This window comes from Lutra lutra, chromosome 6 (assembly GCF_902655055.1).
Source record: "Lutra lutra chromosome 6, mLutLut1.2, whole genome shotgun sequence".
NCBI lineage: Eukaryota > Metazoa > Chordata > Mammalia > Carnivora > Mustelidae > Lutra > Lutra lutra.
The window spans coordinates 101766235-101838323 of record NC_062283.1 but is presented as its reverse complement, the minus strand read 5'-3'; the positions used below and the strand labels follow the sequence as shown (position 1 = coordinate 101838323).

The following is a 72089-nucleotide window of genomic DNA, read 5'->3' as shown; positions in this document are numbered from 1 at the left end:
GATTCTGGGATCAAGTCCAGCCATCGGGCTCCCTGCTGGGCAGCAACCCTGCTTCTTCCTCTCCCACTCCCCCTACTTATGTTCCCTGTCCCTCTCTGTCAAATAAATAAATAAATAATCTTGAAAAAAAAAAAAAGAAAAAAGAATCAAATGACCCTCCTTCAGGAAGGATCTTATCCTTTAGTTTTTTAACTTGAGTTAAATCCGTGTGTGTGTCATGTCCAGGAACATTGATATTCTACATTACAAAACATAGTTTAAAGTCTTTCATCTCTTTCGTGTACGGTTATGATGCTTACAGTTGTACTCCAGCAAAGACACATGGCTGGGAATTTGCTTCATTTTTAAAAGGGGCAGAAGTTGAGGAGGGAGCTGACTGGAGTTACTGAGCACTTGGTGCCACAGACGTTAAATAGCAGCCTCCTGCATTAGTCCTTGTAAGGCTATCCTGATGTAAGATAGTATTGCTTTTTTATTATTGTGCTATCATCATCATCATCATCATCATCGTTGTTGTGGTCGTCGTTGTCTTTATAAACAAAGTACTACAACAATTTCTTTCACTTCTGTGATTTAGAGAATTATGGCAACGGCCCCAGGTGAATAATCTGTATTCAGACTTGGAAAGGAAACTGCATTATTAGGTCCGTTTCACTTAATCTTTGAGAATCGCGTTTTCTAAATGCTAATCAGAAGCATTAAACTATAATAGAAGTTAGGGATTTTTTTTTTTTTTATAAGTACAACATTCTATCAAGGGGAAACAGATTTCCTTCTTGGTCTGCTCCCAAATTCCTGTCTCTCCATGTCTGACGACAACCTTGACTGGCCGGGGCACATACCATGCCCACTTGTCTCTTCCAAGGGAATTGCTATGCATTAAAATGTACATTTAAGCTGCTGGATAGGGCAGTATTAAATATAGATGCTTCTGCTCTGATGAGTAATGTGTGACAGGAGGTATTACCCGTTTATGGGAAGTTACTGAGAGTTATGTGTGTCAAAAACTTGGTACTTGGGACATTATGCCTATTTTTACATGGAGTCAAATTTCTGAGTGAAAAGTAAATTCACGAAAGCAACAGGGTGTTTTCAAATATTCAGTTTGCCTTAACATCGTATAGATAAAACTTCTAAATTAATGCTTCTTATTTCTGTCTTACAATTGTGTTTTGCATTAGCCCCACCCCTGTTTGTCATCAACTTTACATTATTTCTCTCTCCCCTCTTATCTCCTCAAAAGATCCTAAAACACTGCCACAAACAACAAAACCAATAAATCCTCAAGACATCAACTTATCGGTATACACAAAACTGGTTTAAAGCCAGAACACTGAGATTATATATAAAGGAAAGATTTGTTTTCCTTAAGGAGCAAATATTATAATAGTGAGTGTGCAAGGCTGAGGAATCACCTCTGTTCTGGATTAAAAAAAAAAAAAACAAATAAATTGGAGAAAATTCTGCTCAAAATACTTTTTTCCCTGTTCCTTTGGTTATCATCACCCATGTTTTAAAGATTTTACATATTTATTTTAGAAAAAGAGAGTGAGTGCGAGCAGTGGAGAGGGGCAGAGGGAGAGAATCTTCAAGCAGATTCCCCATGGAATGGGGAGGACCCCTCCCCCACCTCTCTTTCCCCCACTCCTCAAGCCTGGTTCCCAGGGCTTGGGGCTCAGTCCCAGGTCTTTGAGATCATGACATGAACCAAAATCAAGAGTCAGATGCTTAACCGACTGAGCTACCCAGACACCCCAGTTATCATCCATTTTTAGTTGAAACAAAGAACACATGACATAGAAACTTAAGTAAACTTGGAATTAGAAATAGAATCAGACCCAGGCAAACCTTGGTTCCAGTTCCAGATTAGCCACTTGCCAGTTGTGTGACCTTCACCTCAAGAGCATCACTTTTCTCATCTATTAATGTGGGGAAAATAGTGTCTTAGTCACAGACTCTGAGGATTGAACAAGCTACTTATTGTGTGCAGTGCTTAGTTCAGAAAGTGATTAAACATCGTAGGTGTTTACTGGATGCTGGTTTCCTTTTGTTCAGACAAAATGAGCCAGGTGTTTATCCAAAGATTTTGGAATTTTGAATCAACAGAATTGTTTAAAATCCTATTTTCCCCCTTATTATTAGTATGCAATTTAGGAGAAACTATTTAATCACTGTAAATGTCAGTTTTTTTATCTCTAAAATGGGGCTAAGATGATCTATCTTGAAAAGGATTTAAGAGGATTTCCTTTTGTAAGTGTAATCACCCGAGACAGTTCTCAGAGCAATGCGATTGCTTAGTAGAACTTAGTTTTCCTCTTTCAACTTCCTTTCCCATCTTTAGGAGCTAAGGCCTGATGTCACATGCTATGCTTCTGTGTTGGTAAACCTTATTTTTCGTTGAAAGTGAGATCTGTCCAAATTCGTGATTTGTAACCAGTTTTATTGATACCATCTGGGAATTGCTTATATGCTGTGACTCAAGAGATGCTAAAAAATTAGCCTGTTCTTGCCTGATGTTTATTAATTAAAAATTCATTTCTTTTAATTATTTTAAAATTAAAAAAATACTTTTTGAAGTCTTAGCACATTCCAGTTATCATGACCCATTTACACCTTAATGTGAATTAGTTTGTGGGAACTAAAGATTGAGTCCAGAATATTAAATATTAATGATTAATATATATGAGAATATTAAAATATATACCTTTTAAAAATTTCTTATTCCGAAGTCTTTTTTTAATAATTAAAAAAATTTTTTATAAACATATAATGTATTATTAGCCCCAGGGGTACAGGTCTGTGAATCGCCAGTTTTACACACTTCACAGCACTCACCCTAGCACATACCCTCCCCAATGTCTATAACCCAACCACCCTCTCCCTACCCCCCTCTCCCCCCAGCAACCCTCAGTTTGTTTTGTGAGATTCAGAGTCTCTTATAGTTTGTCTCCCTCCTGATCCCATCTTCTTTCATTTATTCTTTTCCTAACCCCCAAACCTCCATGTTGCATCTCCACTTCCACATATCAGGGAGATCATATGATAGTTGTCTTTCTCCGATTGACTTATTTCGTTAAGCATAATACCCCCTAGTTCCATCCACGTCATCGCAAATGGCAAGATTCATTTCTTTTGATGGCTGCATACTATTCCATTGTATATATATACCACATCTTCTTTATCCATTCATCTGTTGATGGACATCTAGGTTCTTTCCATAGTTTGGCTATTGTGGACATTGCTGCTATAAACATTCGGGTGCACGTGCCCACTACGCTTGTATCTTTAGGGTAAATACCCAGTAGTACAATTGCTGGGTCATAGGGTAGCTCTATTTTCAACTTTTTGAGGAACCTCCATGCTGTTTTCCAGAGTTGTTGCACCATAAAATATATACTTTCATTTCAAAGATTTTATTTGTTTCATTTGAGACAGAGAATGTGCATGAGTGGGGGGAGGGGCAGAGGGAGAAGCAGAGTCCCTGCTGAGCAATCCCAGGTTCTTGGGATCATGACCTGAGCCGATGGCAGATGCTTAACCTTAACCCTAACCTACTGAGCCACATGCGCACCCCCAGAACATTAAGATAATGTGACTTTTGAATATTAGGGAATAAGAAAGAACTGATTTTTTTTTTTTTTTTTAAATTTGGTAGACAGAGATCACAAGTAGTCAGGCAGGCAGAGAGAGAGGAAGGGAAGCAGGCTCCCTGCTGAGCAGAGAGCCCAATGTGGGGCTCGATCCCAGGACCCTGGGATCATGAACTGAGCCAAGGCAGAGGCTTTAACCCACTGAGCCACCCAGGCGCCCCGAGAAAGAACTGATTTTGAGCCCTAACCTATTTTTAGAGTAGCTTGTTATAAATGGTCATGTGAAGGCCCTGGGGGAAAAGTGAAATTTAAGGGATTATTGAAAACAAAGCTAGGCTCCTATATAGCTGACTTAGATAACAGCATGCTTGGATTTTATACTATCTGTTTCTGTAAGATTTTAAATTTTTTCAGATATCATGAGTATTCAAGTTTGCAGTGAGAAAACTTAATTTGGGATAGTAAGTAAGTCACTATTCTCTGCTGGAAAATAGAACAGAACACATACAAGCTATCCTGCTTGGCTTTTTAATGATCTCTATGGTTTTCTCCAAGTTAAAGGTGGCTGGCCAGGGTGTACTTCTAAGAGGGAAAACTCTGGCTGACGTGTGGCAGTCTGCTTGCCTGGCCTTATTCAGATGCAGCCCCAAGTACCACAAATGTATACTAAGTAGTTCTTTGCCCACAATAACCCAAACCGCTGTCCAGAGGCAATGAAATAATTTTAAAGGTCACTTAGTCTGCATTTAATCAAGTCTGTTTTCATTTTTGACTGCTTGTGTTACTCAGTGGTATTCATAAAACACAGATATTTGCTATAGCAACTGCCACAGGCTAACACTGCCGGGCAGATGGACTGGTCAGATTATTTTCATTCCACAAACGAGATCCCCCTGACTTTATGAAATGGTGCCTGTGACCTATTTTAGATCAAAAGTAGATCAAAAATAAGGGTTAAAACACTGCATTATTGGATATTTTTATTATTTATTTTAGGTAAAACTGTTGTTGCCCTCAAAGGACAACAATAAATATATTGTGTAATTATAAAACTAAAGAACACCAAGATGATAATCTATTCCAAAGCCAAAAAAAAAAAGACTTTTTTTTTTAAATTTGTATTAAAATGGATGCTTCTCTACATTTTTTCTTCTTTCTCTTTATACCCAATTTTAGAGGTGATGAACCTTTTCTTATAGAAGATATTTGAGGAACTTATCAGAGTCAAGCAGGGTTTTTGAATTTTGGCTCTGTTGACATTTCAGCCAGAGAGTTTTTTATGGTGGGGGAGCTGTCCTGTGCACTGTTCACTAGCATCCCTGGTATCTATTTGCTAGATAGACAGAACCTCACCTCCTTGCCAGGCAACCAAAAATATATTGAGACATAGACAAGGGTCCCTTGATGGGAACTGGGATACACAGTCAAATTAAAAATCTTAACAGAAAATCTATTTAGGAATCTGAATTAGGTCTCTTGCCACCATTTTGATGAGACTTCAAATAATTACCACATATCTTGTTTATATAATCAAACAACTGCCTTAGCTCTACTTAATATACAAGTTCTTAACAGGGGGTCCCTGAATCTCCAGAAAGTCCATAGTGGAATTCAGGGCACCTGTGGATCCCATAAAATTATCTATTTTTGTATCTATTTGTGTATTTTCCCTGGACAAAAGGTTTTTAAAAATTTAATAAAATATACATAACATAAAATTTACCATTTTAACTATTTTTAAGTGTAATGGACAAGAGTTTTTATAGATTCTTTATGAGGTACTTGGTCCCCCAAAAGTTAAAAATCATTATTAACGAAGAGCAAGATGATACAAGCTTATTTTAAAATGTGGTTGAATGCCCAAACCCCTCCTCATCCTCATCCCACATTTCTTGCCATCATCTCTGAGATTTTTCATTCTTTTCTTTTCTTTTTTTATTGAGATATAATTGACATATAACATTGTACTAGTTTTAGGTGAAATAAGTCAGAGAAAAACAAATGCCATATGATCTCACTTATATTAAGTGGGATAACATTTTTAAAAATTTTTTCAAAGATTTTGTATATTTATTTGAGAGAGAGAGCAAGCACGCAAGTAGGGGGGAGGGGGAGAGGTCGAGGGAGAAGCAGGCTCCCTGATGAGCGGGGAGTCCGACATGGGGCTTGACCCCAGGACCCTGGGATCATGACCTGAGCTGAAGGCAGACGCTTAACAGACTGAGCCACCCAGGCACCCGTAGTGGAATAAAAAAAAAAAAAAAAGAAAGAAACCTAAACCCATAGATACAGAGAACAGATTGGCATTTGCTACAGGTGGGCAGGGGTTAGGAGTGGGTGGTAGGGAGATGGGTAAAACTAGGTTTAAAAGGTAGAAGCTTCCAGTTATAAGATAAGTCAGTCCTGGGGAGGTAATGCACAGCATAGTGATTATCACTAATAATAGTGACCGTGTATTTGAAAGTTGATAGGGAAGAAGATTTTATAATATCTCATCAGGAGTTTTCTTTGATTTCTGCAGATGAAAATATTTGGTCATCTTTAGTCTGTCTTTGCCGTCTGCCTACCACCTACCATGTGGATGGTGATGCTCAGAATTTAGGAATGGGGACTGGGTTTTCAGGAGGGCTCAGCAGTATCTTAGGTGAGTATAATGGCAAACTTCATTCCTCAGAGGTCTTAGAGTTACTCATCCTTCCATTCCAGGGCCTGACACAGTGCCTTGCACTTTGTAGGATCTCCTTAAATGCTCAGGAAATGAGGGGTGTGAATGAATGAACAAAGGAATGTGTGACCTTTCATGATGCTGCTCAGTCAAATATTTTTCACTCACGTGGTTTCCTAAATGTCTTTTAGTTAAAAGAACACAAGTGAAAGAAAAATGTGTTATCTTTTTTTTTTTGAAAAATGTGTTATCTTAAAAGAGAAGCTACCTATCTGTTCTTAATAAGGTGCTGTGAATTGCTGAGTCACCAAAAATGACTAAGTGATATTACTTACTCAAGAAGAAAAATGCACTAATACATTCTAGGAAGACTTTCAATAGCATAGGTCATAGTCAAGGGTCATGGTACTTAAGAGCCAAACACCTCTCAGTTAACACTAGAAAGCAAACGTAAATGGACAGACTCATTTTCTAAGCTTTCCGTACAATTATAGTCTCATTGTCATTAAATGATTTAAAAAGAAATTTTCATACATTGGTCTCTCATGAGATCACATTTTTCTTCTAGAAATGCCTATCGTACTTCTGTACAGGGTGATGAGGATAGTGTTTTGTTTTTGTTTTTGTTTTTAAGGGATGAAAAAACAATTAACTAAATGAGTGTGTATGGAGGTGAGTGTAAAGCAGTCAGGAAGGATGCTGGCACAGTCATTGGCCTGAGGTGGGCAGGCAGTGCTTCCCAGATGGAAGGCTTGTTCTGCCTTTGGCTGTCTGTGCTTCCCACTGAGTCCCTGACACTCAGTGGGATTTGTGATGAGGAAGAAACTGGTGGGAATTCCAGATACAGTCTCATATGTGGGTGGTTCATAGGTGCAGGGTAGATAGGAAAATCCTCTAGGCATTAAGATCTTACTCTGGCCCAAAAGATGGTGGTTTCTGATCCCGATGTAATGAAACCCTTACATCCCTTATCCTGATGTAATGAAACCCTTACATCCTTTCAGATTTGGGCGACAAATGCAACTACCCCCAAGTGTCTTGCTTCTTTGCAAAATAAGGAATGTTTCAACTGGAATACAAAAGGAAGGAGCACCTGGGTGGCTCCAGTTGGCTGGGCGGTTGGACGGTTGGGCAGAGGACTCTTGGCTTCAGCCCTGGTCCTGATTTCCTGGATAATGAGATGTAGCTCTGCAGGGCCTCCTCCCACTCAGTGCTCAGCCAAGTGTCTGCTTGAAGATTCTCTCCCTCTACCCATCCCCCAACTTGCACGTGCATGTGAGCAAGGGTGCTCCAGAATGCAAAAGGATTTTTGTTAGTCACACTTATGTCAACCAAGGCCAAACCTCCATGTAAGGTTAGCTTAATCTTTTTCAAACAGATTAGGCATCAGTACAACAATAACAACAACAACAGATTTTGATGGCCTGAATAATTAATTTAGATTTGTGGTTTGCATTGATTGGATTCACTGGATAAGTGCACATTTCCCTTCTTATTTCTGCTTCTGTGGACCCATAGCATTAAGTCTGAACAAATGCTAAATGATGGGAAATTTCTGTTTATTGTATAATTCAATAGTCCAGCATTAGAGCTGCTTATTAGGTGATTGTAAGATGCAAAGAAAAGGAAAATTACAATTTTCTCGTGCTGACTGGTACAAACAATGGAATCAATTAGTGTTGGCTCTTAATTATACAGAAGTATAATGTTGCCATGCAAGTATCAAACTGGAGATTTTTTTAGGGGAAACAATAGACAAAGAAAAAAAGGAGAAAGATTGTGACAGAAGATTACATTTATTGTGACAGGTTTTATCGCTCCAATATCAAGTTAGTTTCTTGGGGCTGAGTGGAGAGGAGAGGCAAGTCCGGGGAAGGAAAGGGAAGGACCAATAAGAGAAACAGTGCAGTGGGAACAGTAATATTTCTGATCATTTATCATTGACACTCCCAAATGAGTATTTGAGAATTAAATTATCTTGTCATTTCCCTAAGGATTGAGGTCATGAGTAATGGAAGAAGATACCAAACTCACACCCACTTCTCTGGAAAATCAACCTGCTATCTGAACAAGGAAATGTGTATCATGACTGGTTGTAATTAAATACAGGATTGCTTCATTACTTCTGAAGCTCCCTGTCAAGTATATTGGATCTCACTGAAAACATCAGATGATAACGTTGCCTGGAGTCTCAGGTTTTGAATGCAGCTCTGTATAAAGAATCTGCATGGCTTTTCTACTACACAGGTACTCTGATAAAAAAATTTATTTGCTAAACAGTAGATTTATTTTTGTACCAGGAGGTATTCTTCTTTTGGAATTATGGATCCATAGAAATCTCAAATCCTCCGTTCCAAGACAAATGCCAGCATTTACTCCCTCCTTAGTGGAGCACTATGCTGACGGCTTTCTATGCATTATCTCATTGAACTTTCTCAACAACAGTTAGGTAGTATTCCTATGCTCATTGACAGCTCCATTTCCAGCAATACCTCTCCATGTACCTGATGCCCAGACGTGTTAAATGTCCTTGTCCTTGGAACACAACATGTCATTCACCAGCCCCATATATATGCCACTCTCTCTGTTGCTATTAGACCTGGAAATGACTGCTCATCTCTCAAGATACAGCTCAAACTCAACTCTTCTGCTTGGTCCTCCCGGGCAGATCTGCTTACAGATTCCCTTTCCTCTTATTACTTGTAAAACTTATAAAAGTTGGGGCCCCTGGGTGGCTCAGTCAGTTAAGTGTCCCTGCACCTCGGGTCATGATCACAGGATGCTGGGATTGAGCCCCAAGTCAGGCTCTCCGATCATTGGGAAACCTGCTTCTCTCTCTCCCTTTGCAATCTCTCTCACTCTTGCTCTCTCAGAAAAATAAATAAAAACTTAAAAAAGAAAAAAAAAACTTATGAAAGCCTCTAATTACATTATATTATAATTACATTCATATGCCTGTATCTTTAAGTAATTTAACTCTAACGCTGTGGACTATCATTTATTCCTCTTTGTATCTACATGGTCTTAGCAGAGGGTCTGACCAATAAAAGATACTCAGTAAATGCTCACTGAATTGTTAAATTGTTAAATGGTTGCTGTTAATTTTATAGATTTATTAATACCTTTACTTTAACGTCTAAGGTTATCCTCAGGAGTGTCAAATTTTTTTTTGTTTCCATATTATTCCTGATTATGAGTATGCCTTAAATATGTTTGTGTATTTCTGAAAAAGGAAAGGCTTTTGCTTCTGCACATGAAGGAGGAATTATATCATATAACAAGCTAATAAAAAACACATGCTCTTTTTAGATGGAAAGTTAGCTTTCACTATTGTGAAAAGTGAAAACACTTTTGTGAAAACACTATTGTGAAAACACTTTTGTGAAAACACTATTGTGAAAACCCTATTTATCTGATGAAAATTTCCAGATTTAAAGTAACTCACATTATTTTAAAATAAGAGGCTTGGAGAGGGAGAAGCAGACCCCCCACTGAGCAGGGAGCCTGATGTGGGTCTTCATCCTAGGACCCTGGTATCGTGACCTGAGCCAAAGGCAGATGCTTAACTGGCTGAGCCACCCAGGTGTCCCAGAATATTTAAGATTCTAAAACTAGGGGCGCCTGGGTGCTCAGCGGGCTAAAGCCTCTGCCTTCGGCTCAGGTCATGATCCCAGGGTCCTGGGATCGAGCCCCACATCGGGCTCTCTGCTCAGCAGGGAGCCTGCTTCCTCTCTCTCTCTCTCTCTCTCTCTCTCTCTGCCTGCCTCTCTGCCTACTTGTAATCTCTGTCTGTCAAATAAATAAATAAAATCTTAAAAAAAAAAAGATTCTAAAACTATGGTTTATTATTTAATCTTCCCATCACATATCCAACCTTATTAGTTTAACAAATTGAGACTTTAACATTTTAAGAAATAGAGATTATATCCTTACAATGTTTCCTATAAATATAAAGTAAAAATCTAACATTGTATTACTTCTGGTATTGTCTAATTTTTATGTCTTCAGCCTATATAAACTTTATAATCTCTTTCCAAAAAATAAAAATAAAATAAAATATGATTTACTGGAAAAAGCATGGGATTTAGAACTCAGGCATGGGTTTTAGTCATTTACTTTCCTACCGACTAGACTGGTAACACTGGGGACTCAACAATTTTTAGTCTCCTTTTCCTTACAGAATCATTGTGAGGTTTGAATAGAAGGACTTCCTGAGTCACAGTTTTTTATCAGTGGGTATGTAGGAGTGAGTCAAACCCTTTGGATCCTTGCCCTCATGTAGCTGACATTCCTGAGGGGGACTGATGATAACCAAATAAATATAAAATAGGCAGTGGTGATATGTGCTGTGAAGAAACCGGGGTAGTTCACAGCCATGTGCCCTTTATTGGAGTGTCAAGGAAGCTCTCTTGGTAAGGGGCCACTTGAGCAGAAACCCAAGAAAGCAAGGGAATAGATTAAACTGATACGTGGAAGAGTCCTGGGGCCACAAGGTCAGCTATTATCATTCTCAGAATAATTGCTTTGAATGTCCTGAAACTTGGAAGTCCTGTTAGTAACAACAATGGTCTCAATGGAAACAAAGCTGCTACAAAGAGAGACCCACTCCCAGAATGGGGGAGGGAGGGATGTACCCACTTCAGAGCTGCCTTCCTTCAGACCCTTGGGCTCACTGGGTTGCTTCCATGGAAAATTCAAGACATTTGACTTCAGTCGAATTGCTAACACATTTATGCGTTCCCATGTGTACTTTTACAAAATCATTAATTTAGAGCTCTTAAATTTGCTTTCAATGTTACTTAAAGCCAGTGACTCTCTCTTGTAAATATTGGCTAAACTGATCACTGCTTTTGTAAATATACTGAAAGAAACAAGGAGAGGAGTAAATGTACAGGCAACTAATGCTGAAATGAACTTTAATACATAAAGTTTAGATGCATAGAGAAAGGGCTCTTTAACTTTGCAGAATATTGCAGTTTTGAATGTGGATAACCTCAGAGCAGCTTTCATACTTCATTGGCCCAAGTTACTAACTCTCCCTTTTCTCTGTTCTAGCAGATAAACAAAAAAACAGAGATTTCCATCATAGCAACACTATGCACACAGACATTTACTGATTTCCATTGGTTCCAAGGTGGCTGGCATTTTACTTTTAGGTGCTGTGTTAATAAACTGTGGTTAAGTGTTGCCTGTGCATTTTTTTTTTTTTTATTACTCTTGACTGTTTTAAAAAATTCTTTTGAGTTTCAGCATATGCATTTTCCTTGTCTTTGTTTTCTTTTTGGGGGAGAAATGTACAAATAACGCAATGCAAGTCTATTTCTAAGAAACACTAAAGCATGGAAAGGCACATTCTATTCCAATTTGTGGAGGTTTTAAAAAGAATCCCTTTGTTATTTTCTCTTTTTAAATTCCAAGAGAACAATGCTCTGCATATGCTGAAGCGGCAGGAGGGCAGCCCCCAAAAGTGAGAGATTCATCTGGTACCTGGGTTAAATGGGTGTGAGCTGGGGCTGTGTTTTCTGAGCATCATTTCCAAGACCAGTGCTACCCAGTGGTCAAGTTTCCTTAAGTCCCCAGAAAATAAGAAACATAACAATGACGAAGTAAAGTTTTCATAAAGTAGCAGTAACGAAATTTGAACACTTGACCTAAATCTAAGGTTATGTCATTTTAGTTTTTTGGGTGTTAAATGTTCTTTTATGAATGATAGAGATAGTGCCTGATCATTACAATTATTTTTATGCTGTAACAATGATTTGATTTTAAAATAAGAAATGTATTAATATGGCTCAAAATATTTTAAAAATGGGATGCCTGGGTGGCTCAGTCTGTTAAGTGTCTGCCTTCAGCTCGGGTCATGATCTTGGAGTCCTGGGATTGAGCCCCACATCTGGCTCCCTGCTCAGTGCGGTGTCTGCTTCTCCATCTGCCTGCTCCGCCCCCTGCTTCTGCGCTCTCTCCCTCTCTCTCTGACAAATAAAGAAATAAAACCTTTAAAAAATATATTTAAAAAATGACCTTCCTTTCTATACCTGTCTTCTGTTTGCTACAGTTGCTCCTACCTGCACCCGTTATTGCCTGCCACTCTAAATGGCAATTATCCTTTTGCAATTCCTTCGCGCATACGTAAGCAAAAGCAAATGTATGCTTGTCTCTCCTATCCTCTTCTCACAAAACAATAGTATATTATACACATAGTTCTGCACATCGTTTTTTTTTTAACTTTTGTTTTGAAATAGTTATAAATGCACAAAAACTGGTTAACAAGTGGTATCAGGAAGACCTGCTCCCTTCCCTCAGTTTTCTTGATGGTAACCTGTTGCATAGGAACACTACAATATCAAAATCAGGAGATAGGCACTGCTACGATCTACAGAACATATCCGTATTTTACCAGTTCTACATGTCTCTATATAAAACTAGTGAAATCTGGCAACCATTAATCTGTTCTTTCTAAAATTTTCTTACTTAAAAAAATGTTGTGTGTGTGTATGTGTGTGTGTATGTGTTTATATAACATGTTATGTAAAAAATACATATATATATGAAATCATATATTAGGTACCTTTTGAGATTTGCTTTTTCATTCAGCATAATCCCCTTCAGATCCATCCAAGTTGTTGTATGTGCTAATCATTAGTCCCTTTTGATTGTTGAATAGTATTCCATAATAAAGATATATCAAGGTTTGTTTGACCATTAAACTATCAAAGGACTTTTGAGTTATTTCCATGTGTTTGGTTATTACAGATAAAACTGCTATAAGCATTCGTGTACAGAGTTTAGTGTTGACATAAGTTTTAATTCCTCTGGGATAGTACCTAGGAGTAAAATTGCTGGGTCATAAGGCATATGTATATTGAGGTTTGAGAGAAGCAGCCAAACTGTTTTCTGGAATGACCGGCCCATTCTTCATGCTCACTACAATCTATGTGTGTCAACATTTGGTGATACCACTCTGCCTTTGAGCTATGTTAATAGATGTGTCCTAATATCTCATTGTGGTTTTAATTTTAATTTCCCTAATGGCTAATGACTTTAAGATGTGATTACTTGACATTTGTATGTTATTTTTGGTGAAATATCTGTTCATTTCTTTTAACCACTTAAAATTTGGATTTTTTTATTGTTAAATATTGAGAATTCTTTACACGTTCTAGATGGAAGGAATTTGTCTGATAAGTAGCTTGCAAATACTTTTCCCAATCTATAGCTGGTCTTTTAAATTTCTTCATATGGGTTTTCACAGTAAACATTTTTTTAATTTTAACTAAGTCTAATTTATCATTTTTTTCTTTCATGGATTGTATTTTTGGTGTCAAGTTTAAAAATTCTTCTCTTCTTATGGCCTGAACATTTCTTCTGATTATTCTAAAAGTTTCATAGTTCTATGTTTTATATTTAAGTCTCTGACTGAATTTGAGTTAATTTTTTCTTGAAGTATGGCTTTTAGGTTGAGGTTCAATTTTTTGCCTTCGGATGTCCAAGCATCATTTGTTGAAAAGGCTATCCTTTGGGCTGCCTGGGGGGCCAGGTCAGTTGAATGTGGGACTCTTGATTTCAGCTCAGGTTGTGATCTCAGGGTCTTGAGATCAAGCTATGCTTTGGACTCCATGCTTAGCATGGAGTCTGCTTGAGATTCTCTCCCTCTCCTTTTGCCCCTCCTGCTTGTGTGCTATACAGAAAAAAATAAACAAATAAACAAACAAATCTTAAAAAAGAAAAGAAAAGGCTATAGCCTTTTTTCCTCTGTTGAATCACTTGTGTGCCTTTATAAAAAATCAGCTGGCTATAATTTTATTGGGTGAATCTGATTTCTGTACTCTGTTCATTGATATATGTGTGGACCTGACAATACTGTAGCTTGAATACTACTGTATCTTTCTAGTAAGCCTTGAATACTGCATATTTTATAGTAAGTATTGAATATTATAGCTTTATACTGAGATTTAGTATAGGTATAGTAATATCCCCTATTTTATTCCTCTCTACCAAAATAGTTTTGGCTATTCTAGGTCATACACTGCTGGCAGATGTCCATAAACGCTTTAGAATAAGCTTGTCTGTCTACAAATAACTTTGCAATTTCAATAAGAATTGTGTTAAATCTATGGATCAATATGGGGAGAATTTCATCTTTTCTATGTTGACTCTCCAATCCATTAACACGGTATATCCGTGTATTTATTTAGACATTCTTATCTTTCCATCATCAGCATTTTATAATCTATAGCATTTGGAGTCTGTACATATTTTGTTAGATCTGTACCTAAGTATGTTATTTTTTTTTGGAGGGACTATTGCATATACTTCTTTTTTCTCTTAATAATACAACATGAGAAACTTAATGTAGTTTATAGAGAGATTCCTTATTTCTTTTTACAACTTCATAATATGACATTATGGATAAATACCACACTTTAATTAGGTAATAGTCTACAGATGGATACTTAGATTATTTCTGATTTAGGTACTTAGATTATTTCTGATTTGTTGCTATTATAATTTAAAAATAATGAGATATATATTTGTGGTACAGTGATGTGTATCTCCATGATACATACCCAGAAGTAAGATTATTGGATCAAAAGTATTTGATTTGGATTTTTGATACAATTTTGAATGTTGCCCTCCCCAGAGTTTGTACTCCCACCAATGAAGTATGATGGCAACTGTTTCCCCACAGCCTCACCAAAAGAGTTTGATGTCAGACTTTCTGATAGCCTCATATGGGGCCATTTTAATTGCATTTATCTTAAGATAGGTAAATTTAAGCAAGTTTTAATTTTTTTTAGGGGCTATTTGTATTTGTTTATTTGCTTTAGGCTGGTATGGAGAAGAATTGCTCTTTCATGATTTTTTACCTATTTTCCTATTGGGTTGTTGGGATTTTTCTTGGTTATTTATAGACATCTCACTGTATATTAGGGAGTTTAACCCTTTGTGTCGGGGTTGTCAATATATTTTCATTGTGTCATTTGTTTTCCACTTTGTTTACAATGCCTTATGACATGCTATAACAACATCACAGTGAATAGTCTTGTACTTACAACATTTCTTAGATGTGAGCCACATCTGTAAGGTAAATTTCCAGCAGTGAAACTGCAGGGTCAGAATGTATATATGTCTGTGACAATGTTCTCAAGACATAACCATTATAATAAAGTTGCTTTCCTCAAGATTATTTTGTAATTTAATACAATGTCAACCAAATCTCAACAGGCTTCTTTTTTAACTGGATGGGTTAAAGTTAATATGGCAAAACAAACAAAATGGAATAGCTTGAAAAGTCCTCCAAAGTAAAAACAGTCTGAGGAGACTCTACTACCAGATCTAAAGACATAGTGAAAGTCCTGGATAATTATAAAAGCATGATGCTGGCAGATGAACAGACAGAACAAGGAAGTGGAATAGAAAGTCCACTCATACATCCAGCTACATATAGGAATTCAGTGTATGACATAGCTTGAATCCTATGTTAGTAAAGAGAACATGGAGTTAGCTACATTAAGGTACCATTTTTTTGCTTCTGAGTTTAGCAACCTTCAAAAGTGTTATAGCACATTCGGTAAGGTTGCAGGAAAATCGGGGCTCATACACTGCTGGCAGGTGTCTAGGGGGCAACAATATCTATGAGAGGCTATTTGGCAATATCTTTTCTTGCTTGGTGGTATTTGGCAAGGATTGCATTTTGTTTTAGTGATTGTCTTTATAAGTTTACATAATAATCCTCCTAATCTCTAGTTTCCTTCTGCGCTCAATGGTCCCTTATCCTTTCTTTTATAACTCGTTATTATTCATTATTAGTATTTTTTTAGTATCTTTGTACTTTGTGTCAATAGCTTCTCACTGATCTCCCCAGATGTGCTCCCCACCCTCATTTCTGTCTGCTGACCTGCATGGACCATATCACCAGAGCTTTTTGCTCTGGGAAAGTCATTATTTCCAGAGATTTGAGGGGACATAAATAGAAATAAATATTATATTTTATAAAATACATAATGTATAAATAACATATACATACATAAATATAATAAATATATATAGTATTTTACACATATAAGAATATCTATAAAATACAAGTTCATACTAAGACTTTTAATTTAAATTTAGGGCCACCAGACTTCTTACTTAACCTCTTCCTCTCTTCTCTGTTCTATGCTGAAAGCCTAGCTGTCAAGAACACTAGGATTAATAGAATTAGATTATCACATAATTTCTCATTTGCTTTATCTGGTATTGCCCATGCAGCGATCTAAGAATAGCAACTACTATATTGCTACTAACTATATAATTGCTAAAGCAGTTATGTTGTTGTTGTCCTTAATAAGCTGAATTTTAAATTCACTTGTGTTTCTCCTCCCAGGTGATGGTGCCAGCATCTGGATAATAAATAGGTTTGTTTCATTGTATTTTAAATTCTAAGCTTTATCTTCAATTTAAAAATAAGCTGAGGCTTATAGAAGAGTTGCAAATATAATACAGAGAGCCCCAGTATATCCTTCACCAGTTTGCACTTATGTTAACATGTTATATAGCCATTGAACATTTATTAAAGCTAAGAAATTACCTTCAGTCAAATGCTATTAACTAAAGCACAGAACTTACTCAGATTTTATAAATTTTTACATTAATCTTATTTTCAGGAATCTGTGCAGAATCCCACCTCTTATTCAGTCTTCATATTTTCACAGTTTCCTCCCAACTGCAATGTGTCCTCCTTCTTTCCTTATCTTTCACATCCTTGACACTTTTGAAGAATACTGGGCAGTTATTCCATAGCACATCCCTCAGTTTGGGTTTGTCTGATATTTTTTCTTGATTAGCTTGAGGCTGTACATTTTGAAGAAGGATGCCACGGAGGTCATAGGATCGTGTTCCTTTCTTAGGGCATATATCAGGGGATACATAATGTCCATATGTGTTACTGGTGATGTTAACCTTTATTATTTGACTAACAGGAGTTAGACAGACTTCTAGGAGTCTGTCTTGCAAAGATACTTTTTCCTTTGAAATTACTAAATATTTAGGGAAGATACTTTGACACTATGCAAATATTCTGTTTCTGCTTAAACTTTGCGCACTGATTTTAGCTTCCATTAGTGAATTTTCCCTGCGGTGATTATTACTATGATTTTATAATGGATATTTTTTTTCCTCATTCTTTCTACATTTATTAATTAGAATTCTTCTGTGAAGAAGAAATGTTACATTGATTGATTGATTGATTGATTGATTCTGTTATTTATTTTACAGCTTGACACATAGTATAGACTCATGGATGTTTATTTTAGTCTTTGGATTATAGAACAACTGTTGTTTTTTTTGGCACAAATGCTCAGCTTCAGCCCTAGAATCAACTACTTTTCTAAGGAACTCTGATTCCTTTCATTGGAGAATGGTATTAGAAATTGAGATCTTGGTGTGAGGAGGGTTCATTGTTTCTTTGGTGTCATAAAACTGGGAAATAAATACATAAATAAGTATGAAATACATTTATATTTATTTCTGTATCTATTTATCTGAAAATCTATTTTAAAAATTTGTCCATATTGATATCTGCCTGCAGTCCAGCACTATAGAATTTATTTTATGCTTTCCTTTTCCTTATTTGTAACTTTCTCCATCAATGAGAATCTTGCCTCTCATCATGTTCAATACATTTATTTATTTATTTAACTTTAGTATACAAGTGGTTTCAGAATTGGTATCCCATACTCCTTCTATTTAACACTATATAGACTTGTCTTGTCCCTGATCTTAGAATAAAGTATTCAGCCTTTCATCATAAAAGATGTTCACAAATTTTCCTGTTTGTGTATTTCTTTTGTCTATGGCCTCTCAGAGTTGTATTTCCTGGACCATATTTTGTAGTGTTAAAGGGAAGGAAAGGGCTAGAGCATTTTTTTAAGGCTTAACACTTTAAAGACTACTTTTGTTTTTGTCTCAGAGACAACAAATATGGCCCTGGCTCAGGTATGTGATTTCAGTGGAGCTACCCAATTTTTGTTTCTCTGAGCTAATGAGTGTGGAGAAGGGCCCTTCTGCCAATAGTCCTGCTAACCCCAGGTTCTTTTATCTGTTATAAGTAAGCAATATAGTATTTCAAGGTGAATCTTTCCACCTACAGAAAGTGGATTTTTACTGGCATTTTCTGAGTTTTATCATCCAGATATCTTTCCATTTTTTTCTCTTCTCTTTCTGCTTAGTATCAGTCATTGTGTTTAATTTAGAATCTGCAGTTTATTTGAGGTTATATTTATCTTTTTCTTTGGTAGAAAATGAAGTCTGAGTTTTTGTGTTTTGTGTTCCTCCTTCCTGTTTTTCTATAATTTTTCAGCATAAACAGAGAATAAAATTGCTGGTTTGATTTTTAATGTCCACATTCAGTAAAGGAAGAGTTTGGCAGTCTTATATTGTTGCCTCTCTCTCTCTTTCTCTCTTGTTGTAGAAATATGGTGACTGGGGAACCAGTAGTGTTGGTGAACAAATACAGACTTTGAAGATACAGAAATATGGAATACAATACTGCTTTACTACTTAGTGTTTGTTCAACGTACCATGTTGCACAATTTATTATTACTGACCATGGTTTTCTCAAAGTAGGAACTATTTTACAGGGTAGTTGCAAAGATTATATGAAAAAAGCTATGCTCACTGTTTGCCTTCTCAGATGTTCAACATTAATAAATGTTGATTTCCCTGTTGCCAATAATCCTACCGAACTTTTTAGCAGGTGCTCAGTAGTACGAGAAAGTCTTCTTTTTTTTCTTTTTACTAAATGCATCTAAGTAATGCATTTTAATCTTTTAAACAGTTTGTGTCCCTTTGTTCAGGGGGAGGTCAATCCTGCAATATGTGATCATTATGTAAATTGTTACAATCTTTGGAAAAAGAAACACTCTAATTTTTAAGGGAAACATAGGCTTGAACCAGAAATTATCAGGCCTGTGTCAAAAATCCAAACTTATCATTAAAGAAAAACAAACATTGTCTAGTTACCTTTCAAAAACATTATTGGTAAAAAACAAACAAACAAACAAAAAACCATTATTGGGATTGGATTGTCTTTACCTAAGAATTCTATAAACATTGGGAGATCAGATAAAAAATCACTATCATCTTCCTTTCTTGTATTTGTCAAAAATAGAAGTCATCTTTACAGATTCCTAGGATAATTGTCTGCTGCTCCTAAAAGATTATAACTCTACTTGCTGTACCTGTTATATGGTGTTGTACACCATTTACATGGTGTTCACTGGCTCCTGAAAACCCATTATATACAGGTTTTCTTGACTTGTGTATATTTAAAACTATAGTTTCAGAGGATAAAGAGAAAGAAAATCTGTAATTCGAATGACAATACCACTTTACTACTTACTGTTTGTGCAACTTACAGAAAATGGTTGAAAATAAGGTCAGCAGTTTCCTGAAAGTTGGCACAGAAGATGTTTGTCTCATTTCCCTTCTCACTGCACACATATACACACACGTTCGATACTGTACACTAACACAGCTGTAAGAAAGGACAATGAAGGTGTAATTTTTTTCCATTTTTGAAATATTAAATTATAATTACATATTTAGTATGTTATATACTTAATATGGAATGTACATTTACATATATATTAAACATTTTGAATATATATAATGTTTATATATATTAAATATATATTATTCCAATTTCCTTGTGTTCTAAATACAGGTATTATCTATGCACTGGTAATCTAGTGCAAACTGAAGCAAACAGTTTAGTTTGCTTTTGGGATACAAAGGGCTCTTCTACATAAGTTGCATTTATATTTTAATTATAAAAGGGCATTTGAAATACATTGTTTTCTGAAGGAACACTGTGTAGTTTCCACAAATAACTGGAAAAGAAGTTCAGCTACACTACTTTATTAAACTTCAGAGAACCTACTCTAATATTAAATGTGTATTTTCTCTTTGCTATGTCAACAAATTCACAGACTATTATTTCTATTTGAAATTGAAATACATTTCTACTCAGAAACTATAAATAAATATTAAAACATGAAAATATGAGAACCTTAATTTTATGGACTTTAAATGGTTATATTTAAGATATGAATCATTATGACAGTGATATTTTGTATTTGTAAAAGTATATTTTCTAAGATGCTTTATGAAAATATTACTTTTCTTCTGTAATCTTCTCATTTATCACATAAAAGGAAAGCATGATAATTAAAATAAACATGTCCTGGATATAAAGCCTCACTGATAATTCTAGAAAAATAATTTTGAAAGTAATTTTATTTAAAAATGAAATTTAGTAATTGAGAAACAGAAGTAAAATTCAATTTATGTGTTTATTTTTGGAAATTAACCTTTGAAGTCTAGTGACATATTTTAAATTGCCAGTCTTAACGACAGCTGAGTGAAACTATAAGGGAGTCAATATAATAATACAATTCTGCACAAAAGAAGTTAAAAACCCAGTATGGGTGAGTACCATGTCTTCAGAAGTTTCTTTATTCCTCTAGAAATGCTGAACAATCTAATAGTGGAAGTAAAAAAAAAAACAAACAAAAAAACATTGTGCTGTATCCTGAGCTAGAACCCATCAAGTGGAATGGCAAAAGATAAAAAGTGTAAGGGAATCTAAAGGTGGTAGGAACATCTTTCAGTGTTTTGCATATCACACAAGGGACAAAGAAGGAAGGGAGGAGGATCATGAGGATTAAAGGATTTGATGTAAGTTCCAAGTCCTGATGGTGTAACAAGTTTGGATTGTTGAAGGGGTGTTAACAGTGAGGTTGAAGTGTTAAGTGTCATAAAAATAAAAGTCACTGGTGAAGGTAACAAAAATGTGAAGCTAGGACTTTTAAGAAGTTTCTCAGGAATATAGTTGGGAGTAAAACAAAAGCAAAATTTAGATACCATCTCCAGCAACACAATCACGCCCCACCACCATCACCACCACCACCATGAACAGGTTTGCCATGTGTATAAATCACTGAAGAATTTAGCAGTGTTTCCTGGAGCTTGTAGAATGAATTAGAAAAAGAAGAAAATGGGTTATTTAAGTTATACGTATTTCAAAAAGAGAAGTAATTGAAAGATAGTGGCAACAACATGGACTGGGAATTATGTACCAGTCCATTTGTGAGAAACACTGTGTTGTCAGGTTTCAAATAAAGGAAAGAAGGGGAAAGAGTTTGAAAAGAAAGTTGAACATTATTCATGGGGTGAAAGAGAAGACTAGGCAAGAAGCAGTTAAGAGGAGTTAGCCTGGAACTGATTAAGCTAGAAACAAGAGAAAGGAGGAAGTAATCCTGGTGAAGGATTTTGAAGATGCTTTGGAGGGACACGAAAGCAAGACTGGAGGGGAATATTGAATAGGATACTTATATGAAGGGTCATACAAAACTCATCTGACAATCTGAATAATGAAAGTATTCAAATAATGGAATTGTTCTAAAAGAGCTTTTCATGCTTGTTTATCGAAAAAGGAAGAATTACCAAAGTACGGTAGGAAAAATCATTTGCTGGAGGCTTAGGGAGGGGCATGACACAGATACACTGGATCCTAAAACTTTGTGGTGACCAGCTGGCCCAAACTATGGGATATGGAACAGAAGTGTGGCATTTAACAGGATTAAAACCATGGTAGTCTCGCTGGTCATATTTAAGAAATAATGGCTCCCACTTGTGATATTTTAGCAGGTAAAAAAAAAATAAGTTTCAGTGCATTATGTTGCTATTAGGCAAACATTTATTATGTATCTAATTTCTTACTCTATAAGAGATAGAAAAACCAAGAGCAAAAATTTGGGACATGGCAGGGCTATATTAAGTGGTAGAAGTGAAAAGTACTTGGGAATAAAATTATCCAAACTCCAGAAACATTATTAATCTAGAAACAGAACAAATCCTATTCATTCAGGGCAAATGATATTCTTTGAAATCAGTTTCAAATTTCTAGTTGAAACATGGATATGAAAGATGATACTATAAATTTACCTCTGATTATAAAATGAGCAATAATAATATTCTTTCAGGAGACATAACTCTTTTCTGAATCAAATAATCACTTATGTAGCATCTTTCAGGGCCCAATTATTTTCTCTCAAATAAATAGGATATTAATGGAACACAAAGAGCACAAAAATGAGTAAAGACACATTATTTTTCTAATCTTAGCAATATGTTTCACATATGGATATAACTGCTCTTACTCTTATTTTTTTGTGTGTGTCATTTTATTAAGAACTCTGTTGCCCCTACTCCCACTTTAGAAAGACTTATAGAAAACTCTATAAAAATTATGTCAGATACCAGTGCAAGAAAAATAATTTTGTTTTACTTGGTGTAAACTTTTATTGGGTTGGAGAAACAATTATTTTTAATTACTGTGTTAAATTTTTTTCATAGTTCTTGTCTATACAAGAACTAAAGGTGTATAATGAAAAATATTTAATTCCATAGTTTTAAAGAATGAACAGCAATTTGAAAAACTTACCTAATACTCTACTGCCTATTATCTTTTTAAATTTTTTTTTACATTTGTAGAGATTTTATATTCTAAAAGGAGCATCAAGATATATCTCTGGATTTTGTTTATAGTATTTTTTAAAGACTTTGGTAAAGATTCATATATGTTGTCTTACTGAGGTGTGCACCTGTTAGCAAGTACGTCCCCCTGGGCTCTGCTTGCATAATGAGCTATCATTATCTGGGGTGACTTTGATTTATTTCTTCTTGTATATGTATGGTGTGTATGTGTGAACATTGTTTCATGTCTGACTCCTTAATGAAAAATTTCAGAAATATAAGGTGAATAACATTAACTACTATGCCATCCAAAGGGAAATTGTTATCCAACGTAAAAAATACTTTATTTCTTTAAGATTCACAGTACTCAATAAATTATATTGACAACCATTTTGCTAGACTCAATAAATTACATTGACAACCTTCTGCTAGACTAAGAAAAAACAAGAATTCTCAAATAAAATCAGAAATTAAAGAAGAGACATTTCAAGTGTTAATGCAGAAATACAAAGGATCATAAAAAAACTACTATGAACAATTCCATGCCAACAAATTGGGTAATCTGGAAATGAATAAATTTCTAAAAGCATAAAATTTACTGAAACTGAATAAAGAAATAGAAAATCTGAACAGATTAGTAAGTAAGTTGAATCTGTAATCAAAAACCTTCCAACAAAGAAAAACCCAAGACCAGAGGGTTTTACTAGTGAATGCTGCCATACATTCGAAGAATTAATAACTATCCTTCCCAAACTCTTCCCAACAATTGAAGAGGAGGGAACACTTCCAAACTTATTTCACAAGGCCAGCATTACCCTAATACCAAAGTCAGAAGGACACTGTAAGAAAATAAAACTACAGACCACTATCTCTGATGAATACCAATACAAAAATTCTCAACAAAATATCACTAAACTTAATTCAACAGCACATTAAGGGGATCACATACCATGTTCAAGTGGGATATATCTCTGTGATGCAAGAGTGATTCAGTGAATGCAAATCAACAAATATGACACAGCACATTAATAAAATGAAGTATAAAAATCATATGACCATTTCAATAAATGCAGAAAAAGTATTGGACAAAATGCAACATCTAAAAACCCTCAACAAATTGATTAAAGAAGAAACATACCTCAGTATAATAAAGATTATATAAAACAAACCCACAGCTAACATCACATATAATGGTGAAAGTTTAAAAGCTTTTCCTCTAAGATCAGGAACAAGACAAGGGTGCCTACTCTTAAAATCCTCCCTCCCCCCCGCCCAAAGATGTGAGTGAGAGAGAGAGAGATAGCAAGTGAGAGAGCCCAAGCTGGGGGAAGGGCAGTGGGAGAGGGAGAAACAGGCTCCCTGCTCAGCAGGGAGCCCTACACCACTGAATCCCAGGACCCTGGGATCATGACCTGAGCCTAAGGCAGCCACTTAACTGACTGAGCCACCAAGGCATCTCTATTCTCACCAATCTTATTCAACATGTTTCTGGTCTTTGCTAGAACAATCAGGCAAGAAAAAAGAAATAAAAGACATCTAAATCAGAAAGGAAGAAGTAATATTGTCTTTATTTGCACATAAATGATATTATATATAGAAATCCTAAAGACTTCATTAAAAAACTCTGGTCAATCAATGAATTTTGCAAAGTTGTAGGATATAAGGGCAACATAGAGAAATCAGTTGGGCTTCTATAGACTGACAATGAAATCTCTGAAAAAGAAATTTAAAAATTCCATTTATAATAGCTTCAGAACAATATAATTCTTAGGAATAAATTCAACCAGGGAAAGTTCCATATACTGAAAACTATAAGACTTTGATGAAGAAATTGAATAAGACAAGACAAATGGAAAAATATGTATTCATGCATTTGGAAGAATTAATACTGTTAAAATGTCCATACTACCCAAAGCCATCTACAGATTTAATGCAATCTCTATAAAATTTCCAGTGGCATTTTTCACAGAAAGAGAAAACAATCCTAAAATTCATATGGAGCCACAAAAGATCCCGAATAACCAAAGTAATTCTGAGATAGAAGAACAAAGCTGGAGGCATCACATTGTCTGATCTCAAATTATAGTACAAAGGTATAATAATCATAACAGCATGATACTGACATAAAAATAGACACATATACCAATAGAACAGGACCCAGAGGACCCAGAAATAAATCCTGCATACATGGTCAACTAATATATGACAATTGGACCAAAAATACTCAGTGGAGAGAGGATAGGCTCTCCAATAAATAGTGGTCAAAAACTGAATAATCATATACAGAAAAGTGAAATTGTACCCCTTATACTACTCACAAATATCAACTGAAAATGGATTAGAGGCTAAACACAAGACCTGAAACCATAAAACTCCTAGGTGAAAATGCTCCCTGACACTGAACTTGTCAATGACTTTTTGGATATAACACCGAAAGCACAAACCACAGAAGCAAAAAGCAAAAATGAGAACTACATCAAACTAAGAATCTTCTGCCCAGAAAAATAATCAACAAAACGAAAAAGTGGCTTATGACATGGGAGAAAGTATTTGCAAACCATATACCTGATAAGGGGTTCATTTCCAAAATATATAAAGAATTCATACAATTCAATTACCAAAAACAAAAACAACAAAAAAAAGAATATTCCTAGTAAAAAATGTTCAGAGGAACAGACAGACATTTTTCCCAAGAAGACATCCAAATGACCAACCGGTCCATGAAAAAAGGCTCAATATTACAAATCATGAGGAAAGCGCAACCAAAACCACAATGAGATTCCATCTCACATCTGTTAAAATGACTATTGTCAAAAAAAACCCAAGAGGTAACTAGTGTTGGTGAGGGCATGGAGAAAAGGGAACCCCTGAGCACTGTTGGTAGGAAAGTAAACTGGTTCAACCACTTTGGAAAACAGTATGAAGCTTCCTCAGAAAATTTAAAGTAGATCTACTATATGTTCCAGCATTCCCATTTCTGAGTATATATATCCTAATGAAATGAAAGCAGGATATTGAAAAGATATCTGCACTCCCATTTTTCTTTAAGATTTTTTTTTAGTTTATTTGTCAGAGAGAGAGAGAGCGAGCACAAGCAGGGGGTAGTGGCAGAGAGAGAGGGAGAAGCAGGGTCCCACCCTGAGCAAGGAGCCTGATGTGGGACTCAATCCCTGAGCCAAAGGCAAATGCTTAACTGACTGAGTCACCCAGACATTCCGTGTACTCCCGTGTTTATTACAGCATTTTTAACAATAGTCAAATATGGGAGCAACTTAAGGGTTCATCAATAGATGAATGGATAAAAAGGACTGGGTGTAAATACATGATGGAATATTATTCAGCCATGAGAAAGAAGAAATTTCTGCCATTTGTGATCATGTGTATGGACCTTCAAGGCATATATGAAATAAGTCAGTCAGACAGAGAAAGGTGAGCACTGTGTGTATCTTTCATATGTGGAATCTAAAAAAGCTAAACTCACAGAAACAGAGTACAGTGGTGGTTACCAGGGGCTGGGGAGTGGGTGCCTTGGGGAGATATTGATCAAAGTGTATGTAGTTGCAGTTATAAGATGTATAAGCTTGGGGATCTAATACACAGCATTGTGATTATAGTTAACGATACTGTATGATATACCTGAAAGTTGCTAAGAGACTAGTCATCAGTATTCTCACCACAAATAAGAAATAAAAATATGTGATGTGATAGAGGTGTTAGCTAAGGCTAAGTGGTAATCGCATTGCAATATATGTGTATTAAATCAACAAGTTATAAACTTAAAATTTACTCAGTGGTATATGTCTATTATATTTCAATAAACACACACACAAATTTACTTAGAATATTCATCTACTTTAAGGACATTCGGATGGCATAATATTTTGAGACTATTAAGCACAGCATCCCATCAGTTCAAAATATGTATATACATATGTATGCTTTATTATTTTATGCTTAGAAAGGAAACAGTCCTAGAAAGGGGTGACATAGTATACCCCCAAACAAAAGGCACACACTTGAAAAACAACTTTTATCTCACTTTCCTCGGTAGTTCAGACAGAAGGAGTTAAATCTGTATATTTTTCAGTCAAAAGCAGGCACAACCAGTTTGCAAACTCTATGGAAAAAAATCTACAAAAAATAATATTGGTCCACAAACTTGCAGGCACCATGGTGAATTATATTTATTTTGTTCTCATTGTGAAGATAACAATACACATGGAAGCCATAGCAAACTCGAGAAACTTTACTAAAAATATGGCTCCAAGTTTACCCTGTGCCTGTCCTTTGGGTTGGTACACCTAAAATGATCAGATATTTTACATTTCTCATGAGAGCTGGAGATTGAAATTGGTTTATTAAGCCTATTTTTGTACATTGAGAAATAATTCGACATCTAAAAATGAAAACATTCCGTGGGCCGAATACTACACAGTCTGCCAAACTAAACACGTTACCCAGTTTCTAAAAGTTATGGCTTCTAATTTCTTGCTTGATTTTACTGTGATACCCATCTTTAAATAATACGTACTTCTAGGTTATGATTCAAGAGATAATAATAAGAAGAAAACATGTATAAAATCGTATTATATATCAGGCACTCTGTAGGCTAAGTGCTAAAATCTTCACAACTATGCAACTATCATTAACTTTGCTTCAGTAAGAAACTGGAAGACTGGAGTTAAATAATATGACCAGGTTCACCAGACTAGAAAGTGAAGCTGAGTAAAGCATCCAACACAGCAGGGACAAATCAGTAGTAGCGGTCATTATGATGGTTTGGAGCTGAACAGCCCTGGTTGCCAGGATATTAAGTATCGTTTCCCAAAGTTGCTAAGGTAGTTGGTACTAGATAATAATACCTTATTTCTTCCCCTCCAAACTAGGCTTTTCTCATCAAGAAAGACCGCCTTGAATTTTAAAGTGTCTTGTCTCTAAGTTCAATAATTTTCGTCTCTAAGTTGAATAAATTTTGTGAGTTTCATCAAAAGCAATAAGGAATTTCTTTTGACTCCCTCCATCTATACCTAATCAGTTTGTCAGCAGTGCATGAAGCCATTTTTTCAAGAAAATGGATGGAAGAAATTCTGCAGTCACATTCTTCTCAGGAAATCCTTTCTTTTAAAACAATTTCGTGAACACATGTTGCTTTTCTCATGTATTTCTTAAATCTTCTGCTTAAGCCTCAAAAAGAACTCATTAGGCATTGTTTTTTTCTTGTTCTTTGAAGATGTTAAGAGAAAATATGGGTTTACTTAGATATTTCCCCAAATCCTCACAAATCTTAGAGAACTTTGAGGGTTTATATCTGGGGCTTCATAAAGGAACATAACTCCTTTACCAGACAATGTTTACCCAAGTTTTAGAGTCTCTCAGTAACAAAATGTCAAGAATCATGATTTTCTTGAAGTCAAGTGTCACCTTTTTCAGTCATCTTCCTTCCTTTCTTCCTTCTCTCTTTCTTCCTTTCCTTCCTTTCTTTCTTTCCTTCTTTCAGAGAAAGACCGCACACTTGCAGAGAAGGCAGCCAAAGGAAAGGGGGAGAGAGTCCCATGCAGGCTCCACACCCAGTGAAGTTGACCCGGGATCTGATCCCACAACCCCAAGACCATGACCAGAGCCAAATCAAGAGCGGGAAGCCCAACTGACTGAGCCACCCAGATAGCTCCAGTCATTTTTCTCTTGAGCGTTTCCCTCTTTAAAAATGTTAAGAAAAGAGATAACTCCTAAAGCTACACATTGTGCGTAAATTGCAATGTTCACTCGAGGCTCACTCTGTTTTTCTAGAGGCCATATGTGGAAATCAGATTTAATGGAGTGAAAACAGAAGTCTGTGCTACGTCAGCACATAATTCTTGTGTGTGAGATTTCCTGTCTTTCATTTTAATCAGTGTTTATATAGCATTTATAGTTGCACTGTAAGGTGCCAGGTAATGAGTCCAGAATGTTCCAGACTCATGTTTTTTGCTGTTGTTGTTGCTTTTGTCAATATTTCAGGTTGTATTATTATTCATAATTACAAATATAATTACTTTTCTCAAACACCTAATTTTTTTTTTTAAAGATTTTATTTATTTATTTGACAGAGAGAGATCACAAGCAGGCAGAGAGGCAGGTAGAGAGAGAGGCGGAAGCAGGTTCCCTGCTGAGCAGAGAGCCCGATGCGGGGCTCGATCCCAGGACCCTGAGATCATGACCTGAGCCGAAGGCAGCGGCTTAACCCACTGAGCCACCCAGGCGCCCCTCAAACACCTAATTTTTAAGATGAAGGCAAGTATCTTTTGACTGTAGATCATAAGCTGTATAGAAATGGAGTTATCTCTTATAGCTTATCATATAAATTCTTCTAAATATTTATTTGAAGAGACACACCTTCTTCCTTAATACATTTATATACTATTATCATTTTTATGTTTTTAACATAAACTGCTTTTGTAGCTACAGCCATACATCCTCAAATATTTTTTTGCCTAAAACATACTGTCAATGAGAATTGTACCCTCCTAAACAAAAATAAGCCAGAATTATGTACTAGAGCCATAGATGCCAATAAGTCTTGGATAATAAATGTGGTCCCATTTAAATGCAAGTCTTAGTGATAGAGTTATTTGAAACACTGTTTTTATGAAACCCAGGCCTTAGATTTGAATCTTGGGTGACCCAATTTATTTTCTTTATTTAAAAAATTACAGATTTTATTTAGGCCAAATAGAAGTTAGCATTCGCAAATAGAATTGAGTAAAATCATACAGTAGAATTGGTGAAAATCTACCAGTAATTTATACCTTAAGCTGTTAGAGCTATAGAATCTGAATGTTTAAACGACGTTCTGAAGTCCTCTGACTCAATCTCTTATTCCTCTAGAAGTGTCTTAATGTCCTCGGTTAATGCTTACCTGTGATTTCATTAAAACTTTTCTGTAATGGGATGGCTATGTCTCATGGGAAGATGCCTGATATTGAAATGTTACAGCCATTCAGAACTCTTACTGATACTGAACCTAACCGTGTGTCTCTCATGTCATTTTGACTTCAACTCCTCCAGCATTTTCTTCCTCATTTACATGAATGTCCTTCAAGTATTTAGATAATTCATATGCTTTCCCATGGATTTTTCTTCTTCTCCCTAAGTCTCTCAACACATTGCTTGGATGATATAGTTCAATACCTTTTACCATTTAGCTCACATTCCCCTAAAACACCCGAGAATTTATTAATATATAACTTTAAATGATGTGCCAAAAGTGATCACCATGTTAAACATGTGCTCTGGCCAGCAGAGCCTACTAACTGTCACTTCCCATGATGGAACCATATGCTCCCATTATCATATCCTGAATATGCACTTTCATTTGGCAGTTATCATTTGATTTATTCATAGAAAATCTGAGGAGAGTATTATCCTTTTTCCTTTTTCTAAATAATAAAATGTGTTTGATTGACCATATCTGTGTGTGTGTGTGTGTGTGTGTGTGTGTGTCTGATCCTACTGTCAGAAAGCTATAAGTTTAATTGTAAATGCCCGTGTTTGGCACATTTACTAGCTTCTTTTGCTTGATTTTTATTTTTCATTCATTTCACATGTGTGTCCCTTAAGAAATGATATTCACTAAGAGAAAAGTAACTTATAAAATTTGACAGTGTTTTAGAGGTGATTGGTTCATCAGCTTGAATTGGTTCATTCATAAATGAATTCTCTATGGCTAGAAACTAATTCATTCAAATAATCAATGAATTAATTAATTAATCAATTATTTAACTCAATTGTAATTTTTGAGTGACCACTGTGCTCAAGACTTTTAGTATAAAGAAGAAAGAGACAGGGGCGCCTGGGTGGCTCAGTGGGTTAAAGCCTCTGCCTTCGGCTCAGGTCATGATCCCAGGGTCCTGGGATCGAGCCCCACATCGGGCTCTTGGCTCAGCAGGGAGCCTGCTTCCCCCTCTCTCTCTGCCTACTTGTGATCTCTGTCTGTCAAATAAATAAATAAAATCTTAAAAAAAAAAAGAAGAAAGAGACAATATTTCTACTTGAAGTGGTTCCTCCAGAGAGCTTATAAACAACTGGACAGAAAAAAATATATAAATATAAGCACAAGGTAATAGTACAATGTGGAGGGTTATCCATCCATCCCTCCATTTATCAGTTATAATCTGAGACAGTTAAAGGCCTACTAGAAATATTCTTATTATCTTCTCATGTATCTTGGGATTTTGTTCATTAATGTTGATTTTTTTTCTAATTTTCTAGCATGGAGATTATTCCCCTTGATAAATAAATTAAAAGCAAAATGGAAATTGAATACTATTGATTTAGTTTTCCAGATTTTTCAAGTGTCTTAATATTTTCTTTCTGTCTTTCTTTTACTGATTTCTAGTTTGATTTCATTGTGGTAAAAAAACACATGTTTTTTTTTTTTTAAAGATTTTATTTATTTATTTGACAGAGAGAGATCACAAGCAGGCAGAGAGGCAGGTAGAGAGAGAGGAGGAAGCAGGCTCCCTGCTGAGCAGAGAGCCCGATGCGGGACTCGATCCCAGGACCCTGAGATCATGACCTGAGCCGAAGGCAGCGGCTTAACCCACTGAGCCACCCAGGTGTCCCCAAAAAACACATGTTTTATATAATGTTCAAAGTTTTTAGTTTTACTTAGTAGGTAGAATAGGGAAAAATACAGCTATTTTATCATCTCAAAAATAGAAATGCTGGTAGTAGTTTCCTATCTAACATCTGTTTTCTCCTTCTCACTAGCATCACCTCATTTTTGTTTGGGGGAGGCAATGTGCCAAGTTAAAAATGCTTCTCTCTCTAGATTCCTGTGCCTTTAGGAGTGCTCATGTGATCAAGTTTTGGCCCATAATAAAACAGCTAAATCCTATTGGCTAAGACTTTTAGAAAAGCTATTGTTCTTCTAATAAAAGGGACACCTTCACCTTTCTTCCCTTTTTTCTGACTAATATGTATACATGATGCCTGGAGGTACAACAGCTATCTTGTGCCCAAGAGAACAAAGACAAACCCACTAAGATTGGCAAAGAAAGAAGCCAAAGAGAACTTGAATTCTTCATCAGCTCCTTGAGAGACGGCACCATCCTTAAAGTTCCCACCGAAGGAGGATTTATAATGGGGGAAAAATCCTATAGGTTTAAGCTATGTTCATTGACTTTTTGTTATGTACACTAAACATAATCTTAGCGAATTATTCATCTTGCTTTTTTCCACCTAATTTGGAATCAACCTCTTTTACTTCACCTTTAAAATCCAGCTCAAGTCTGGATAACTTGCCTAGTCCTACCCTAAAACAGTATTTGGTATTTGGTATGAAGACCCTGTTCAGCTGCCTTCACACTAAATACCACCTTCTTTCATGCTTTATCTCACTGCATTGTTTTTAAATTTATGATCCTTTCTTCATTAAACAACTTCTTGAGGGCAGGCATTATGCCTTTTATTTGACATTTTTGGCCTCTGCAATGCCAGGAATTTAAGCAGAGACCTGAAGTGGAACCAATTGGCTTACACAGTAGTAAGTACAGAGTAAAGCAATGATCTTGGCTTGAGCTATCTGGTTCAATGGTCTGGTAGAATGTCACATACAAGCTCAGTCATTGCAAATAATGGTTTTTCTGGCTGTCTGTTCTAGCACAGTAGAGTCATGTTGCAGGAATGGAAAAAGTAAGCACCACTTCTCACCATGTTCTCCCTCATATCATAGGTCTCCCTCTGCCCCAGTGTTGGATACTGTAGAGATCACTCACCAACAGGGAGGGACCCATCACTGTTCTCCAACTATAGCCAGGCTTGCCTGCACAGCAGTACCTGTGGATCTAGCCTGGATTCCTGTACAGAAATCTAGCTCTGTCAGTGGCAGCTGGAGAGGTAATAGGACCTTCTGCTAAATGAAGTTGAGTCAATGAATGGATGAACTGCAAGGGTCAGTTGCAAAGAGTGACAAGTTAATGACAACTCATTCAGACAGATGCTTTTGTCATCTAACTCCCAAACCTACCTGTGGCCAAACCTGTGGCCCTGAGAGGAAGCCATCTCCCATGGGAGAGAAGTCAATGGGGTGGGAGACCATATTCTCACCATTGAGTCTTTCCAGGAGCTAGGGCTTCAAGGCACAAGGCTCCTGGTTCCTTCTTCTCTCAACCACCCCTATTCACTTTCACTCTCACTCCTTGTGCTGCCATTGTTTCTGCTGCTGCTGCTTTTCCTTCCTCTTCTTCTCTTTCTTCAGTTCTTCTTCTTTTCCAGCAGCAGCAGCAGCAGCAGCAGCAGCAGCAGCAGCAGCAGCCAGTCTCCATTACTTTCTAAACTGAGAGCAGGTCTCACTGTGTGAAGGAAGCTGAGGAGTTTCTTTTTCTAGAAGAATCCCTCATCGGGTCAGGCTTCTCAGATTCTGCTGGTTTTTCCTCTTCCTTCTCCTCTTCCTCATCAGGCATCAGAGAATATTTAGTTCCTCAAGGTAGCATAAAACTATCCTTTGTAAACTAGTTTTTATAGCCACATTGCTTACAGGTGGTGTGCAGGACAGCCTTGAGGGTGATCTGCCCAGTATAATTATGGAAGGACTGCCTCTGCCTCTCTTCTTACTCAGTGATAACATTGTTGGTGTCAAGGCCTTTCTCAGTGCTTTGGTTGACAACTTTCATGGAGCAGGATACATTTATCCTATCATTTTTCACCTGTCAGCCAATAAGCTTCCCCCCAACATTTTTTTCTCTGACTTCTGCTATCTCAGAGGGCTTATCCATGCAACAGGATGACATGTGAGTTCGAAGGATCAGACCTTGCTTCCAACAGCCTGGGATTTTGATAAAAGTTTCATAGTCTGTCATAATAACAACCTCTGGCTGGAAAACAGTGTAGACAGCAGGCAAGTCCTCCACGGTCTTGGGTCTTCCTGAATTAATCCTTAATGTTCTATGGCTCCTCCATTTCTCTTCTGCTAAGGGTACTTCAAGTGTCTCTGTGTCAGCTCTTGGTCTCCTGGCCACAGCGCTGTGTGAAACACCAAGACCCAAGCCTTATTTGGCACTTCTGTCGGGAATCTGGCAAGACTCAATAAATGTTTGTTATACAGGCAGATGAACAAAACTTTCTAAATAGCATTTGTAGCATTGCAGTTTGTTATTGTTGTTCGCAACAATTCTCTAAGTAACTAGCTTTATAGAATATGGCTGTATTGGCATAGTTCATTTTTCTTAGCACTACTGGAAGTAGCTGAGACATTGGACAGGAATTATTGCCAGAGTTATATTAATACATTTAAGTAAAGTAAAACAACATCAATTCATCTGTTCTTTATGAAATTGGCAAGCCCACTTTCTCTGTGGTGCCAAATTTTGGATATATATGTATTTTGTATCTGAAAAGTAGTTACATGCCTAAGGATGTGGGGGATCTTCCTGTTCAGATTTTTGTGATGTTTTGGCTCCCTAAAGTTCTCATGCGATAAATGGAATTGTTCTTCTGGGATCCATCTTGTAACCACTGTATACTTGCTGTTCAGCTGTCTGTGTGATGCTAGGATGCGTTTATGACCATCACAAACCCTCACTGATTTTGCTTGAGAAGAAGTGAACTACTTTTCCTTTCTGCTGGAGTCATCACCTTTTCTCTCCACTACTGGAGTCTACTTTCATCTCTCCTCTTTCTTAACTCCTGTCTGAGTTCATTTTTCAAATGACTCCAAGGGAAATCTCATATTTAGTAGCTCTCCAAGGGCAGAACCAATTGTTCTCAGTATCAGTCTCTTATAATATCCTAAGAACAGAATGAGAAGTGTGGGAGTTTTCTGAAATGGAGCATGGAGGACTGAAGGAATCTTCAATAAACTAATGCTTGCCTCCTATTTTCTTGATTTTTCAAATGTGGATCTTTTGGTGTATGCATTTCTTTTAAGAGGCATGGCATATATTCTAAAATACCGAGGAACTTTGTAGAGCAAATATAGACTCATGCACTTTTTTGGACAAAGTAGACACAAAATTGTAAATGTACTATAAGTGTGTATATATATATATATATATATATATGCATATATATATTTAAAAACACATTTTCTACCTACAATTATATAAAAATCAAGGAAATTGCCTTTCACAATGACACTGGGTGGATGTACATAGTGGTATATTTAAAATAAAACGTCAGTTAGATAAACAAAATGCCATAATTATCAAAATGACACAAAATGACATTGGGTCTGGAAATTAAAAAGTAAAAAAAAATGTATTATATTCTAACAAGGAACTTGTGTGATGAACAATATACTATACTAATGTTAGAATATTGTTTCTAAGAAAAAAAAAAACCAAGATTCTGAGTATATATTTAACTCTATGAAACTCAGGTTTGTAATCTATAAAATAGAACGAATATTTAATGTTAATAATTATTAATATTTAATGAGTATTTACTCTGCCTTTATCACAGAGTAATTGGAAGGATAATTAACATAATAAAAGTGAAAATGCTTTAATACCACCAAAGTGCTACAGATGTAGGCTTTATTTAGTATAGTTAATAAAAACACATGCAGACAATATTATTACTGGAAAAAGCCAGAAATCAAGAAGTTTCAATTTGTTAGTTGTGGGGGAAAGTATATGCTATATGAGGGTAAAATTCTACATGTTAAAAGCTTAGTTTTTTGTGTTTATTTAATAAAATATTGCAATAGTGTTTTTTTTCTAGAAGAATATCTGAAATTCAATTATGACCCAACAAACAGCTGCAGAAGATGCTTCTTTATGGTTAAAAAGTTAAAAGTACAACAGAACATTATTAGAAAAAAATCAAATGGTAACAGAAAGCTAATAATGAGCAGTTCCCATCCTACTCCCTTTCCTAGAAGCAAAGTTCTAATTCAGCTGTTTCTTTTGATTTCCAAATATATGTTTCTTTTTTTCTTTTTTTTTTTTTAAGATTTTGTTTACTTATTTGAGAGACAGGGTGCTTGAGAGCATGAGCAAGGGGGAGGGGCAGAGGGAGAAGCAGACTTCCCGCTGAGCAGGGAGACCTGTGGCCGTCCTGGGATCAAGACCTGGGAGCCTGAGCCTAAGGCAGATGCTTAACCAACTCAGCCACCCAGGCGCCCTAAGGGAGTTTCTAAGAATTATATGTTTCTAAGAATATTTTTGGGTTGATGACTTTTAGATTCTACCATTTGACTTTCTATAATAAAAATGAAGATTTAGCTTTTTAAAGCTCCCCAGCACTCCTCCATTTCTCTCAACTTTATCCTATCAAACTGAAATTAAATCAAGGATCATTGCTCATCAATGTTTATGCAAATACAGTTCCAATAGAGTCAAAATAATGCACAATGTGGCAAACCCTCACTTGTGAGGTTTTTGTGTTGTACAATAATTATCCTACTTCTCACATGCCCAGTTTGCTGCCTCAGTATTTTTAATTTATACCTTTCCCTTTGTAGCTCTCCTTTCATTCCCCATTATCTAGATTGTTTCCAGGAGTTCCAGCAGTTACCTCACATTGAGGTCTCTCCTCATTGTCTTCCTGATTTCATCCTATATTTTCTGAATCCTATCTTTCTCTTTATTGATTTACTCATGAATTTGCTGAAAAATGTTTTTCAGGACTTCTCAAGAAAGTTTCATGGGAAGTAAATGTGTGGAAATTTGGCGTATACGAAAATGCCTGATGTTCTTGTATCCTCCCATATGATGAGGGTTTGGCTTAGTGGAGTTTTAGTTTGAAAGCATTTTTCCCTTAGAGTTTTAGAGTACTTGCTCCACTGTCATTTAATATTTAGTGCTGCTTGTGAGAAATATCAGTCTTGCTCCTTTGTTTATGGCTTATTTCCTTTAAATTTCTGGAGACTTTAGAATTTTCTATTTCTTATACTAAAATTTTATAATGTATACTCTGGTTATGGATCTGTTTTTATTCTTTTTTGCTGGGTAGTGGAAGATTTTTTTTCAATTAGAAATGTATGTTCTTTATTTCAGGGGAATTCTCTTGATTTTTTCTTTAATACTCTTTTCCTTGGAATTTTCTTTATTCTTTATAAAACTATAATTTGTTGAATATTAAATTTTCTATATAGTATCTCTAAATTTCTTAATTTTTGCCCATAGTTTTCTTTGTTCTTTCTCTTTCTCTCTCCTCTTCTCTCTCTGCACATTCTATTTCCTTGATATTGTCTTTCAAATTTTCTACTTTAATTTTTTCAGCAATTATATTTTATGAAATAGTTATTTCTTGTTTTCTGATATTTTTCATTTCCAAAGTGTGGTGGGCAGATTTCTAAGATGGTCTCCAAAATTCTGGGCTTCTCATGTACACACCTTAAATGATTAACTCCTCTTGGGTGTGGGAGGAAACTATGAGTATGATGGTATATTGTTTTCTTGATCATATTACTTTACATGAAAGAAAGCATTTTGCACAAGTAATTAAGTTATTGATCAGCAGACTTTAACTTAATTAAAAGGAAGACTGTAGTAGGTCGGCTTGAGGTAATCAGTTTGAGTCCATAAAAGGGAGCCCATTGGTCAGTGATAGAAGTCAGAGATCTGTATTCCTGCTGGTTTAGTAGCATTCAGGTTAAAAATGGGTTATGGTGGGGTGCCTGGGTGGCTCAGTGGGTTAAGCCTCTGCCTTCGGCTCAGGTCAAGATCTCCGGGTCCTGGGATAGTGCCCTGCATAGGGCTCTCTGCTCAGCAGGGAGCCTACTCCCCCCCCCCACCCTGCCCCCCCCCCTGCTGCTCTGCCTACTTGTGATCTCTCTCTGTCAAATAAATAAACAAAATCTTAAAAAAAAATGGGTTATGGGGACCATCTGAGAAGTAACTGTTGGGTGCTCTCTAGGAAATGAGAAAGTGCTAGCTTCTCTCTTTTGCTGATCTATGGCTAGCAAAAAAATCAGGGATCTCACTCAGTCCTATAATCACAAAGAAGTGAATTCTTTCACCAGCCAGTTGGCTTGGAAGAGGAGTCTGAATTTCAAATAAGACCCCAGACCTGGCCAACTCCTGACCACAGCCTTGCAAGACCCTGAGCAGAGCTACTGTAAGGTAATAAATTTGTGTTGTTTTAAGCCACAGGTTTGTGGTAATTTACCCCACAGCAACAGAAAACTAATACATAGCAACTTGTTCTTGTTTTGTGGATGGATTATCTTTCTCACCCACCTTCCCTCCATTAGTTCATTTGTTCTTTTATTATTTTAGGCTCTTTTTGAGTTAAAAGCTCTCATCAGTGGTTATTTTTAGTCTTCCTTATGTTTAAATGTGAGATATTAGGAAGGGAATCAGGCACCTGAGTGAAGCCTTGTGACAAACAAGATTTCATTTTGGTAGATACAACCAGAGATATGGAGATGTTTTCTCTATTCCTATAGAATTTCTCTGTAGAGAAATGTATGAAACTCTGGCTAAGTGAGTAGGGCCTGCCTGGCTATCAGAATTCCCCCTGTGAGATGGGCAAGGAAGTCTGAGTGTTGACAAACTTAGAAACTATCAGTTAAGTTCTATTTTCAGTCCTGAGCCAATTTCTACTATGACCATAAGCACTTTACATATTTGAGGAAATGCCTCAGATTCATCTTGCCTAGAGGGTAAATGTTTGGTTGCCAGTGTGTATCTGTGTGTGGCCACTTTAAGTATTGACCTGAAACAAATCTCCTTTGCCATGTGAGGCCTCCAAGCTGCCATCCGTTGTGCATTTGGCTGACTGCCGAGACCTCCTCACGTCTGAGCCATAAATCAGTTCTATTCAACTTTGTATTCCCTTATACACATACTTTCGATAATAGAGTTGATAAAAATGATCCATTTTTTTAAAATGGAAATTAACAGAAAATGTACTATTAAATGCAGTTTACTGTGCTGTGGAACTTTGCTAAGATTATTCTTATGCACGTAGAGGTTTACATTGCGAAAGCATTTGAACGGAGGGAGGAGAGAAAAACTGATTTTTTGTTTTATTTTATTTATTTACTTTTCTTTTTTTTTTAAGATTTTATTTATCTATTTGAGAGAGAGAGAGGACAAGTAGGGGAGAGGGAGAAGCAGCCTCCCCACTGAGCAGGGAGCCTAATGTGGCTTGATCCCTGCATCCTGGAATTAGGACCTGAGCCCAAGGCAGACACTTCACTGACTGAGCCACCCAAACACCCCCTGATTTTTTAAATATGGTTTGGAATATGTATTTGATAAATATGATTTATTCTATACATTTATGGTTTTGAGGGGAGCTGCAAAAATAATAATGACTGTGGGGCGCCTGGGTGGCTCAATGGGTTAAGCCTCTACCTTTGTTCGGGTCATTGTCTCAGGGTCCTGGGATCGAGCCCCACATCCCCACATCGGGCTCTCTACTCGCCAGGGAGCCTGCTTCCCCCTTTCTCTCTGCCTACCTCTCTGCCTACTTGTGATCTCTCTCTGTCAAATAAATAAATAAAATCTTTAAAAAAAATAATGACTGATATCTGAGGGATTCAGTTGTCACAACTCCTTTCCCCTTCAGCTGTTGTCTGGCTAAAGGCAGCTGAGTATTTAACTGTGGGCCCCTTCACCAAGGGTAACCAAAGTTTGTTGCCAACTATTTCACTCCTTCCATTGTTTACCACTCCCTTCTGCTCAAATGGAAGTTTTCTTTTCTCTCTCTTTTTTTTAAGGTTTTATTTATTTATTTGACAGACAGAGATCACAAGAAGGCAGAGAGGCAGGCAGAGAGGAGGAAGCTGGCTCCCTGCTGAGCAGGATTGATGCAGACTCAATCCCAGGACCCTGAGATTATGACCTGAGCCGAAGGCAGAGGCTTTAACCCACTGAGCCACCCAGGCACCCCAAATGGCACTTTTCTTGATGAAACAGAAGTGAGGCTGCTAAGGCTGCTCTGTTTATGAATGGCCTCTCATTGAGTCACATAAAAATCTCCACTTACGCAGCTGATTAATCAGCCCCCAGGTAAGGAATTGCTTAACTATTAAGGAAATGTTAGCTACTGTCTCTGCCTTCTAGTTGAGGTAGAGGAAGAATTAAAAAAAAAAAAAAATTAAAGTTATAAAAGTGCTCTAATAACTTAGAAAAAAAGTCTATGGCTCTACATGAAGAAATCATAAAATAAATTCATAGGAACTGTGTTAAGGAAGATGTAAATATCAGAGGTGTGAAAAACTCTTCGTGCCCCAGCCCCAAGTCCTAATGAAATCTACAGGGATGCAGGCATATGTATATAGGCATTTAGAGATTAAGCTACTACTATAGTGATATAAGTGAATTGGTAGATTTGTATAAATGAATAATGAGATTTTAAAGTGGAAACATTACATCAAAAAGGGTGAGATTTGAGCAGAGATTAATAATGTGCAATGAGTTACAAATATAGTGTGTATTATTGTCATATTCCTTGTGTGTGAAGATAAGATCTATATCTTCATAACAGCAAACAAAGAGGATTTGGGTTTATATTCAGGAATTCTCTAAGATAAAGAAAAACTGACAATAATTGTTTCAAAATTAACATGTAACTCAGTCTTATTTCCAAAGAGCTTTTAGACCTTGAGGAACTATTGATCTAGAATACATTTGAATTGCTCACTTATTTCAACTATGTTTCTGGATTTTTGAAAATATGATATAACGTTCACATTATTATTGCTTTTTTGGAGTGAGGGAGAAGTAGTTATTATTGTTAATATTAGTAATAACAAAAGTTGTGATTGCAGAAGACAAGATCAGAAAGGTTAGCAAAAGTAAGAATCACAAAAAAAAAGTAAGAATCACATTTTATTTATTCATTTGGCTTTTTAAAAAATACCTATTGTAAGAGCTTGTAGGCAGATATATAATACAAACCTATAATTACAGGTTAAAATATACATGTAATAAGGACCCAGTAAATATGAAAACAAGAAAAAAATATATAAAAATATACTAAATGCCCAAAACAGATTAAGTACTAGAAAAAACAGATTAGGTGGTAACTGATGTATAAATTCCAAAACATATCACTTAAGTGTCCACCTTTCCTCAGGAAGAGAATTCTAAGCTTTTTATCCTGCTTATAGGTGATTTTGTATTTTTCTCTTTGAAATATGCTCAGGGATATTTTGTTGGGTTATTTTGAGCTATATTATAAATAACTGGATAGAATAATACCATCTTTTTTTTCACGTGCTGATAACCAATTACTAAACACCGTGCAAAACAGAAGACCTAGTAATAAATTGGTTAGTGAAAAGATGAAAAATCTATTCTGTGAGGTAAACTATTTACCTAGGTTGGGTGAATGATCCCTTCCATGCAGCTTTAAGTATGTTTATTCTTTTCCAGTACCCTGAAGAGCAATATTCAGGCGCCCCGCACAAAAGCAAATTAAATTCATAGGGGATGACACTATTTTTCAGAGCTTCATCATTTTATTTGTCACATTAAGACTCCTCAAATACTTAGGCAACTTTGTCAGTGACTTGGCCAACTTTAAATTAATGATGGCAATAGATTATTTCACGTTTTGCCTTCATCTTCTTTCTTTTTTTCTAACCTCTTACTAAAACTGATTCTCTAAAGAGCTGGGCACCTCAGATTTACAGCTGACACTAAAAAAAAATGTAAATCCTTTATGGGGTCAAATGTCTTACATCTAACTTTTTGCTTTTCCCTCAATTTATAAATGCCCTCATCATACAGAACATAGAACTAGACCATATGGAATCATGGAAGATGGATGTAATAAAATTCCTTTTACATGGACATTTTCTTTTGTGGATAATAGTTCGTTTTTGAAAAATCTATAATACCTCTTGAAAAAAAAGTTTAAATAGTTGCTTTTTTATCAACCATTAAGGATGTGGAATTCAAGTAACATGAATAGCTTTTAAAACCCTAGTCTCAGGAAATCAAGGATTCTATATCTGTGTATCTCCCATTAGGGAGCTACACATCAGCAACTTTTTTTTTTTTTTTTTTTTTTTTTGCATAGAAAAAAACTATTGCATTAATGACCTGGTATTGTAATGTATATGAATTGTGACTTGTTAGAAATTAATTTGCACACATATTGCTAGTTAACTAGCCTTTAGTTTTATCTTAAAATATTTACTATATTTGAAGCTAATAGAACTGTTTACTTAATATAGTGAGTGTTTTATAAAGTATCCTAGAATTCAGACTTTTTACAAAATCAGAATTGGCAAAATTCCATTATTCTGAATTAACAAGTTTTTAAATTGATCTTTTTCATTTACTAATTCTAAAACATATATTGGACTCTTTGTATTCATCAGATCCTGTTGGATATATGCTGAGTGGATCTCAGTCCTTTCCCTCAGACAAATTCTTGTCTGGTTTGGGAGATACAGGTAGATAAACGATGTGAAAATTGCAGGGCAAATCCAGTGGGGCACATAGGCTGGAAGTTCATATCTGCAGAGGAAGCACCTTCTTTGTTGAAATTTAAGGACTGACTGATTTTCTGGGTATACAGTGGTTAGAAGGACATTGCATTCAAAGAAGTCATATGCAAAGGAATCAGGGAATCAAAAAAGAAATCTGAAGAAACTTACATGAAATGATAAAAATCACTGATAAAGTGATATAGAAATAATACTGCTTAATGCTAGTTAACCTAGAATGTAAGGTTTGAGTAGATGGAATTGAGACCAGAGTTTGGTAGGATTAATGATGAAGGTTTCTAAAGGTAGCCTTTCCAACAGACCAAAAGGATATCAAAACTTCAAGTGAGTTTGAAATGTTTTATAATTTAAATGAAAATTCAAAATAGCCACAGAAAGGAACTAGAATGTTTCAGGTATATAAAGTATCAGTCCAGGAAGTGAGAAAATAACCAGTCCACTTTTAAAGCCAAAACAGTTAATTGAAGTGAAATGACTTACATTGGGGTGCACATACCCCTTCAAGTCTATATTTTTGTATCCTTTGGGTAAATACATAGTAGTGCAATTGCTGGATTAGAGAGTAGTTCTATTTTTAACTTTTTGGGAGACTCCTTACTGTTTTCCAAAGTGACTGCACCAGTTTGCATTCGCACCAATAGGGCAAAAGGGTTCACCTTTCTCTGCATCCTCGCCACCATCTGTCATTTCCAGAGTTGTTAATTTTAGCCATTCTGACAGGTGTGAGGTGGTATCTCATTGTGATTTTCATTTGTATTTCTTGATGATCATTAATGTTGAGCAGCTTTTCATGTGTCTGTTAGTCATTGGGATGTTTTTGGAAAAATGTTTATTCATGTCTCTGCCCATTTCTTATCTGGATTATTTGTTTTTTGGGTGTTGTGTTTGATAAGCTCTTTATAGATTTTGGATACTAACCCTTTATCATATATGTCATTTGCAAATACTTCTCCCATTCTGCTAGCTGTCTTTTGGTTTTGTCAACTGTTTGGTTTGCTGTGCAGAAGCTTTCTATCTTGTTCAAGTCCTAATGGTTCATTTTTGATTTTGTTTCCCCTACCTCAGGAAACATATCTAAAATATATATAAAATACAAAACAAATATTGCTATAGCTGATGTCAAGGTGGTTGCCACCAGTGTTCTCCTCTAGGATTTTGATGGTTTCCTATGTTGTATTTAGGTCTTCCATCGATTTTGAATTAATTTTTGGTGGTGTAAGAAAGTTGTCCAGTTTCATTTTTCTGCATGTTCCTGTCTTGTTTTCCCAACATCATTTGGAGGTTTTTTTTTCTTTTTTTAAGATTTTAGTTATTTATTTGACAGAGAGATAGAGAGAGAGAGCACAAGTAGGCAGAGTGGCAGGCAGAAGAAGAGGGAGAATCAGGCTCTCCACTGAGCAGCAAGCCTGATGCAGGGCTCGATCCCAGAACCCTGGGATCATGACCTGAGCTGAAGGCAGTTGCTTAACCAAGTGAGCCACCCAGGCACCCTGAGTTTTCCCAACATCATTTGTTGAAGAGATTGTCCTTTTTCCATCCTTGAGGATTCAGAGCTTCAGTGGACCATGAGCGCTCCCCCTGAATAACTCACTGAACTGTCTTGCCAGTTTCTACACTGGCCTGACTGGGCATAATTCAAAAAGGAAAGGCTCATATTGATTTTGTTCTTCTGGAGCTCTGTGATAGCATTTAATAACACCACAATGGGACGTCTTCCACATACAGGATTATGGTATTTCTTCAAGTAATTGCTAAAAGATACAGGATCTGGTTGTTCTATCATACTCACATCCATCTTATCTAGATGTTCAATGGATCTATAAATCTCCCCTGGGATTCATCATAGTAACTGTAATGGAAACTTAGACCCCATGGCTGAAATCAGAAGAAACCACAAAGAGATTACTAGGATCCCCTAGATATTTACTGAAGAGTTTTTTGAATTCCTGTTCTTTTGACTCAGTCAGAGCTCCATCCAGTACAGGGATAATGTAAACTCATCCTTATGGCTTTCCATGGCTTTAGCTATATAAGGCAAAAGCATTTCAATACTGTGCTCATCTTCATCTCTCTGCAGAGACCTGTGTTCAAACACTCCTGTCTTCCATAAGTCTTAATAAATCTTTTGGTCAATACAAAGGACATACAGAGGTGTCTGAAGGCCCAAGGATGAAAATTCTCTGGGTAACAGATGGATCCACTTGTTTGTAAGCATGAGCAGCACAAGACCCACAGTATGGATATCCTGTGTGGGGTGCAATAATGGCTTTAGCAGGTCTTTTATAGTCTGTACTTGTGAGAGCCAACCTTCTAGCTGTGATCCCGAAGCTGTGAAGCTCCTAGCATGTGAGCTCCTAGGAAGGTCCTAGCTTCCCAGCAGACCACTTAGTTGGACATCTTGGTGCCTGTGTCACCTATGGTGCCCAAGGATGAATCTATATCCCTCACTTTCAATCTGGAGATGTCTTTATGTCTAAAATAATTCTCTTGTAGGCAGTACATTGATGGGTCTTATTTTTTTAATCCATTCTGATACTCTATGTCTTTTGATTGGAACATTTAGTCCATTTACATTCAGAGTGATTATTGATAGATATGAATTAAAGACCATTGTGTTACTTGTAAAGTTGGTGTTTCTGGTGATGTTCCCTGTTCCTTCCTACTCTTTGTTGCTTTTGATCTTTCTTTCCCACTCAAAGAGTCCCTTTAATATTTCTTACAGGGCTGGCTTTTGTTTGTCTGGAAAAAAACTATCTTTCTTTCTGTTCTGAATGACAGCCTTGTTGGGTAAAGTATTCTTGGCTGCATATTTTTCCCATTCAGCACATTGAATATTTCCTGTCACTGTCTTCTGGCCTGTCAAATTTTTATAGACAGATCTGCTGTGATCATGGTATGTCTTCCTTGTAGGTTAAGGGCTCCTTTCCCTGCTGCTTTCAGAATTCTTTCCTTGTCTGTGTATTTTGTGAATTTGTCTATGACATATCTTGGTGATTGCCAGCTTTTGTTGAATTTAATGAGAGTTCTCTGGACTTCTCCGGTTTCAATGTCTGTTTCCATCCCCAGATTAGGGTAGTTTTCTGCAATAATTTCCTCAAATATACCTTCTGCTCCTTTTTCTTTCTCTTATTCTTCTGGGATTTCTGATACAAATGTTATTACATTTTAAAAGGAGTCACTGAATTCCCTAAGTCTACATTTGTGATCCAATACTTTTCTTTCCCTCTTTTTTTTTTAGTTTCATTATTTTCCATAATTTTATCTTCTATATCACTGACTCATTCCTCTGCTTCATCCATTCTTTTTGTTATTACATCCAATTTGGTTTTACCATTCAATTATAGCATTATTTTCAGCCTGACTAGTTTTTAGTACTTTAATCTCTGCAGTAAGGGGTTCTCCAGTGTCTCCTATGCTTTTCTCAAGCTCAGCTAGTATCCTTATGATTACTGTTTTAAATCCTGGTTCAGACACCTTTCTTGTATCTGTATTGATTAAATATCTGGCTGTGATTTCTTCCTGTTCTCTTTTTGGGGTGAATTCCTCTGTCTTGGCATTTTATCTGAGTCACTGTTTTTTGTTAGGAAAGCCTGTTGCATTTCTGCTCCTGAATAATAGCTATACTAGGAAGAGGTCCAAAAAAAGAAAAAAAGAAAAGAAGCTAAATCCTATTTCCCCTAGAGGTGGAGCTTTGATTGTAGCACTCTATGATCAGTAGACTTGGTACATGGGAGGGTTTGTGCTGGTCTTCTGGGGGTGGGGCCTGCTGTACAGATTCTCAGGCTGACTTGCCCTATTAGAGATGAACCTGCAGGGTGCCGCAGAGTGGGATTTGGTGTAGTGGCTACGGCCTCCACCGGGTGGTGCTGTTTTGCTCACTGAGATTGGTCAGTGATGGTGGTGGTGGGAATGGCATCAGCCAGCTCTCTTGTCTCTGGATGGAGAGCTTGTACTGCCACTCGTCAGGAAGCCCTCACAGAAGAACAACCCTTGTTGTGTCCCTGGCTTCTGCTAGATCTCTGCCTTTACTCTACCTGCATCTGAGCTGTTCATCTGCCAGGTGGCACAGTATTCCTATGTGGCTGGGTTTTAAAACTCTATATTTTAGAGATCCCCACAGTGAAGACCCATGCTGATCTTCTGGGGGAGGGCCTTGCTGTACTTTTGCCATTTGTCAGTTTGTCCTGGAAACTGGTTGCACCACCATGCAGCGGTTTGGATTTCATGGTAAAGTATAGCCAAAACCTGGCACCAAGCAAGGTTTGCTGCCCTCAGTCAGTGTTTCTGTTCCTATGCTAGTGAATGGGGCAGCTCAGTGGCAACTGCTGGATTCCTATAGCATTTTCTTAATTTCAATGTAAAGTGCATCACCCAATCAAGATAGGATTAAAGCATATACTGACATAAAACTAATTTTTTGGATTGGATTTTTTTTTTTTTAAGTTTAATATTCTGACATTTCTGTATGTGGCATTTTGTGATGTTACAGAAGTGGTCTTGCAATCCTATATATTTTATTGCAGTGATATTTAAATCTCTGTGACTAGAAGCCCTAGTGTTCAGATCTCAGCTCTACCATGTGATCTTGGGCAAATTACTTAACCTCTCTCTGCTTCAGGTTTTTCATCTGTAAAATGGGAATAATTCAGTAATACTTGCCTCACAGGATTGTTGTGAGGGGGAAAAGTCAGTAAATTTAAGGTGTGTGGAACATTTCCTGACACATAGTAAAAACAGAATGTTTTGTTTTCAATAATTTACCTAAACTATAAGAGTTTCGATTTCATCATCTGAAAGAGTAGATTATATGTCATAGAACTATTAAAAGAATCAAATTGAAAATCTAAGAGTAAATAATCAGTAACATGAAAAGCAAGGGGTTATATTCTCCTTATTCTGTAGCTACTTTCAAATACTAATGCATTAGTAAACAAAAAATGGTACTAAACATTGTCATGGTAAGCAGGTATGTCCAAACTCATTGCTCTTTTTGTCCTACTGATGCTTTTTCTTAAAGATTTCTTAAAGATAGTCTAGAAATTTCTTTTTACGGATATATCTGAGAGTAGTTGCACAAACCAACTTCTAAATAAAAGAAGTTTCCTCTCCCTTTGTATTGGTCTTCTAAGAAAAAAGACTATTGTGTATAGAGAAGCCTGATAACTTTATTTAGGCATTTTTATAAGCTTTAATTTTTACTTTGCAATGTGGCATGCATAAGAACACGTACTTTAGAGTAATTTTCTTTGTGTTAAATTCTTGAATTCCTGACTACTACTTGCTGTGTGGTGATGGAGAAGTTGCCTGCATTTTGGTTTCTACATTAGTTAAAAAAAAGGATATTAAGAGTAACTCAACCTGTTGAATTGCTGTTCTGAAAGACTTACTACATATAAAAGATTTACAACTACACATGGTACATGCTAAGACCTTGATAAATATTAGTTATTGTGATAATTATTATTGTTCTTTGTGTTTCATTGTAGAGTAGCAACAGAGTAAAGTGAAGTTTAACTTTCTTAAAATATTTTATTTATTTTTTGGGGGGGAGAGAGAGCACAAACAGGGGGAGGGGCAGAGGGAAGGGGAAAGAGAGAGAGTCCCAAGCAGACTTTGTGCTGAGAGCAGAGGCTGGCACAGGGCCCAATACCATGACCCTCAGAGCATGACCTGAGCCAAAATCAAGAGTCAGATGCTCAAGTGAAAGCCACCCAAGCACATTGAAGCTTGCATAATTTTATGTTGTGCATGAAACATTACAAAACAAAACAAATCTAAACCAAATAAAACGATGTCAGCAAAAACGGTGGAGAAAAGACCTCTGAATATTCTCCCCTCCATAAAATGAGAACAATGGCAGTAATTGTTACAATTTTTTTACAGAACTCTAGAAATTAACCAAAGGCTTGACAGAGTCTGTAAAAATAGCTGAATTGCAATAAAAAGAGTAATTATTATGGCATTTTAACTTTCCACATTCCAATACCCTTCTGCCAAGATCTATAGTAACCTTAAAACAACAGCCCATAATCAGGGTGAAAACCAGCAGCCTGGCAGCATTTGAAAGTACACAGTAGGGTTGGAGCTCCTCCAAAGACCCATTTCCAGAAAATTATCATTATTTTACCTGTCAGATATTTCTTGCTGACAAGGCTGTTTTTACTCAATCTGACTAGGAGCTTACCTAGTGAGAATAACCTTTTCCCTGGGGCATCTGTCAAAAACAATTAGAGGCAATTGTTAAATGTTTTGACTGCCCAAGATTATGGTTAACAGTTGGAGCAAACAATAGGCTAACTAAATAACTTTTAAAAAATCTGGAAAATGAGATGTCCGTAGCAGGCTTTGAAAAGACCTGACATACTCCTGGGGATCTGGGAGGTCATCTGTATGCTTAGAGCTATTCATATACCACGGGATGTATTTATGCTACCAGAAAACCTGAGGAGGACCCAAACACTTGTCTTCAATTGTTTGGACTGCTATAATACAAATACCATAAAGTGAATGGCTTGTAAACAACAAACATTTATTTCTCTTCTAGAAGCTGGGAAGTTCAAGATCATGGCACCTACGGATTCAGTGTCTGATGAAGGCCCACTTCCTTATAGATGGCATCATCTCAGTGTGTCCTCACATAATGGAAGGGTCAAAGGATCTCTCTCAGAAAAAGAAGTGTTATAGAAATGCTAATTCCATTCATGAGGGTTCTGCAGGTGTGATCCAATCATCTCCCAAAGGCCCAAGTCCTAATAATATCACTTTGGAGGTTGGGATTTCAAAATCTGAATTTTAGAGGGGTTATACCAATATTCAGACCACAGCAGCCCTCATTTCTGATTCACCCTGAGGCTCTGTGTATGCTGAAAGCAAAGGCTAAGATAGGGTTGGTTGTAAACTACCTAGCTGAGTGTTGAGGACAACCTCAAATACACTCATAGCCCCTCAGCAGAGATTGCAAGAGTTATTTTTTCCATGAATTTAAGGAAATCTCTGTCCAATCACTAGTTAACCACCAAGAAGTGAGCAGAAAATTTAGTGACAAAACAAAGAATTCAGACTTTATAGAGTTAGTGCACAGGGGATAATTTGATTTCTAAGTTGTTGCATTATATTATTTAAAGTGTCTGAATTTCAACAAAAAGTTATGAGATGTACAAAGAAATATGAGAGTATAGACCATACACAGGACTGTCCCTGTGGAAGCCCAGATGCTGCCACTTTATTTGTTGACACAAATACTTTAAATCAGCTATTTTAAAAAATGCTCAAATAACTAAAAGAAAGAATGTCTAAAGAATTAAAGGAAAGTTTAAGAATGCTGTCTCACTAAAATGAAAATACAAATAAAAAGACAGAAATTAATTAAACAAATAGACTATAGTTGAAAAGTATAATAACTGAAATAAAAAATTCACTAGAGAGGCTTGACAGCAGATTTGAATGGGCAGAGGAAATAATCAGTAAACTTGAAGGTAAATCAATTCTAATTGTCCAGTTTTAGAAACAGAAAGACAAAAGAATAAAGTAAAATAAACAGATTCTCAATATCAGTGGAATACTACCAAACATATCAATATATGCATAATGATATTTCCAGAGTTATGAAGAAAGAAAGGTAAAGTAAGAATATTTGTACAAATTATGGCTAAATGCTTCACAAATTTGATGAAAAAGTTTATTGACATGTCTAAGAAGCTCAATGAACTCCAAGTAGGAAAACTCAAAGAGATCTATACCATAGACAAATTATCAAACTGTCAATGACCAAAGACAAAGAGGAAATATTGAGCACAGAAAGAGAGAAACATCTCAGTAGGTACAAGGGATTCCTAATAAGATTAACAGCCAGTTCCCCATCAGAAGAAATGAAAAAAAGATGGCAGTATGAGGATACATTCAAAGTGCTGGACAAGAAAGATGGTTAACCAAAACTATCTTTCAAAACTATCTCTAGCGAAACCATCCTTCAAAAATGAAGGGGAAATTAAGATTTATAAGCAAAACTGAGAGCATTCATTACTATCAGACTTCCCCTGTAAGAAATCATAGAAAGTTTCCTTCAATACCAAGTGAAAAAACATTAGATAGTAACTCAAGTCCAAAAGATGAAATAAAGAGTACTGGTAATAGTAGCTACCTAAGTAAGTTAAAAAAAAAAAAAGTTCAAATGTATTTTTATTTTTTAAGTTTTCTTTTATAATTTATTTATTAAATTTTGTTTGAATACAGTTGACACACAATGTTACATTAGTTTCAAAGGTACAACGTGATTCAACCACTCAGTATATTATCCTATGCTCATTTACAAATGTAGCTAGCATCATACAATGTTATTGCAATATCATTGACTATATTCCCTATGCTGTGCCTTTTATTCCCAAGACATTCATTCTATAACTGGATGCCTATATCTCCCATGTCTTTCACCCATTTTTCCATTTCTCACCCCCTTCTCCTCTGGCAACTATTAGTTTGTTCTCTTTTATAACCAATTTAAAATTATTTATTTAATTTAAAATTAAATAATTTAAAATTATTGCATAAAGCAATAATTATAAATCTGTTGATAACCATATACAGCATAGAAACATGCAATTTATATGACAATAAAAGCACAAAGGAGGGGATGGGAATGGACTGCATGGGAGCAATGTTTTTATACACTATTGTATTTAAATTAGTATTAATCTGAACTAGATTTTTAAAGATTTTATTTATTTATTTGATAGAGAGATAGAGAGCTTAAGTAGGCAGTGTCAGACAGTGGGAGAGGAGGAAGCAGGCTCTCCACTAAGCAGGGAGCCTGATGTGGCGCTCGATCCCAGGACCCTGGGATCATGACCTGAGCCAAAGGCAGCTGCTTAATCGACTGAGCCACTCAGGTGCCCCTGAACTAGATTTTTTAAAGTTAAAATATTAATCATAATACTCAGCCCAACCACTAAGAAAATAACCAAAAATACATAGTTAAAGAAACAACAAGGGAATTATACACTAGAAAATGCCTATTTAACACAAAGAAGGTAGTACTGGAAAAATAGCGGAATAAACAAGGTATAAGACATATAGAAATAAGTAGCAAAGTCACAGATATAAATCCCAATGTATTAGAAATTACAATGTGTAAATACTCCACATGCTCTAACTCTATTCTGTGTACAAGATACACATTTAGACTAAGACACAAATATATTTAAAGTAAAAGTATAGAAAAAGGCATACCTTGCAATCAGTAACCAAAAGAGAATGAGAGTAGCTCTATTAATAGCAAAGTAGACTTTAAGACAAAAATTGTTACTAGAAGGACATTTTGTTATAAGGAAAGGGTCAAGCCCTCAAGAAGATGTAACTATAAACATATATGTGAATATCAGTGCCCAAATTATATGAAACAAAACTGACAGAATTGAAGGTGGAAATAGACTGTTCAACAATAATAGCTGAAGACTTCAAAACTCACTTTCAGTATTTGATAAAGCAGTTAAAAGACCGGTGAAGAAACAGAAGACTTGAACAATGCTATATACCAGTTAGACCTAACGGATACTTATAGAACACTCTATAACAACAGAAGAATACATCTTTTTCTCAAGTGCACAGGAAACATTTTTCAGGATAGACCCTATCCCTGTGTATGTAAGTGATACAGAGTATATTCTCTGATCACATGGAATAAAATTAGAAGCCAATAACAGAAGAAATTTGGTAAATTCACAAATAAATGAAAATTCATATATAACCAGTGGATCAAAGAAATCATAAATTAGAAAATTCCTTGAGATAAGTGACATTGTAAACACAATATACTGAAACTTAATGAAACTTAATGAAATGAAATACAATATACTGAAACTTAATGAAATAAAGTAGTGCTTACAGGGAAATTTGTTGCTATGATGCTTAAATCAAAAAGGAAGAAAGGGGTATCTGGGTGGCTCAGTTGGTTAGACCTCTTGATTTCAGCTCAGGTAGTGATCTCAGGGCTGTGAGATTAAACCCTGCATCGGGCTCTTCACTGGGCATGGAGACTGCTTGGGATTCTCTCCTTCTGCCTCTCTCTTTATCCCTCCCTCCCTCCTCACTCTCACTCTCTAAAAAAAGAAAAAGAGAGAAATCAACTTAACCTTCTGCTATAAGCCTAGAAAAATAAAACAATCTAGAACAAAAAGAAAAAAAATAAAAACTAGAGTAAAAATAAATGAAATAAAGAATAGTAAACAATAGAGAAAATAATGAAATAACAGTGGGTTCTTTGAAAAGATCAGTACAATTAATAAACCTTTAACAAAATAATCAAGAAATAAGAAAGCATCAAATTAATAAAATCAGAAATGAAAAAGGAAATGCTATGACTGACCTTAGAGAGGTAAAACAAATTATGAAGGAATATAAGAACAATTGTTCATCAACAATTAGATAACCTAGAGGAAATGGACAAATTCTTTGAAAGACACCCAAACTACTGAAACAGACTCAGGAAAAAACTGAAAATATCAGCAAACATTTAAACACAAAAATAGTTAAATAAAAGAAAAGAGAAAGAAAGGAAAAATGACAGGGGGGAAAAACCTTGAAAATCTGGTCTTATTTTCATTTGCTTCTTTCTCTAAATGTGTTGTTTCTAATTTTCTTTAATAAATCATATTGTTAATTGAGCACTGTATATCATAAGGATCTAGCTAATTTGTGGGATTAAAATATCTCCCTTCACTGCTGGCCTATACCATATGAATGACTACTGAGAGAGTTGTCTATTGTTTTCCTAATGTTGGCATGCTGCTAGCTAGAAAAAAATAAATGCCCATGTTTATGATTGGGAAAGGAATACTATCCTCATACTGGGCTTTCATTTTAAGGAGCTATACCCAAAATGTCAATAAGCTCTTCTTTTCAATTTTTATTATTGGTTATAGCTATGGGGGAAACCTGTAAAGCCTGTTTTCACAGTAGTAATTCCTGGTAACAGCAGGTATGATTTTTATAGTGACATAAACCGAATATATACTCTTGATTTAAAGAAATGCTTCATACATTATATTTGGCTCCCTACAGCATATTTAAAATTAAAGAGCCTGTGAAACTTTACTTAGCATGAATGAGAGTACAATCAGTTACTTTTCCTGCAAAGGAAGGCCTCAAACATGGACTAGTAAATATAGTATCTGGACTGTATTATACTGTTGATAAATGATAGTTTTTAAGTAATAGGCCATTATTTTCTTTTTTTTTCTTTTTTATTTTTTTTTAAAGATTTTATTTATTTATTTGACAGACAGAGATCACAAGCAGGCAGAGAGGCAGGCAGAGAGACAGGAGGAAGCAGGCTCCCTGCTGAGCAGAGAGCCCGATGCGGGACTCGATCCCAGGACTCCGAGATCATGACCTGAGCCGAAGGCAGCGGCTTAACCCACTGAGCCACCCAGGCGCCCCAAGGCCATTATTTTCAATGTGATTCCAAAGACTCTACCATCATTTGTTACTTTCTTAGACTCTGAGTAGCAACAAAGATTAGAGAGATGCACTTGAATATCAATTCAGAAAAGTAGACAATTATCCTCCAGGAGAAGTTGGGGGAGTTCTCGTCTCTTAAGTTTTGTATTTCTATGGCCCTTTAATGTGATCAGCAATTTAATTGCCACTTTAGTGCTGGGCCAGAAAGCTGTTATATCAATCAATTAAGCAAATAAATGGGTAAATTAATTAATATTTTTTATTGAAAACAATTTAAAAGAATTTTAGCGAAGCAATTCTGATTTTCAAAAGTCCTACTTACCATATGCATTTAGCAAAACTTTTGACATCAGTTGGGGTTGCTAAGCAATAAATATCTCTACCATGACTCCAGAGTCCCTGGGATCACTCCATTACTTTGTCATTCAAGCATGTCACACAGCTTGATGTGGGTCTTCAATTCTACACAGTTAGAAATGGGGCCTGCTCTTCCTATGGTAGAAAGAGAATAAAATGGAGGGAAAGAGAGACAATTAAAACACTGGGAACGTAGCCTTACTTTTCAGAATTTGGGGGATGCACTTTTGAAATGAAAGGTGGTCATCATAAAGTCAGTGGATTTATCACTTTACAGACACAGGTAGGGCGTGCCTGGGTGGCTCAGTTAGTTAAGTTGGGACTTTTTTTTTTTTTTTTAAGTTGGGACTTTTGATTTCAGCTTAGGTCATGATCTCTAGGTTGTGAGATGAGCCCCATGTGAGGCTCAATTAACATTCTCTCTCCCTTTCTGCCCCTCTTCCCCCAACCCCAGTCATTTCCATACTCTCTCTCTCTCTTAAAACACACACACACACACACACACACATAGACACACACACACACACACACGACTGCAAATAATTTTCACACCCAGCAGAAACTTATCACCTTTTTGGGTACTTATACTAACTTTGTTATTATAGAAACACTTCTCAGATAAACTATGGTATGTTTTGTAAAAGCTTTTATACCATTTTCTATTTATCAAAAGATAGTCCTGATCATTTAATCATCAGATATATTACAGTCCTGACTGCAGTGAGGATTAGGAAAGGCTGGTAAGAGTCTTGTGCTAATTTAAAGGTTTTTGACAGTAGGCAGACTAATTTAAGAAGACTCTAACTAATAAAATGGTTTGTAATTACTTATATATGAGCAACTTTTTTTCTTTAATTTTCATGTCGGTGCTAGATTCTATGGAAATACTTCCTTTCCTAATTCTATTTCATGATACAAGCACACTCATTCGTTTCTACATTTTTAAAATGGGAAAAGGAGAATATTTCTTTTCATGCTGCTTTACTGAGGTGTTTAAAAATGAATGAGATTTCAATTGAACTATAAGAATAAAGAATATTAAGACAAAGTAAATTTTTCTAAGCCATCAAACAAAATCTCGAGTATCTCTTTAAAATTAGTACCTAGTGCTTTAGGAGAATGAACTTATGTTACATAGCATAGATGGGTCTTGAAGAAATGAATTTGGCCCTATTAGATAGAACTGAGATGAAAGAGAATAAAATTCCCCTAGCTCCTTGACCATGATTTTGAGGTTAGTTTTCTAATATATGAAATAATGGGGTTGAGGTACATAATCTCAAAGGTCATATTCAATTTAAAAATTTTTCATCTTTAATATAGGAACTGCAGCAAATGAGTTAAAGAGTTTTATCCAACATGGTATACTCAGTCAAGTCAAAGATAAAAAATCTGCCCTATGACTGTTCGATTACCTCTACATATAACATGTAGAGGTTTTAATTTGTCTGAGATGGTATATCAACAAATAACCTAAAGACATTATAATTCCTATATTCCTCAGTATTCTGAGAGAGAAGTGAAGTGTATCCATGGGGTGAAATGACCAAGAAGTAGAGTGACTTTCTCATGATCACATAGCCAGAAAGTGTAAACCCAAGATTCAGATCTATTTTTCTGAAAACCAAGTCAGAGGTTTTTTTTTTTTTTTTTAACAGTATAACACTTTCCATTTTATAAGAAAATATATTACAGAATACTTATTTTTCAGCTAATATAACTTAGTCTCAGAGCTATAAAATGACTTACTTACCCCCAAGGATGCTTATAGAATGAAGACAAGAAACCACATTTCCTGACTTCCATTCTGATGCCCTTTCTGCTTACATCATCCAGATTCATAGCTAATCCTCATTCTTACTCTGTACGTTCCATTTTGAAGGATAAATATTATGGAGAAGGAGAAGTGAAAACTTGGGATTTAACAATATTTTTGAACTAAAACTTTGGAGTATTTTCTTGAATTATTCAACCTTGAGTTCTTTTTTTTTTTTTTAAAGATTTTATTTATTTATTTGACAGAGAGATCACAAGTAGGCAGAGAGGCAGGCAGAGAGAGAGGAGAAAGCAGGCTCCCTGCCGAGCAGAGAGCCCGATGCGGGGCTCGATCCCAGGACTCTGAGATCATGACCCGAGCCGAAGGCAGCGGCTTAACCCACTGAGCCACCCAGGTGCCCCTCAACCTTGAGTTTTTTATGGTTAATGATTTTTAACAATAACTGTAACTTTAAGCCCCTTTAAACAGTAACACAGAAGACTCCTGGCTTATCAGTCTCTGATTATAAGAAACTAGGACTTCAGCCTTATCTTCCCTCCCTTTTTTATAATGCCCTGAAAGGGCTAAAAATTATCTATGCAAATCCATTTTGTCAGCTAAAGTCACTGTAGGTGATAATTTATTGAGCACTTATTATGTGTGAGGCATTATGCCATGCTTATTACAGGTAGATTTTATTGTATCCTTGCAATAACCACATACCATAGGTACTATTAGTGCCCTCATTTTGACAGGTAAAGAATTTGGAGCACAATGGGGCTCACATTTCCAGAGCCACCAAGTGGCAAGGCCAAGTTTTGAACTGAGACAGGCTGACCCCAGAGCTGATGCTCTTACTGGTGGAACTCCATAGTACCCAGCAAACTTCTTCTGTAGTTCCATGTACAACATATTCCTGCTTGTGGTAAAAGGAATCACTTGAAATAGCCTTGACATTCCCTTTTAGGAGATGCAATTACAAGTTTTGTCAAGTTTCCAGTTTTCAGCCAAAGCTGGGTTATATTCCATGACTGAGAGGCTTCCAGATATCAGATCTAAAAATAGCTTGAGCATATGTAGTTTCACAAAGTGAGCAGTTTCAACATCTTCTCATTCTTTATTTCCTTATTCATAGGAGCTCAAACCCAGTCCAAAAGGCCAGAAGAATCAGATGCTCAATCCCTTTCCTCTTTCTTCTCTGTTCTTATAGCTACTTTACAAAACCTCTCTCCTTCTCCTTGCCAAACAAAAAAATCTTATACTATTTTGTATATGTTTGCGTGACCATACACTCAATTTCTGTAGCTAAATCAGTATCTTTTACAAAAATAATATTAAGTGTCAGAACACTTAAACCAATTACCAGTGAGCACTTACAATGAAATTCTACCTATTTAGCAATTTGTATGTTGTTAAAAGACTGGAACATAAGAACTGGAACCATAAAACTCCTGGGAGAAAAAAGTGAGCAAACTTCTTGACAATGGCCTTGACAATCTTCTTTTGGCATTAATACGAAAAGACAAGACAACAAAAGCAAAAACAAATAAATGGGACTACATCAAGCTAAAAAACTGCACAGCAAGGGAAAGAAACCATCTACAAAATGAGAGGCAACCTATTGAATGGGAGAAAAATATTTGCAACTCATATATCTGATAAGGGGTTAATATCCAAAATACATAAGAACACATACAATTCAGTAGCAAAACAAAAACAAAAACAAAAAGACAAATGATTCAATTAAAATGGTCAGAGGATCTGAAGAGATACTTTTCCAAAGAAGACATCCAAATGGCTAACAAGTAAATGAAAGATGTGGAACACTGATAAGATCAGGAAAATGCAAATGAAGACCTCAATGAGATTTCACCTCAAATATATTAGGATGTCTATTATCAAAAAGACCAGAAGTAACAAATGCTGGTGGGGATTTGAGAAAGGGGAACATTTGTCTACTGCTGGTGGGAATTTAAACTAGTATAGCCACTAGAAAAACAGTATGAAGTTTTCTCAAGAAATTAAAAATGGAACTACCATATGATCCAGTAGTCCCACTTTCGGGTATATATTCAAAGGGAATGAAACCATTATCTGGAAGAGATATCTATAATCCCATGTTCATTGCAATATTATTCCTTAAAGCCAAGATCTGGAAAAAAAAAAACTTGTGTCCATCGATGGATGAATGAATAAAGAAAATGTGGTATATTTGTATAAAGGGAATGTTATTGAGCCTTAAACAAGAAGAGATTCTGCTATTTGTAACATTTGCCTTCCATGAAATTGGAGGGTCTTATGCTAAGTGAAGTAAGCTAGGGAAAGACAAACACTGCATAGTATTACTTATATGCATAATAAAAAAATGAACTCAAACTCATAGAAACAGAGAGCAGAAAAGTGGTTGCCAGGAGGAGCTCAGAGGTAGGGGAAATAAGGAAATGTTGGTAAAAAGGTCCACACTTTTCGTTATAAAATGAATAAGGACCTAATGCACAGCACAGTGATAGCACAGTATTGTATAATTGCTAAGAGAGCAGAACTTCAGTGTAGTTGTCAAAAAAAAAAAAAAAGTAAATATGTGAGGGGATAGTTGTGTTAATTAACTTGATGGGAAAAAGCCTTTTACAATATATATGCATATCAAATTATCACATTGATCCCTATCTTGGGATTTTATTTGTCAATTATACCTCAATAAAGCTGAAAAAATAATATAATAAAATAACTTCCTTTTCAAAACTTGAGAAAAACTAATATGAAAAAATAATAAGTTCATACTTTTGAAGGCTATCAAATAAGGAAAATTGTTTTTAAATGAGATTAATCAACACTGGCAAAGAAGGACATAGGGCAATGAGCACTCTCTTCCACTGCTACAAATTAGTCTGACATTGAGCTGAAAAACTATTAGAAGAATTTATGTCCCAAACAGAGGGAAACTGCTCAAAAATGTTCATCTTAGCATTATTTATAGAAGCTGAAGCACGGAAACAAATTCTATTCCAGCACAGGGGAATGACTATGCTAATGATTTGATATGGAAATTAATGTTATGGAAAAAAGTTTTCCATTTTGAAATAATTTAGAGAAACTCAGGATTAATCTCACACACACAAAAAAGGTTTCCTTTCTTTTTCTGAAGGATTCCTCAAAATCTTTTACATGCCATGCAACTAATTTCTTAACAAAAATTACTAGCATAAATATCAGTAAACTCATATTCTGAAAGGAAATAAAATCACAAAAAAAGAAACAAAACACTTAAAGTCATATTAGCTATCAGTTTGGCAACTTTTTACAGCTTACAATTAATTTCTCACAAATAACTTCACTTGGTTTATAATAAACTGTTTAAGAATAAGAATTTTGAATTAGACTATCTAGATTTAAATCTGTCCAGACACTTACCTTCTGTGTTCCTTGGCACATTACTTTGTCTTTATAAAACTAAATTTCCTTATCTGTAAATTGAGAATACTATTAATTCATGTTTTATTTTTTGTTGTGTTTTTAACAATTAAATGAAGACTAAAGCTTCTGGTAGGGAGTAAATAATCTATAACTAGAGAGGGTTCTTATTATGATCTTCAATTACCAATAAGAGGTAGAGAATGAGATCCTAAGGGACTTGGGATAAACAGAGCTAAGATTCAAACTTACACCTTCTGATTTCAAACTCGCTCCATTTCCACGGTGCACAGTGCCTTAGAGACTCATAGAGTTAAAGTGACCTAGCAATAGAAAACCTGAGTATCCGCAGAGCATTTTGAAGTGGCACTGATTATTTTCCACAATTTTTTGCTTCTTTCTCATATCCCTTTCTACCTGTGACTAACACCAAAATAAATTCTCCCAGTGCTACTCCCGCTGCTCAGCTTTGTCTTCAAAGTCTTTGTGTTTTGTGGACGGTAATTACCAGAGGATGGGTTTTCAAGCCTGTCAATTAGCCAAATGATAGGACTCTATTTTCTACTGAAGAATAGTTTTTCAAAAGATATAAAGCCCTCTTAAAATGTTTGGTTTTAAAAAAGACAGCTGGGTTCTTAGATCTACTTCTCCACTCAATCTATTATATTATCACATTATTACACGACATGAAGTTTCTGGGAAACTCTAGAGTTTCCTGTGAGAGAATGAGAATGAAAAAGGCAAATGTCTTAGTACTATATATTACGAGAATAGTTTTATTTTAAGGATCCCCAGTCCAAACTTTGGTGACCCCTGATCTAAAACATCTGTAGATGCGTAGCTATAAAAAAATAAAACATTTGTAGATATGGTGTAGGACACCAAATGTTTTTAAACAAGTTATATGTTTGTTTTGTCTAGTTACAGTGAAATTCATATCATTAAAAATATTATTTTAATCTCCAAGTATGTACCAGCCACTATTTGTATGTAAAATATGCATTATACAGATTGTCTACTTTTAAGTGGTTTATCATTTTATCATTGAAGGAAATCAGACACACTTACAAGTATCTCAAAAATGTGAGAGAACATATTAAATGGCAAAAGATGGTCAACAAAGTATCAGAAAATGTCCAAAAGAAAGAAGAATCAAACCCATTTGGGGAGTCTAAAGAGGCTTCCTATTCCTGAGAAATTAGGAGAATTCTGATAGTAGGTATTGTTTTTTGAGAGTATATTTTGTGCCAGTCACTGTTCTAGGAGGTTGGTATTTACCAGATCATTGCTTCTTAAATCAACTCTAAGAGGCAGGCATTATTATCTCCTGCTACAGAGGAGGAAATTTAGGCCCAGAAAGATTAGGTAACTTGTCAAAGGCCACACAGGGAGCAATACAGGGAGCTGGGATATAAACTCCATAATGGGGCAGGAGTGTCTATTTAATCATGAGCAGTCACTGTTCTTCAAAAGAAAATTTTTTTTAATTAAAGATTTTATTTATTTATGAGAGACAGTGAGCACACTAGGAGACAGAGCACAAGAGAGGATGGGCATGGGGAGGGGCGGAGGGAGAGGGAAAAGCAGATTCCCCACTGATCAGGGAGCCAGACCTACCATGCTGCTCAATCCCAGGACCCTTGGATATGACCCAAGCTGATGGTAGACACTTAACCAAATGAGCCACCCAGGCGCACCTCTTTAATAGGAATTTTTTAAAATGTGCATATGTATTTGATTGTGTGTCATGAGAAGTCAGTTATAAGAGGTTTGGGTAATATAGTTCTATTTGGCTGGGTTATCAGTAATTCCAAGGAAAATGATGGGATATAAGTTTTAAAAAGTCATTTCAGATTATACTAGAGATTGTTGACCCACAGAATAAGGTGTGCGTGAAATTTGATGAGCAGTGGAAGGATACTGAAGACATCTGGGAAAATTACTGAAATGATTAACAAGAGGACTTAGAAACATTAATTTGGCAACATAGTATAAAATGGGTTGGAAGGAGAAAGAACAGGGCAAATGCATGTTATTGTTATTGAGATTGTCTGAGAATAAGCCAAAAAAGTCTAGAATTTGGGTGGTGGCAGTGAGAGTAGAGAAAGAAAGCTGCAGGAAGTATAATGTACAGAGCCCTGTACCTTATTAGATGTGTAGCATTTCTGTGTGTTGGAAAGGGGTGAATTCAAGGTGAGGTGGTAAAAGAAAAAGTCAAAGATAATATCCTGTGTGTTCTCTGAGCCATCGTCCTCGAAGCTCTCTTTGAGCCTGTCTGATCAACTTCTGTAGGATTAGCATTGTCCTGGGTTTTGTTTTGTTACATTTAGTTGTTTTATTTTAGAAAGTGTTTCTTAATCACTCATTATGTGTAAGCCAACATGCCAGATACTTGGAGGGAAATAAAGGCAAATGAACTATACTCTTACTCTTCAAGCAAGTTTATGTGTAGGAATTTACTTTAATGGAACTTCATGCAGGCAGAAATTTTTGTCTGTTTTCTTAACTGCTCTAGGTCTTGTTTTTATAGTGCACAGGAAGTAGCAAAAGCTCACCAAATATATGAATAAATGGATGAATGGGGAAGCCACATTCAAAGTGAGCCTGGGTGGCTCAGTGGGTTAAGCCGCTGCCTTCGGCTCAGGTCATGATCTCAGGGTCCTGGGATCGAGCCCCCATCGGGCTCTCTGCTCAGCAGGGAGCCTGCTTCCTCCTCTCTCTCTGCCTGCTTGTGATCTCTCTGTCAAATAAATAAATAAAATCTTCAAAGTGAGTCAATGAAAGAAGGAGAAAATCAGGGACATGATGAGCCGGAAATGAATGAGGAAATCACCAGCTCTTGATTTGACATTGGATCACTGGATATCATCAGATGCAGAGGCAATTTTGAAATCCTTTCCTTATAGTGTGGCTAATTACAAACCATCCAATCCGGATCTGAAAGCAGAAGACAGGCATGAAAGAAGAAATACTTTTAACACTCTTTTTCAAGAGCTTGGCAGATTGTGTTAATTTGAAAGAATTCAATGATTCCTTCAACCACTTATTTAAACAAAACATATTGAAAGTCTGTATACTAGAAACTGTATCCTCCAGTGAGAATTATACAGGATAAAGTGGGACAGAAAATTTCTTGTCCTTATGGAATTTATATTCCAGTGAGACAAAATTAAATAAGGAGAGACAAAACCATATTGTGATACATGGAAGAAAAGTAATGAACAAGGTGTTATGATGGAGAGTGGGCTAGGGCACCCTTAAATAAGGATTATTAGGAAAGTCTCCCTGAGAAGTGAGATTTTAGGTGAGATCTGTAGGAACTAGCATATGGGAGCAGAGAAATAATGTTCTAGATGAATGGAAGAACATAGGCCTCAACAGGGAACAGCTTGATCTCTTTTGGGGCTGGTGGTCAACCTATGTAAATGGGAGTGGCTAGGGAGTGGCATCAGATTCAGGGAGATAAGCAGAGTCAAATCACATAGAGTCTTATGGGCCAGGGTAAGGATTTTGCATACTGAAATGGACCCCAGTTGTCATCTAGTTCAAGTTACATCCAGGAGGATAAGATACTGCCATTGATGAATTTCAAATGTGGGTCTCGACAATATAAAGAGAAAAGTCATGATTATATTGTAATCTATGTGAAAAAATTGAGTTTTAATTGATAGACATGCCATCATGTTATTGGCAAATTAAGAAATGCACAAGTCAATACGTTGGTAGAGTTACAGGAGCAAATGATGAAAGGTATTGGTAAAAGCTAGGGTCTTAGTTGTTCAGTGCCTCATGAACTGCAAATCATCATTTCATCAGAATGTAATGGAGTTCACTTGACGGAGATTGTCATTGCCATTGTCTATAGTAGCTGAGAGTGAGAGCAAATTTCCACTTCAGTGAAAACAATGTTCTTTTTCATTCTCAAGGAATTTTATTTGTTTAATTTTTCCCCTCAAATATATTACTTCAATTTCAAAGAAAAATTTACCAAGATGCTTAAAAACAACGATCTGGAAAGCCTGGGCACTATGCACAACAGAAATTATAAATGTTAAAATAATTTTTATTTTCAGAGTTACAGTAAGGTAGAATTTAAATGATTAATTTACAGATATAAATAAGGGCATTAATTAGTAATTAAATTTCTAGTGCTGCAGTGTCATTTTATTTCACAATGTAAAAGTTTCCTTTTGTGTTTGGGCCAAGAAATGAGATAACAGTTGTCCAACTAAATTGATCTGAAGGAACAATTAAGAAAAGAACAAGCAAAGCAATCTTAGAGGGCAATTTTGGTTCTCAAAAACTATCTGGGTTCTTAAAGGCACATCTAATACAACTCCAAATGCAGTCACATACTCACGGAAGAATTCTGAAAGATGGGGTGGGGAAAAGAGGAAAGAAATCTGATCAGTAACTTACAAATATTTTTTGATGTTAACCCACAGAAAGAAATTTGTTTTACATTATGATTCATATATATGTAAAAAGTTTGTGTATATGTATTATATAATGTAAATTATATACTATAATAATATATATATTATATAATACATCTAATATGTATATATATCTGTACAATGATACAGAAAAGTGTGTATATACTAATAAATGTCATGCACACTAATATTTTATTACACACTAGATTTGCATCTATTCATTTCATTTAAAAAAACCTTAGTTTGATCATTAAAGTTGATCTTATGCCCTACTAGTGGACTGTTAATCCAGGACTTGAAAAACATTGCATAAAAAAATCACCTAGGACTTGACTATGCCATAATGTTCCAGAGGAGATGAAATGTTGAACAAAAGGATGGAAAATACAAGATGATGAGTACATAAATAAAAGAGATTTTGTGTATCTTTGCCAAGGACATCAGGATGAATTTGTAGAATTCTCTTTGTCCCAGGGTTTGAGAGACCATGGGCAAGGAGACAGCTATCCAGCCAACATCAGATGTTAGATGAGTTGCTTTCCAGGGGAACTTTAGCTAAGACAGACATGAGTGAAGAAAACACACACACACACACACACACACACACACACACACACACACACACAAGAAGTTGAAAGTATTGTTCAGAGCAGAAGAGTAATGAATGTTTGACTGGAGAACTCAAAGAATTCTTGGTGTCTTCTAAGATCCTATGCCTAAGTAGAGTCCTAGGAAAAGGAGGTGTAGCCAGCAGGAGGTGACTGTATTCTAAGGAAAGGCAACAGAGCATCAGCCAGTAGCTGTGGATGACACGAAGGGGCTTCCTAACCAGGATGTCCTAGGAATTCTTAATGTGGAAATTTAATCTATCTACCTAAAGCTTGATGTATTATAATACAGTAACTTCTGCTAATTAGGCCACTTTATACAATTTTGTCACAAGAGTGCCCACTGAGTGAAATGCTGGAGAAGCAGGTTACTTTTCATCTGATAATATTCCACCAAAATAGTTAAAATGAGTTACTGGAGATGTTGATGAAAATTTGCATTAATTTTTTCTGCTATACAGAGCTCATTGGGATAGTTTTGTGATTACTTGCTTTCCTGTGAGTCCCATCCCTGCATCTCTTGCCAGCGCTGAGATGATCTTGGAGATTTGAGTGCCGTGTGCATACTGCAAGGAGAAGGATAATCAGGTGACATGGCTGTTAGAGTCCTGATGTAGTAGAAAGAACATAAATTCCCCTGAGGTCTATTTGATCTTGAAGATACCCTTGGACTATGAAGGAATAAATATTGAGAGGATGCCACTGATGCCACTGACCACATCGGCACCTCTACAGTTTAGGAGGACAGGGAGTGTAGGTATTTTCTGAGCTGGAGTTACATTTAAGATTCCCTGAAGCAGGGTTTGGCAAACTTATTCTGAAAAAAAAAAAAAAAAAAAAAAAAAAAGCCCGACTTTTGCTTTGTGGCCTATGTGCTTTCTGTCTTGACTTCCTAACTCAGCGTTTGAAAGAAGCAATTGGTAAACAAATAGGTGTATCTGTGTTCCCCCAAATTTTAATTCACCGAAATAGGTAGCAGGTTGATTTGGTCTGTCACTGGTTGACTCCTGCCCTGAAAAGATACCTATGTGTATACAGAGCTAAACTATTTTTTTTTTTTTAGATTTTATTTATTTATTTGGAAGAGAGAGAGATCACAAGTAGGCAGAGAGGCAGGCAGGGGGAATGGGGAAGGCAGGCTTTCCTGCTGAGCAGAGAGCCTGATGTGGGGCTCAGTTCCTGGACCCTGAGATTATGACCTGAGCTGAAGGCAGAGGCTTAACCCACTGAGCTACCCAGGTGCCCTAGAGCTAAAGTATTTTTGCAGAAAACTTTTTTTTTTTTAATTCGTGCAGTAGACTCTTATTTGGTATTAAGATACCCCTGTCAACACCTGCAAAGGGCTAAAAGCTGTAGAGGGGAGAAGCAAGAGCATTTATAGGAGAGTTCCTCTCATGAGAAGATCCAGGCTTGATTGGTTGGGCATTGCACACAGCTTGGTCAAAGCAATGATGCCTGGAAAGCCTCTTTGATGTTGCTTAAGAGAATAGCCCCTCCTCTTCTTGGTATTCATCACCTGGTTTCCCTCTCTGGCATGATTCCACTTCTCCTCTAGGGCAGAGAGATACTTCCCATAGCCATTAGGTCCCCTAGTGGATTCTCTGCCTTTCAGTCTTCCAGAACACTCTATAATTTATTGTGCCTTAACAGTTTAAATACTCTGAGGAAAAAACTGCAGCCTGCATCAGTGAAGTGAAGCTGAAGGAATAAAGCTAAGTGGACACAGCCCAAACTGGCTCCTGACTCCCATGCCAGTCCTCTTTCCATGATACCACACGCTTTCTCCCAAAACCTTCATTAAGTTTTCTATGGAAACTCAAACACCCACAAATGGGCTATAATCCAAACTGCCCAGATATACAGCTTGATTTTACTCTTAGCTTTGGAATGTGCAATATAGTTGTTCCAGAATCACAGCAGAGAAAATAAACTCCTCGAAAGCTAGTCTCCCCCCTTCCTCAGAACCTCAGGAATCTGGTTCCCTAGAAAATGCTGGGTTTCAACTAAAGTCATAGCTCAGGTTCTAATAAGAGCCCAGGAATAGCCTTTTCTCTATCCCAACTGCCAGTGAGCAGAAATAAAGCTTGAGGGTATTATAGAAAAGACCCCATGGACAGATGGAGTGGAACTGTGTATAATTTCTAGGTTTTCCTTAATATTTCAGTTGGATATCTTTGCTGGGGAAAATGCACAGGCACAGTAGATTTATAAGCATGCATCTATGAGAGGAGTAGTTTAATACAGTGGCCGAGAGGGCAGCCTCTGGAACACACTGCTTAGCTTAGTAGCTGAGTGCCTCCATTTCCTCATCTGTAAAATGAGTTAATTATAATAACTCATGTGACAATTGTATGCAAAAATCCATAGAACAGTGTCTAGCACATCATATGCATTCAATAAATATGAAAAAGTAGAGCACAGAATATGTGCAAATGAAGGAATAGAGGGATAGAAAGTACATATTCTCCTCATTTAAGATTATGCTATTTCCTAGGGGCATCTGGGTGGCTCAGTCGGTTAAGCATCTGCCTTTGGCTCAGCTAATGATCCTGGAGTCCTGGGATAGAGCCCCAAGTTGGGCTCCCTGCTTAGTGGGGAGTCTGCTTCTCCATCTGCTCCTCCCCCTAGCTTGTGTTCTCTCTTTCTCTCTCTCACTCTCACTCTCTCCCCCAAATAAATAAATAAAAGTCTTTAAAAAAAATTATACCATTTCCCTGTGTGGATTCATTATGTTTAAATAATTCAGAACTATCATTTATCTTTTCTTTGCCTTGATTTTCTCTCATCCACTAGTGTAGAAAGAGGAATCTTGGTTTTTCATGACCTTCATATCATTCAAGGAGAGGCAGGGATTGGGGCGCCTGGGTGGCTCAGTGGGTTAAGCCGCTGCCTTCGGCTCAGGTCATGATCTCAGGGTCCTGGGATCCAGTCCTGCATCGGGCTCTCTGCTCAGCAGGGAGCCTGCTTCCCTCTCTCTCTCTCTCTCTCTCTCTGCCTGCCTCTCTGTCTACTTGTGATCTCTCTCTGTCAAATAAATAAATAAATAAAATCTTAAAAAAAAAAAAAAAAAAGGAGAGGCAGGGACTATTGCACTGACTTGGAAGTTTCAACACTTGAATTGTGACCGAGAATTGCTTCTTATACGATGAACGAGAAAGCGGCTTTGTGGTATTAGCTAATTCCTCTCTGAGTCCCAGTTTTCTCAAGTGCAAACTGACTTTTATAATAAACACCTTGAGAAACTGTTGGGTATGTACAGTGCCAAACACAGTAGCATGTTCTAGTAATTGTGAGACAAAGAGACTGAAGAACTAAATATGTGCTTTTCCTCTTTCCCCGGCTTCTATTCTTGCTAGGACCTGCATTCCCCACTTTATACATGCTTCACAGTGCAAAGAGGTTATGTCCTCCTTGTAAAGGACAGGAGTTAATGATTTCTGTAGTCTTCCAGCACAAGAGATAATACCTAAGGAAGGCCCAGTGAGAATGACCAGATGAAGCTATCGTATGTATATTCCTGACCACTAGCACTAAACATCTTGACTCCAGGACCCCCTGGCTCCAAGGAGTAACTGATTTATAAAGAATACCTAGGCGCTTGCCCTTCTTATAACAATCTCCTGGATGTGAGGGGACATGTACACCAGACCACAATCCTCAGTAGAAACCTCAGATCCCAAACAAGGGCAAGACTCTCCTTTCCTTTTTGGAGTCTCCCAGATGCTCTGTCTGTTTCTGCTCTTTCTATGTCTTTAATGAACTGCTTTCACTTCCTGCTAACTTGTGATTGATTTCCATCCAGCTTGTAGCTAAGGACCCTCTTGGATGGTGCCGCGGGACCCCCTCTGGGTTGTCAGACCCAGCCTGCCTGTGTCAATTGCTCAGCACATTAGGCATAGTACTATCTTATTATTCTCTGGTAATCTCTGCTTTTCATGTGAAAGGTTTTTTTAAAAAAATATTTTTATTAAAATATAATGTATTATTTGCCCCAGGGATACAGGTCTGTGTATCATCAGGTTTACACATTTCACAGCACTCACCATAGGACATATCCACCCCAATGTCCATCACCCAGCCACCCTATCCTTCCCCCACTCACCCCAGCAACTCGACGTTTGTTTGTGAAATTAAGTCTCTTACAGTTTTTCTCCCTCCTGATCCCGTCTTGTTTCACATGAAATTTAAAGAAAGGAACTGTGGATTGAGATTGTGATCAGACACCTGAAAATTGGACCCTCCTCTGCCAAGAACTCTGAGACCCCTGGCAATTTGCTTCTCCTTCCCACACATTTCTCTCTCCTTTGAGAAGATGCGGGGGTAGTTCTAACCATATTACTTTGAGTGACGTAGGGTGAGGTCAGATGCGGCTCAAGACTAAGAAACTGGACTTTCACAGTTTTGTTAATCAGTTTTCTGGGGGAGAATGCAGCACACCACATAGGGCCACTCAGAGAAAGCTAGGATGGGTCAGGAGGCACTAGGGCGGACGAAACTGTGGGCTAACTAGCACTTTTAACTGTGCTTTCTGTGGAAAGGAAAGAGTGAGGAAGGGTAAGGATTGGCTAATTTGCCATCATTTCAGCAGGCCTGGGGCAAAAGGGTTGTCTTTGGTTTTCTGGTACCTGCTCCTGAGGCAATTAGGGTGGCTGTATAGAGGCTCAGAGTCTGAGAAACTCATGAGGGATGCGGCTGGGTGTGGAAATAATAGTTGTCCATGAAGAAGACCTGACTGCCCTCCAGCCCGGGCCTCAAAACTGTATGCAAACATCACAAAACACCTATCTTATTGAAACTTCACTTGGTAAACTTAATATCCTTTCTAAGCTTTACCTCTGATTTGGGTGGTGATGAGTTCTTTGCTGGGCCAGAATACAAATGCTTCCCTTAGAGGCATCAACCAGCTATCCATCACTTTCACTTCCGGACTTGTCGGCAGGAGGTATCCTGGATGCTTTCCTCTGAAAAGACACCTAGTCAGAAGGGTCTAGCCTGGAGACAATAGTTATTTTCCAGTTTACAATGAGGTCAAGATTCTCATTTTGTTTTTTGCCTTATGGATCTGTTTTTCAGGTGGACTTTCTATTGACTTGCTAAGTAAGAATAGAAACTGGCCTCAAATACTCAAAGGACTTTACACACTGATTACAAACTAATTGATATGTCAGCTCATTCCTGAAACAGCAGTTGCCTTCAGGGTGGAAGGGAGCGAGTCCTAAGCAGCGCACAGTATCACAAAATAGCATCCTGGCTCACCAAATCAAGGCTACCTGATCCAATTCAAAGGTCGACAGAATGCAATTAATGGCAAATTGAATTCAGCCTGGGGTGAAAGAGCACAGTTTAAAAAAGAGCAGTTGATCAGATTCTTGGCCAATTTACACTGAATCTTGGTATTTGGCTAACATACTTGCCATTTGCTAGTCTAAAGATTTTGAAATATGTAAACTTCACATGTGTCTTTTTTAAGATGCCGAATTAATATTATCATTAAATAAGAAAGTAATATTAGAACAAAATCAGAGCTCTTTTGGGAGTTTCTAACTGCAATAAATATGGGCTCTAAGCCACACATTACCCTGATTCTCAGGACCAAGTCACACATTAAACCCTTGCTTTATTTTTTCTATAGCATATCTTTCTCTTTGCCTTACCATAAACCTTTCTTAGAATTCTGAGTGTCTTTTAAAAAATTGGCTTTATGGAGATATCTTTGGTATGTAAAAATTTTGTATATTTAAGGTGCACAACTTGATGTGTTGATATATGTATACATTATGAAAAAAATCACTGGATTCATAACATATTACATAAATAACATATCCATTATCTCTATAGAGTTAACTAGTATGTGTCTGTGTGTGTGTATAGATTTAAGTTCTATCCTCTTCCCAGATTTCAAGTATGCGATAACATATTGTTAACTCTCCTCACCAGGCTGTGCATTAGATATTTATAACTAATTCATCTTGCATAACTTGAATGTTGTAAATTTTGACCAATGTTACTTCATTTCCTTTTAATCCTAGACCCTGGAAATAACCATTTTACTCTTTGTTTCTAAGAGTTTGGCTATTTTAGATGCCATATGTATGTGAGGTTGCATAGTACTTCTCTTTCTGTGTCTGGCTTATTTTGCTTATCATAATATTGTCCCGCCCCATCCATGCTGCAGCAAATGGCAGGATTTCCCTCATTTTTAAAGCTGAACGATGTATACACTGCCTTTTCTCTATCCAGTCATCCATAGACAGATGCTTAGGTTGCTTTTATATTTGTTTCATATTGTGAATAATGTCATAATAGACATTGCTCTTGTATGTATGTATTCAAGATAATGACTTCATTTCCTTTAGATGTATGCCCAGAAATAGGGCTGCTGCATCATATAGTAGACCTTTTTTAATTTTTTGAGGAATCCCCATACTGTTTTCCATAGTGGCTGTGCTGATTTATGTTCCTGCTGTACCAGCAGTGCACAAGGTTTTCCTTTTCTACACATTTTCTCCAACACTTGTTATTTTTGACTTTTTGCTTACCATCCTGACATTGTAAGGTGGTATCTCATTGTGGTTTCGATTTGCATTTCTCTGAGTAGAGATGTTGAGCATCTTTTCATATACCACTTAACTTTTTGAATTGTGTCTTTTGAGAAGTGTCTATTTAGGTCCTTTGCCCATTTTTAAATTGGGTTATTTGTATTTGAGGTTATTGAATCGTATGAGTTCCTCATTTATTTTGAATGTTGAGCCCTTATCAGATATACGGTTTGTAAATATTTTCTCCCATTGCATCATTTGCTTTTAATTTTGTTGATTCTTTCTTTGCTCTGCAGAAGTTTTTTACTTTGATGCAATGCCACTTGTCTATTTTTGTTTTTGTTGTCTATGTTTTGGTGTCGTATTAAAAAAATGATTGCTGGGGCACCTGGGTGGCTCATTCAGTTAAGCATTTGCCTTTGGCTGAGGTGGTGATCCCAGGGTCCTGGGATCAGTCCCTACATTGGGCTTCCTGCTCTGCAGGAAGCCTGCTTCTCCCTCCCCTCATTCTTATTCTATTCCTCTCTCTCAAATAAATAAATGAAATCTTTAAAAAAAAGATTTCTAAGGCCAATGTCAAGGTTTTTCCATTTTCTTCTAGGACTTTTACAGGTCTTATATTTAAATCTTCAATCCATTTTGAGTTAGTTTTTGTATATGGTAGGACAAAGGGGCCCAATTTCATTAATTTGCATGTGGATATAGTTTCCCCAAGATCATTTGTTGAAAGACCATGTTTTTCCCATTATGTGTTCTTGGCACCTTTGCTGACAATCAGTTGACCATAGATGTGTAGGTTTACATTTGGGTTCTCTATTCTGTTTCATTGGTTTCTATGTCTGTTTTTATGTCAGTAGCATACTGTTTTATTTTAATTAATTTATTTTAACATATAATGTGTTATTTGTTTTAGGAATACAGATTTGTGATTCATGAATTTTACAAAATTCATAGCAGTCACTGTAGCACATACCTCCTCCAATGTCTGTCACCCAGCTACCCGATCCCTCCTATCCCCCTCTCCTCCAGCAATCCTCAGTTTGTTTCCTGAGATTAAGGGTCTCTCATGGTTTGTCTCTGTCTCTGGTTTCATCCTGTTTCACTTTTATCTCTCTTCCCCTATGATCCTCTGCCTTGTTTCTCAAATTCCTCATATCAGTGAGATCATATGGTAATTGTCTTTCTCTGATTGATTTATTTCACTTAGCATAATACCCTCTAGTTCCATCCACATCATTGCAAATGGCAGGATTTCAATTTTTGATGTCTGCATAATATTCCATTGTATATCTATACCACATCTTCCTTAACCATTCATCTGTGGATGGACATCTAGGCCCTTTCCATAGTTTGGTTATTAAG

The 72089-nt window shown here is 36.4% G+C and overlaps 2 pseudogenes; both read right to left on the bottom strand.

The window, feature by feature from the left end:
• Positions 1 to 33104: 33104 nt before the first annotated feature.
• Positions 33105 to 36293, bottom strand: LOC125101643 (nucleolar protein of 40 kDa-like; annotated as a pseudogene).
• Positions 36294 to 43721: 7428 nt separating this feature from the next.
• Positions 43722 to 44569, bottom strand: LOC125102842 (protein MEMO1-like; annotated as a pseudogene).
• Between the last annotated feature and the right edge of the window lie 27520 nt (positions 44570 to 72089).